The sequence below is a fragment of the Diabrotica undecimpunctata genome, chromosome 9 (genome assembly GCF_040954645.1).
Source record: "Diabrotica undecimpunctata isolate CICGRU chromosome 9, icDiaUnde3, whole genome shotgun sequence".
In the NCBI taxonomy this organism is placed as follows: domain Eukaryota; kingdom Metazoa; phylum Arthropoda; class Insecta; order Coleoptera; family Chrysomelidae; genus Diabrotica; species Diabrotica undecimpunctata.
The window spans coordinates 62,746,868-62,818,956 of record NC_092811.1 but is presented as its reverse complement, the minus strand read 5'-3'; the positions used below and the strand labels follow the sequence as shown (position 1 = coordinate 62,818,956).

At 33.1% G+C, this 72,089-nt stretch overlaps 3 protein-coding genes across 3 annotated transcripts; all 3 read right to left on the bottom strand.

The window, feature by feature from the left end:
* Positions 1-27,551: 27,551 nt before the first annotated feature.
* Positions 27,552-30,193, bottom strand: LOC140450960 (uncharacterized). Its single transcript, XM_072544658.1, has 2 exons — positions 30,185-30,193; positions 27,552-28,229 (listed from the first exon to the last, which is right to left on the bottom strand). The coding sequence occupies exons 1-2, from the start codon at positions 30,191-30,193 to the stop codon at positions 27,552-27,554; spliced, it is 687 nt and encodes a 228-aa protein (XP_072400759.1).
* A 6,636-nt stretch (positions 30,194-36,829) lies between these two features.
* LOC140450959 (uncharacterized) lies at positions 36,830-37,309 on the bottom strand. Its single transcript, XM_072544657.1, has one exon. The coding sequence runs from the start codon at positions 37,307-37,309 to the stop codon at positions 36,830-36,832; it is 480 nt and encodes a 159-aa protein (XP_072400758.1).
* Positions 37,310-49,630: 12,321 nt separating this feature from the next.
* LOC140450958 (uncharacterized) lies at positions 49,631-50,602 on the bottom strand. Its single transcript, XM_072544655.1, has one exon. It carries the CDS (start codon positions 50,600-50,602, stop codon positions 49,631-49,633), a length of 972 nt encoding a protein of 323 aa, XP_072400756.1.
* Between the last annotated feature and the right edge of the window lie 21,487 nt (positions 50,603-72,089).

Here is a 72,089-nt window from a genome sequence, read left to right as displayed (position 1 = left end):
GCTCAAAGTTCTTCAACTTATAATAATTCAGATATTTCTCAATCACCAATATTAATACAAACACATTTTGCTTCTTCAAATGATCACAAGAAGAGTCAGTCTGTATTATTATCAACTGTTACATTCAATGTAAAAGATAATAAAGGTAATTTTCATACCTGCAAAGCTCTTTTGGATTCAAGAGCTCAATCTAGTTTAGTAACTAAATCATTTTGCCAAAGGTTAGGCTTACAATATTAATAACAACCAATTTAGCTATACTTGGTATTAATCAAACTGTTTCAAATTTAACAAAGAAAACTAATATTACAATTTATTCTCAATTTAACAGTTTTCAACATAATATTACATGTTACATGAGACCTCTACTTGCAAAACAACCAAACTCCACTTTTTGGGCAATCTGACCTGCATACGCCACTGGATTCCTTGTAAAAAGACGCATCCCGCTATGCATAAATTTCGTAACATAACTACCAAACTCCCATTGAAATTAAATATAGAAAATTGGTTGTTGTTTCAAAACGACCATTCTCCAAGGTCGTGTAGGATTCAGAACAACCAATATCCCTCTGCACCAATCAGAGCGCTGGATTGTATCACGTGGTCGGTGATTTTTAAGATGGCGATCATACTAGTGTCAAAGCTGAGAAAACGAACATTATTTTCTAAAGTTTTTGAATTTTAATAATAAATGGAGACAACACCAGAAGTATTAACGCCTACAAAGTGCAGAAAAAGAATCGCACAACCAGAGAAATGGGCGAGACATGTGGGAAAACGGCTAAGGTTAGTATATTTTTAAATCTATATAGAAGAAAAAATGTCGTCTGTCGTGAATGCAACATGCTTCGCATTTTTGTTAAAATGCAGGGAACATGTATAATTTTCATTGTTTTTTACATTAAAAAAATGATTTACATATAATTACCAGATATTTAGAATAGAATGTGAATTTAATTTATTTGTAGGTATGGGCAAACGAAGGCGCCTAAAATGCCAATATGCAAGCATGACGGGAGTGCCTACCAGTGCACAAAACTCAATATTGCGGATGTGATGGCATTTTATAAAGCTTTTCATAAAAATGAAGAGAAAGTTAAACAAGACACCTTTATACTGCAATTCCTAGATTTAAACCCTGTTCGCAGACGTCGCCCAAAAACTGGAGTAAATCGTAATAAGACAACTACATGCAAGTGTTTCATAAAAGGTCCAGATCGCAAGTTATCCGTTTGCCAAAAGACTTTCACTAATGCCTTGAGGATCACAAGGGGTCGACTCCGAACTATAATAAACAATTTTAGAGAGGAAAGTAATCTTCCATGTAAGAAAAGGGGAGGAGACAAACGAACGCATTTATATAAAGAGAAACTGAGGAGCGTGGTCGAATTTATTAAAAGTATAAAATGCGTGGAGTCTCATTACTGTAGGGGTCGAAGTGAGCGCAAGTATGCATCAGGTGATCTGAGCATTAATAAACTGTGGAAAATTTACAACGTTCAAGCCAAACCAGAGAGACAGGTAAAAAAAGGATATTTTCGAATGATTTTTAATAGAAAATTCAACATTTCATTTAAGGCGACACATGTGTTCGACATGTATTTCACTCACTGAAAAAATCTCAAAGGAAACGACACCATCGGTGAAGCAATCCTTCATGGCCGCTAAAAGAATTTACAAGCTTAGAGCGAAAGCCTTTTTTCATTATTGAAGGAATCTAATAACGGCCGGTTTCCGAAACGTTATTCAAATCTCCAATCATGTAACCAAGTGTCAAATTTGATCAACTGTTAACAAGCGACAGGTTTCCGAAACGAAAATTATGGTAAAATTACGTGATCACCGATTATAGATTATTTGACATACGATTTTACATGGAAACGGTAGAATCGATTATAATCGTTTATTATTTCTGTACGAATTGTTCTTTATCTTGCTCTAAATTAAGAAAGTAATGTTGCTGTTTCACTTTACCATCATTCCTGTTTATGTGTAATCTGCATTCTGAAAATCAACAAACAAATATAACCTAACTATTAATTTTGTGTCGTTCGTTAATGTTTGCCAATTTGCAATTTTATCATCTTTAATTCTTAAAATGAGCCAAAAAACGAGTCCTCGTAAAAATTATACGGAACGGGAAAATGTTTGTTATTAACAATTATTGAGAAGTAAGTATTTCACTATATTATAACTACTTATTTCAATTTAAGAGTATTTAATATTCATTGGTATTAAACTAACTTTAATTTTCTCTTTTCAGATATAAACACGTAGTAGAAAATAAATGTACCAACGCTTTGTCTGTTTCGGAAAAAACTGCAACCTGGGAAAAGTAGCCTTAGAATTTAATGCCAGTGCTGAAACCCCAAGGTCTGCAAAACAATTAAATACAGCGTATTTAAATTTAAAACGACTCACTCGACAAAATGTGGCACAAGAAAATGTATATAAGTGATAGAAGTATAAAATTTTCTATATATTTAATTATATATGTACAGTAATTAGGAGTTTAATGATTTTAACATTTCAGATGCAAAAGTACTTCGAAAAAAAGGCACTGGACCAACTTAAAAAAGACGAAGCAGCAGATAAGGTAATCACTACTGTACTCAAAAATATTTTTTACAAAACAATGAACTAACAATAAAAATGTTTTTAGAAAGCCATACTTGCAACGGGTGGTGGAACCTTTAAACCCTTATTAACTGAGGTAGGAGCACAAATGTTGGCTTTGATGGGCAATCAATTACAACCATTACCCAACAGTTGTGATAGTGCATCTTCCTACCATGCATCGGGTGAGTTTTGCATTTATTTGGTATTTTTAATTAACTCTCTGTTTACCTGTAACACTTTATTAGATGTGGTCTGTGGGGATCAAAATTAATTAGCATTTGTCAGATACTAATATTATGTATAATGTAGAATTATTTAGAATTAGTAGCTATCTGAAAGGTAGTGACATTAGAAATGTAAGAAAAATAAAAGAATTATATAGAATTTGAATTTTTCTATAGACTCCTGATAAAGAGAGAGTTAAATAAAATAAACTAATTGATCATGGATGTGTTTTATTTTTTATTGGGTTATAGAGTCAATCCATACTCAGTGCTCCAGAAAAAAATTAATTTGTTGCTTGACCATCTCAAAAAATTTTGATATTTAATGAGTAAATACCCTTAGGTGTGGTAAGCCAAAAACATTTTTTAAAAATTTGTATTGGTCACTATTTGCGATTGGCGGCCATTTTTGTTTTAATCTGCACACCATTTTTGGTGTTTGCAGGCATCTACGTTTTTTTTAAATTATTTGGTTATGGATGTTTGCAAACAAATTATATTGAGTAAAGTACATTCTAGCCTACAAATTAAATCCATAAATAACTTGCTACATGCATTTATTAATATATTTGTAACCACTTGGTATGGATTTACCCTATAACTATAATTTACCCTATAAGGGTTTAAAAATATAAAATATGCTATTGTGCATTTAAAACATGTAACTTATTTTTACAGTTATACCAGAGGTTCAAATGGAGCTGGATACTGATGTATCAGGTATGATACCCATTTGGCCAGTAGAGCAATGTACTGATACTGAACCAAATGTATCAGTATTACTACCTGGTACATCAGGTGTGCTGCCTAAAAAAGATCCAGGAACAGCTGTCAAAATGAGGAACAAAGTGATGCAAAAGAAAGTTTTGAAAACTGATGCATTGAAAAGGATTTATTATAAAAAAAAACTGGAAGGTGCAATTATTGAAAAAAGAACCAAACTGGCAGCATACAAAACAGAAATCAAAAAACAGACTCTAGTGGATTTAGAGATAAAAATAAAAAAAAAATAGAATTTGAAATTTTAATAAAAAAACAAGAATAATTAAAAATAATGTGTTTAATTTTAGATACCTATATGTTTATACAATTGTTAATTGATGTAAGAGGATAAATGTTTATTTTTGTAAATTAATTTAGCACAAATCAAAAACTGTTGTACATCCTGACCTTTACAAGTAGATAAGTGAAACCTTCATAAAATACAATAGACCAGAGAACTTTTTTTCCGTTACATTCGTTGATACAGGTAACTAACAACTGCTTTTGATAAATTTGGTGATAACAATACTTAATAAACAAAATATGCAAAAGTTTAAACAATTTATCAAAGATACCTGTATCAAAGAGTGTCATGAAAAAGGCTTTTTATTTGCTAATTTCTCTGGTCTATAAAGGAAATTTTATATTCTGAGAAAAAAATTAAAACAAGTTATCACATAGCATATTGTATTTAATTTCTTTTTCTCGGAATCTATTGATTTCATAAAAAAAACATTAAGGTGAAAAAATGGTTTTAAATAAAAATTTTATTTGACAAACTAATAAATTATAAACATTGGAACTGAAAACAACAAATTGATTTACTTACACAAACTTAGGTTACATAATAAAAACATTAACAATAAAACTTTTATAAGGGAAACATAAATGAAAAATGTTCAGTGTATTTCCAAAAAATTACATTCTTTCTTTCTTTCTCCCCTTCCTTTTACCCTAACAGGGTGTCGGATAAAAATTACATTTATTTATAATTAACTGATGTGTGTTGGGCCTCATATAAAAAAGAAAGAAGATATTAGGTAAGTACTTAAATTGAAAAAAAAAAATAAACAGTTATTAGTGACAACAAAACTAGCTCATCTATTCTTACATTAGTGTATATCGAAACGTTTTACAAGTACAGTGACGCCTACACTATTAGTGAAGTACCTGCAAATGAGCACAGCTTCGTAAATATTACGAAGGTAAGTGGTAACGTTATAATTGCCAAAAACAACGATATTGTCAGTTTTTATTTTTTTTTGTCAGTTTTTATTTTTTTATTATCAGTTTTTATTTTTTTTTTAGTGTGGAATATGAATATGAAACAGAGAGACATGCACAGGCCCCTCACGCAGCGGGAGTTGGAAGCTGAGTTGCAATTGTGCCTGGAAGAAATTTGGCCAGATGAATCAGATAACAATTCTGATAAATCGGAAAGTGGATCTGAAACAGAAGATGTCGTTTTAGAAGCATTCAGTCCATCTGAATCAGAGTTCGAACCATCAAGCGAAAACGACTCAGATTCCGACCATGACTTGCCATCCACTAGTAAGAAAAGAAAAAGAAGTTCTAAAAAGAGTAATGAGTTGGAAAAACAGTTTACTTCAGTGTTTCCAAGAAAAGAAAGTAATGGCTCTAAAATCGACAAGGAAAATAAATGTCCTGCTCAGCAAACTCTACCAAAAGAAGAAAAATCTCCAGAAATTGCAGCTAAAGAGAAGCAAATTCGGTTGCCGTCGAGTCTAAAAGGTAAAAATGGACACAGATGGTCCTCTCAACCAAAGGCCGCAACTAAAACTCCAAAACGTAATTTCGTACATTTTGTTCAAGGCCCCACTAATAAAACCAAGGAAGCACAAACTCCCTTAGATGCTTTTCATTGTTTTATGAGTCCAAATATTAACTGGAAAAAATTCTAGAATATACAAATGCCGAAATTTCTGTTAGGGCACAAAAATATAAAGTCGAAAAACTTACAAACTCGAAAGTGAATATTGACGAATTGCATGCACTCCTAGGACTACTTATTTTTGCTGCTGCCCAAAAAGACAATCATTTAGCGACAAGACAAATGTTTGATGACAAAATTTCTGGTGCGATATATAAAGCAACTATGGGCCGGGAAAGATTTGAATTTCTTGTAGAATGTTTACGTTTTGATGATAAAATATCTAGACCACACAGAAAGGAAACAGACCTATTAGCAGCCATTCGTGAAATATGGGATGATCTTATACAGAACTGCAAAACGTCCTATAAGCCCGGATCATACCTAACAATCGATGAGCAGCTACTGGCTTTTAGGGGAAGATGTCCTTTCCGGATGTATATCCCAAACAAGCCAGCCAAATATGGACTGAAAATAGTAATGTTGTGTGACGTAGGTACCAAATATATGTTCGATGCAGAATTGTATTTAGGAAAGGGAACTAAAACCAATGGACAGCCTTTAGGAGAATATTATGTAAAACAATTAACTCAGGGTGTATACGGAAGTAAGCGTAACATAACCATGGATAATTGGTTTACGTCAGTACCACTAGCAACGGAGCTCTTAAAACCTCCTTACGATTTAACTATTGTTGGTACCCTACGGCAAAATAAAAGAGAAATACCTCCCGAGATGATAAATCTCAAAAATCGTGAAATTGGTCATTCCTTATTTTGCTTTGATGGTGAAAAAACAATGGTATCCTATAAGACAAAAGTAAATAAGTCTGTGCTTCTTCTGTCGACAATCCACAATGGTCCAGTAGAATGTGATCGAACAGGAAAGCCAGATATCATTAAATTTTATAATGCAACCAAGTACGGAGTAGACACATTTGACCAAATGTGCGGAAGCATGAATATTTCCAGAAAAACACGAAGATGGCCTCTTTGCCTGTTCTATGGCATGTTAAATATAGCTTGCATAAACTCTTGGATAATTTATAATCATAACCAACAACGACAGCAGAAAAAAACCATCACCAGAAAAAAATTTATGGCCATTTTGTCTGAACAACTGACTAAACCTTGGCTACAGCATCGTGTAAATTGGCCAACTTTGAACCGCTCGGTAAAGTTACTTATTGAAAATATTTTAAATCTGGAGCCGCAGCAAGAACGAATATGCCCTACTGTGTCAAAACGTGCCATGTGTCAATTTTGTCCGTCTAAAAAACGTCGAATGACAACTCATCATTGCGAACACTGCCGACGTCCATTTTGTGGTGAACATCGCGCCCTTTGTTGTCAGCAGTGTAGTTCTAAAATTTAGAATTTATATTTTTTTGTGATTTTCAGGTTTTAGAAACATCTCTTTGTTCAAAATAATTTGTAAAATTACGTTAAATAAAATACTTTTTCAGTGACCACATTTTTTTTCTCAGCGTAGTAAATTTTACGATGGTTAGTATAAATGAAGGTAAAAATAAGGTTAGTATTCTAGGGTTAAGTAGAATTTAAGTTTTTTTAATAGGAATAATGAAAAATAATTTTTGAGACTGACATAAATTGTTAATTTTTAATTTCAAATACATACCTATTAAAATGGGTCTGCAATAAAGAGGAGCGTGCAGCTGTATTTTCATTTATTCCAGCAACCCCCTGCACATCATCAGCAATCAAGGCTTCAATATCAATCATATCATCAACATTATCATTGTGGTTGAGGGCTATATTGTGTAATACGGCACAGGCAATAACAATATTCATAGCGGTATCTAATTGAACTCGCAACCCCATTGACAAACAAGGAAAACGCCGCCTTTAACACCCCAAAACACCTTTCTATAGGGTTTCTTGTCGCGATTTGGGCTCTATTATGTCGTCTCCGGTGTAATTAATAAACGTATGAAAATGTGTTTCCATGTTTCCCGTTTCCAAGAACTAAAACTTATACTATGGTCTGATCGATGTGTAGGCCAAAATAATAATTGGAAGATGATATCATTGTGTCACTATTAATGTCAGCAAAGGTGTTTACTAAAGTAAATCAAAAATTGATAGGGATTTTGCGCTCAACGAAAAGATAAAAAAAGCAGTCACCTATATTCCACTCAAGATGTACTTGAGCTAATTAAATCAGAAAAATCAAGAAAACCTTTTCAAGTAGTTGAAATGAAACAAGAGAATTTTGTTGACTCGACCACAGTTGAGAGTCAAATTAAGAAAGATAACAATAAAATAACAGGAGCACGTTGGATACAGGCCATAGCCAACGAACCGACTTTCTGCGGATAAGACAAACGCATAATATCCTGCAACCATGGCCGACATCACCATTACGAAAGAGACCAAGTGGACGAGCTGCAATACGAAATACAGTTTACAATCTTATTGATCCAGAAGCCTTGCCTCCTACAGAACTATTTCTGATATGAAAAAAAAAAAGACTTCCTGAAAATGACTGAATATTTAGGACAGCAGTATAGATCAGTTAATTGTGAATTATCGGCACATGCAACTTAATCTGATTTTTAGCTACTATGAAGTTTTAATGAGAAACATTTTTTTTACTTTCCAGTTTTTCGTATTTTTAATTAACTGTAATTTTGGGACATTTTAATAATGCTCATATTTTCCTAGGTTAAAAACGTTGCAAGGAATATCGTTTATAAGTACAACCTATTAGCGGAAAAACGTTGCATGTGCGTTAACACTACGTACTTTCTGATTTTTATGTGGATGATCTTTTAACAGTGTCTGATGATATCATTGAACTCCAGGATAGATGTAGAGACATTTTACTCATCTTAAAATCTGTTCATTTTATATTACGAAAATTGGTTTCCAATGACGCCCGTGTATTAAACAATATTGGTACATCAGATATTCCCGATGAAATTTTAAATATAGGAGAATCAAAAAGTTTTAAAACGCTAGGTATTCGATGGTCTAGCAAGCAAGATATTTTAAGGTATAAAATATATTCCATCAAGCATGAAAATCATATTACAAAAAGACAAATTTTATCTATCATATCTCAAATCTATGATCCTTTAGGAATTTTAGGTCCAGTGATAATCATTTCAAAAATAATTATACAGCAATTATGGTCACTTAAATTAGCTTGGGATGAACCAGTTCCAGAAACTATATTTATCAAACGGTTTCAATCCTAGAACCAATTGCCTACTTTAAATCAATTAAAAATTCCAAGGTTAGCAGTCGGAAGAACCCATAAACTATTGGATCTGCATTGTTTTTGTGATGCATCACTACAAGCTTATGCAAGTTGTATTTACATAAAAAGTGTAGATGCTAAAGGTATATATCAAACACATTTACTGTGCTCCAAAGCAAAGGTAGCACCGTTAAAATCAATCACTATCCCACGTTTAGAACTACTAGCTTCATTATTCGGGGCTTAGCAGTAGATCAACTTCTTAAAGGTTCTTTTCCATCAATTCCAATATATTTCTGGTCTGATTCTCAAATTGTACTTTGTTGGCTGAAAAAAGAGCCAAATCAATTGCAAACCTTTGTTGCTAATAGAGTTTCCAAACTTCAGAAAATTACTGAACCATATGGATTGTTTTATGTTAACATCAAGGAGAACCCTGCAGATTTAGATTATAGGGGAGTCTTAACAGAAAATCTTGCGAATTCAAAATTATGGTTTTATGGTCCAGAATTTTTACATAAACCATTTAATCGATTATCTACTATTAATGAATGTAATCAGTAATTTTGGATTTAAAGAAAGCATTTGCTATATTCACAACTAAAATTAAAGAGCCATCTGCTTTATTTCTACAATTTTCAACTTTTAATAAATTACATCGAGTAACTAGCTATCTTCTTCGATTTATTCGATATGAAGAATTTTCTTTGATAAAATTACACACTATTTACCTTCTAAGCACAAGTTTAGCAGTTTTACTCCATTTCTAGATAAAGACAATTTATTAAGGGTCGATGGAAGATTACGATTTACATTCTTAGAATCTAATAAAAAAATCCTGTTTTGTTGTCGTTAAAACATCCATTAACAAAATTTATCTTTGCACATAAACACTCAGTATTAATTCATCCAGGGCCTAACTCATTACTTTTAGCTATACGACAATTCAATTTCATTGGTCTGTTGGAGGACGAAATATAGCTAGAAAAATTTGTAACAGTTGCATGACATGTTTTAAATTTAACTCATCATTTGCTTCCTATCCAATGTCAAGTTTACCTGACAATAGATTAACGTCATCTCTGCCCTTTCAGTATACTGGTATTGATTATGCTGGACCATTCTCAGTGAAGAACAAAAATGGTAGAGGATGTAAACTATTCAAATTTTATATCTGTGTTTTTGTCTGCTTTTGCCTCAAAAGCTATTCATTTAGAGCTAGTATCTTATTTAACAATAGATAGTTTTCTATCTTGTCCTGCCTGACCCATTTTACTGCTCTGACTTCAATATTATCTACTAGAGTCGAGACTTCTTGGAAGGATCCTTTACCTTTTTTTAGTAAATCTTTATCCTTGTTTAGAGAAACTCCCGATAAGCGATTTATCCTTACAGTTCCAAGGCAATAAATTTTCTTTTTTGCCAAATGCACCATCAGAGCTAGAGAGGTAAACCAATTATCGAAATATAGGAGATGATTTGCACCTACAGGAATATGAGTGGCTAATTGCAGTACCACATTGGAACTAGCTCCTAAATCTGGTTCTCCAGTTACTGGTTGGATTTTTTCAGAATATATAAAAAAATCATACATAATTCCTTTCTCATCACAAAGAGCAAATAATTTGTAGCCCCATTTGTGTGGCTTGCTGGGTATATATTGTTTAATGCTAGATCTGCCTTTGAATGGTACTATCTGTTCATCAATACACAACATTTGAGGCATTGGAATTTCTCTAAATTTCGCCTGTAAATGATTTATCAATGGTCTTATTTTGAATAGTTTGTCATATGTGGTATTATCTTCTGGTATTGTCGAATTATTGTTAAAATGGATTTTGGATTTTATTTCTTCCCACCGATCCCTGGTCATTACTTCCGATACAATTGGACAGTTTAACTTAGTTTTCCAATACAATCTTGAGTTGGATAGTTTTACCATGGACATTGCCAATAAGGACCCTAAAAATTGTTCCAATTCAGGAATTGACAATGACAGACTTTTATTGGGATTTTCTTGAATGGCATACAAGTTCGACTGCTCAACTATGTGAGTCAGAATATCTTCCGAAAAAAAATTTCTAAAATATTCCACAGGTCGCTTTACAACTCCAGACGGCTCTAGTTGACCAAACCATATAGGAAGTGGTTTAGCAGAATCTTCAGTTGACATATGTCGCCAAAGTGGATAGGTTTTACGACTCTTTGATTTTAATGTTTCTGGTGCAGCTACTGTTTCTCCACTGGCTTCACTTTCTTCAGTACTATCGTCAGATTCATCTATAATAAAAAAAAGAGTATAAATGAGTCATTTCAAACTATAATACAAAGAGGCAAAGCAGTCAATACAAATGACTAGAAAATTATAAAAAGAACTATAAAAATAATTACCTAAATCCTCTAAATTAATATCAGAACCATCTACAGTATCTGTACTACTCTCATCCATTAAGGGAAGACGTTTTTTGCCATAAAACGCTGCACAATCCATAATTATTTTGATCAATCTAAAAAAATCCAAAAGACGAGAGTGGCGATTTCGTAACACTTAAAATTTTCAATAAAAATACAGAAATATACCTAATTTTAGCACATATTACCTTCGCCAAACGATAATCGTCCTTCTAGAAGTATGTAAAAAAAAATCCAACGTTCATATGCTGCTTGATTCCAATTTATAACAATAAACACTCCACAGTACACTATAACCTAACTTTTCATTAGTGCACTGTTAAACAGAAACATCTCACGTGAATGTGCCGCGCGAACGTAATCAAAACGGGTTTGCTATATTTTCACTGAAATGTAACGATACCGATCCCGTCGGCGTAGCCGTCCTACATGGGTTATTTTGTGCATAAGACCAGTGTTTATCAAACGTTACGAAAACGTCACGCTCAGCGTTATAGGGTTAAGTTGAAACAATTCTCAGCCACAAAGTATGGAAAATAAATTCAGGAAGCAGAGCCCCGAGAGCACTAAGCTCTAGGAGAGCCCGTGAGGGACTGACTTGGCTGTCCACTACCATTGGAAAATGAGATAATATAGTGACATTGATATTATTGTATTAGTTTTATAAATTGGTTTAACTTTAAAGATTCTATTCAAAGGGGGGATTTTATGTTCAATTTAATATTTTAAGCTTTATGTATGGCAACACTGTAATAAAAGTTTGCCTGTCATATTTATGTCAACTGTCGGAATACATATCTCCTCCATATTTGTTCCTTTTGTAAGCAATGTAATATAACGATTTTAGCAAGGCAATACACACGCTAATTTTGTGTCTATCGATGTCTTTTTTTTTCCACTCTCATTTCCAATAAAAAACAATTTAAACATCAGTCTCTTTTTTCCTATATTTTTAAAAAAATAGATGGAGCCCTCTCTCTCTTTCTGTCCGGTAGACTAAATATTCTGTTCTATGTTGACAGAAGAGCTAATTCCATCATAGGCATACATCCTATGACATAATTGTGCCATACTTCATTGTAGTCATTCCCTACTTTCTGTCAATCAGCTTTCAAACGTGGTAGGAATATTCTTTTTTGTCTGTAATTGAAATTTATAAAAGAAGGTAAAAATTATTATAAGGTTCATTTTATTGTCTGCAGAAATCTCTTGGGGTGAGTACTTTCATTGTAGTCTATACTTTATAATTCTAACAGCATTTTTAATATTCATAACCTCACTTCTTTCAAAACCACGTTTTCAATTTTATGCATGTAGGAGTCTTACAAATCTTAAATAATTTTAATAATAATTCTCTTTCACTTTATCCTTACCATCTGCTATTTGTTTAATTGTGATTTTGGTAAAATAATTGGTAAGGAAGTTAACCCCTTTTGATGTCCCGCTAATGCTGATGTTTTATTCTAGTTTATTTAATAATTTAAAAACGGGAGACTATTATTATTATTTAATAATTTATTGGATAATTCATGGAATATTTTATTGGATAATTTCTGAAATAGTTTATTGAATTTATGCAGTGATGTGGGACTAAACAACTGCAACTGTCTTCAAGACCTACCCACATGCTCTGGAGGCGGCAACAGGACCTACCCACATAATTTAACAAGAGCAACATATTAACAAGAGCAAGCAACCAAATATATGCCATAAGTATCAGTTCTAAATTTATTTATTGTAAAGCTTTAAGCAGGGTTGTTTTTACAAATTAAATATTATTTTGTTTTATGTTGAATAAATATGATTAGTTAATTCATTGTTTAATTTGTTACCAACTAAATTTTCATTGTTTAATTGATATTTTAATACAAGACGGAATCACACTTGATAAACTGAGGTAGGCGAAGAATAGACGATAAGCTCCCATAGTTGATTGAGGTATTATTTTATAATAGTATTTCAATTTTCTTTGGTCTTATCGTTACTAAGATAATTAGTCATAATATAGCTTAGGGTGTATACTTAACATAAATACTTGGCAAATTTACCATAACATATCAGTAATTTGATTCAAATGATGTTTTGTAAAACCCTAACCCCAATTCGGTTTCTATTGACCTGCAGTTTCTAATCACCCGCCGTTTCTTTTCACCCACTGTTGTGTTTCCACTCACCCGCTCTTTTTTTTCTCCAGTATTTTTTATTTTGCTTTCAGATTAACCATGCCACGAGACTATGTATGCTCACTAGGCCCTTAAACCTATTAGCCGTGACACACATTTTGCATATTTTTCGTAGCCGATTAGATAAATAGCAACGTAACTACAAAGCCTGAAAACCTCAAAACTGTTTCTATTGACCCCTTTTTACGGTATATAAATATGTGGTGGATACCTTGCCTTATTTAAAGTCTATAACCCATAAATTTCTCATAAAGGGTCGTACCCAAAATAAAGGAGATTTAGCCCATTCACTCATTGAAGAGAAAGTAAAGCTGTTTCGAAAAGCATTACCAATTTTTCCTCCTGATTAGTACTTTTCACTTTTCGCACTGCCTGATATGATTCCACAAGGGATTATCAAAATACGAGACTTGTGCATTATTCATTTAACAACTGAAAAAGTAGAATGTACAGATTTATTTGGATCCGAGTATTCCTCCATACCAATAAAACGAAAAACCAAAAGCAAAGAAAGTCAAGATGATATTACCAGTATATCCCGAAAAACCAAAAATAAATGAAAAAGGAAGACTGGGATTATATCTCTATTCAAAAAATATCATTCGATCTTACTATAGGCCGTTTTATGAGAGATTGTAGCTAATGTTTCAATAAAATAACATTTTCAAATTTGTCGGTGTCTTCTTTCTACAAAACCTTCATTTTTTTTAGATGAAAAGTGACACTTGTAAAGGTTGTAAAGACCATTCCGAGGCACACTGCCAAGGTTTTACAGTAAGTTGTTATTGTATGGAGCTACAAGGTGAAATTAAAAAACCGACGTGACATTACCAATATCTTTATGTGCTTTATATATCAATATCAAATATTAAAAAAAATGAAATATGTTTGTAAATATAGTATAGCAGAATTTTGAAATTATTTATCTTATACTAAAAAACAATTTCAGAAGCCAACGAGTGAACATCAGGCTTCTACTAATAGTATTTTTAATAAAAACTTGTCAGTTTAATGTGATTGTTTATCAAGTAAATATTGGTAAGTCGATAGCACTTAAATACTTTCGACAACTAAAATTAGGCCAGTCGTTTCTGGCCATACTTAATATTTTGGCATATATATATACAATAGCACTAAAGGCCTTAGAGGCCCATGGCTTAAAAAGTTTGTTCTTTCTTCATTTTCGCTTTTCTTTATGTACTGAGATCTTCTCTGGCTCGATATGTGATTTTTCTCCATTCCTTCTTGTTATTCATTTTTCTTTTCTGGCCTTGTAGTCCAATTTCTTCCATATCTTTTTCTACCTCCTGATTCCATCTATTTTTTGGCCTTCCTTTTCTCTTTTTTAAAGTTATAGTGTAGTTCATTACCCTTTTTGAAGTCCTCGTGTTCGGCATCCTTTCTAGGTGACCTCGCCATCTTAGTCTCTGTGTCTTTATGACTCCTATTATGTTAGGTTGATTATATAATTTCTTTAACTCATCATTTGATCTTCTTATCCATAAACCGTCCCTTATTATTCCTCCATATATCTTCCTCAGGATTTTCCTTTCCCATATCTCCAGTAAATTTTGTTCATTTTTTGTCATTGTCCATGTCTCACTGCAGTACGTTACTATTGGTTGTATAGTTGTTTTGTATAACTGTATTTTTGCCTTTCTTGATAAAAACTTGCTTTTCAACATTCCACTAAGAGCATGTACACTTCTATTGCCTGCCATTATTCTAGCTTGTATTTCTTCTTTAATGTTAGGTTTGCGTGATATTATTGTACCTAGGTATGTAAATCTTTCTACCATTTCGAATTCGTATGATAATCTTTCTTCTACTTCTACTTTAAACTTTTGTCCATCCCTGAACTGATCATCTGTCCACTGCATACATTTTGTTTTAGTTTCATTTATGTAAAGTCCCATTTTCTTTGCTGCTTTTACTATTCTCTGTACTATCTCCTGTAGCTCTTTTTTTCCTCTTGCCAGCAACACTATATCATCCGCAAATGCCAAAACTTGGTGTCTTTTATGATATAGGAGTCCTTCTCTATTGATTTTCGCTTCTCGCATTATTTTTTCTAGGCATAAATTGAAGAGTAATGATGACAAAGGATCGCCCTGCCTTAATCCTTCGTTTACTATAAATTTGTCCGATACATGATTGTTTACTTTGACTCTGTTTTCTGTATTCTCTAAAGTAAGATGTATCATGTTACGCAACTTTCTGCTAACTCCCAGTTCCTCAAGGGTCTCTTTTAATTCCTTCCTTTTTATTCTATCGTATGCTTGCTGGAAGTCGATGAATAGCGCTATCGTTGGTAAGTTGTGTTCATAGCTTTCTGCTTGTAATTCTCTGATTATGAATACTTGGTCCGTTGTGCTTCTCCCTCGTCTAAATCCGCATTGGTATTCGCCTATTATATTTTCAACTTCTTTTTCTAGCTTATCTTTTATGGATTTTGATAGGATTTTATATACGGTATTTAGTAACGCTACTCCTCTGTAATTACTGCATTCTGTTTTGTCTCCTTTTTTGTGTAATGGGCAAATAATGGCTTCCTTCCAATCTTCGGGTATTCGTTCTTTTATCCATATCTCCTTTATGATCTTGTATATCCAATTATTTAGCAGTTTTCCACCATATTTCATCATCTCTGCTGTTATGTTATCGCTTCCAGGGGATTTGTTGTTTTTCAGATTTTTTATGATTTCCTCGATTTGTTCTTTGCTGGGTGAATTATCTTCTAAGTGTTCGATTCTTGCTTCTGTTTCCACGTATTCTCTTTGGTTTGACTTATTATTGCCATTTAGTAATTCATCAAAATACTCTTTCCATCTTTCGGCAATTTCTGTTTCCCCGCTTATATTATTTCCTGCTTTGTTTTTGACGAATATGGGTTTTTGTTGGAAACCTTTTTTTTCATTTCTAGCACCTTGATATAGGTTTTTTATTTTTTTATTTCTGTAATTCTCTTCTATTTCTTTTAGCTTATTTTCTATGTGTTTTCTCTTCTTTTCTCTCAGCACTCTCTTTACTTTTTGTCTTTGCTCCCTATATCTATTCTTTGTCTCTGTTGTTTCTTTCGTGATCATTTCAATCCTTAATGATTTTCTTATTTCTATTTCTTTTTGGCACTCTATGTCGAACCAGTCTTTCCTCTTTTTATTCTCTTGTTTGTTACATTCTTTTGCTGCTTTGTTCATTATTTGCTTTATGTTTTCCCATTTGTTCTCAGTTTGCTCTTCTATTTGTATCTTTTTTAGTTCTCTTTCCATTGTTTCCTCGTACATGTCTTGCTCTTTCTTTGTTGCTAATCGAATTGGGTTATGTATACATTTCTTTTTTTTTATTTTGTTTTTGTTTTCTGGTATCAGTTGCTTAATTTTGATGCCCACCATGTAATGATCTGAGTCGGCGTCTGGTCCTCTGTATGTTCTTATCTTCTTTATACATTGCTGTTCTTCTTTTTCGATGAGCACGTGGTCTATTTGGTTTTTAGTCTTTCTATCTGGCGATATCCAAGTTTCCTTGTGTATTTCTTTTCGTTCGAAATATGTGCTCATTATGATCATATTTTTTTCTCTTGCGAAATCTATCAGGAATTGTCCGTTCTCATTAGTTTCATTGTGTTTACTATATTTTCCTATTGTCGGTCTAAATACTTCTTCCTTCCCTATTTTGGCATTTGCGTCGCCTAGAATAATTTTCATATCATATCTGGGTATATTTTCGATTGTTCTGTTTAATTCATTGTAGAAACATTCTTTGACATCATTATCTTTTTCTTCTGAAGGCGCGTGAATATTTATGAGGGTGATTTTTTGGTATTTTCCCTTGAACCTGATACTACATATGCGGTCTGATACTGGTTTAAACTCTACTAGTGCTTCTTTTAGCTCTTTTCTTATCATAAAACCTGTGCCTAACGTTCGATTCTTTCCACCGCTGTTAAAAAACATTGTATCTTCTATTTCTAATATATCATTTCCCAGTTGTTTCGTCTCCTGTAAAGCTACTATGTCAAAATGGAACTTTTCGATTTCTCTCGCTAAGTGTTTAAGTTTGCCTTCTCCATATGTGCCTCTTACATTCCATGTTCCCAAAAGTAAGTGTTCTTTTCGTAATGTTTTTTGTGTTTTGGTCCCGTTATCATTTTTTTCCTCTTTTTTCCTTTTTTCGTATTATCGCTAACCTTGTTCTGTGCTTGTTTCGTCAACTTTATTCCATTAGTACATTTAGTTGCTAGTTTTTTGATGTTTTTTTACATATTGCGCCTTCTTTGTCATTCCACTTCCATTCGCTGTTATTCACCCATATTTTTTTTACTCCAATCTTGACTTCATTTCCTTTATTTCTTTCTTCTTGAGCAATGTTTCTAATTGTTTTCTGTATTTCTCGTTCTTTTGTGGTTGCATCTTCGTTGATATATATTTTGTACTCTTTAATTTCTTTTAACTTGTGCTTTTTTTCCATTATTTTTCTTTTTTCTTCCTGGTTTTCCAATTCAATTAGGCATGTTTTTTCGCCTAACTTGTGAGCATTCCTTATTTTAACCTCTACTCCTATATGTTGTTTGATGAAATTATTGATTGTTCCTTTTAACCTTGCTTGCTCATATGTGTCTATCTTTAGGCCGTACATAACTATGTTATTTATTCGTCGGTGTTTTTCCATAACTTCCATGTTTTTTGTTATTTCTCTGAGTTCCTCCTTGATCTCTATATTTTCTTGTTTTAGTTCTGAATTTTCTTTTCTCAGCTCTCTGTTTTCCATTATGAGCTTTTCTATCGTTTCCTTGCATTCTTGTTGATTTCTTTTTATTTACTTAATATCATCGGTGAGGTGGCTCACCATTATTAGTAATTGATCAATTTTTGTTGCCTCATTTTTTGCCTTGGCATCCAAAATATTAAAATCAAATTATGGCATCATTACAAACAGCTCAACCTAGCTTCGCTGCAGTAACTAAAATCACAGAAAAAATCTATTACAGCAACATCATGTCCCAGTAGAACTCAAGCCATTGTTATAAACGCTATCCCAGATTTTGTGCTATTTGATTACATAAAGGCAATTGGCGAAATTGTTACCCCTAAAGCAAACCTTTGCTTCACGTATTTCTAATCAGAGTATATGCATCTATCTTTCTTCCGTAGCCGTAGTAGATAATCTTCTAAAAAAGAATCCTACTACTTCTGTTAGAAATCAAATAATATCTATTCGCAGACCTATACACCTGCAAATAGGCTACTAAATTCTAACGTGTGTCCTTCGATCCCTAATGCAATCACCTAAGCAAGCACTTAAAAATGCACTTGGATTACAACTTACTTCCCCTATCTCGTTTATCCGATGTAGTTCACCGGAAGACGAATATGTTCACATCTTCTGTTTTCGATGCTCATTGTTTGTGACACCACATAAAGAATAGTTAAATACTTCAATTGTAATCTCATATGAAACAAATTATAGGATCTTTATTACTTCAGACAAACTTGAATGCTTTTTATGTAAGCAATCTGGACACACTGCAGACTCCTATCCTAACCCTCAAGAAATATCTAGCAATCCCTCTAAAAATACAACTTCTAACCAAATCAAGTATATCTTGATTTGGCTAGAATCCTCCTTGATCCTCCTTCTAGTATATCTCCTCTTTCACCCTCCTCAATAGAAGAAATCTATTCAAATAACCCACCTCTGACATAACAATCCCAAGTGAGCAGTTTCTAATACCAGTATCTGTCCGTTTTAACTCTGGCATAAAAAGAACTCATTCCACTAACATAAGTCTTGAATCACTTCCTTTACTGGTTACCCTAGCCCCCTACACTTAAACTCTAATAACACACCAAACACAACAACCTTCGCATCTCCTAAATCAGCTACTAAAAAGAAATAAAAAACTGATGACAAAGAAATTGGTAAAATCAATCCATCTGCCCATTCAAGTATTGAAAAATTAATTTGTGCTAATCTAGAAAAATTTTCGTTATCAGCGTGACAAATAATTGCCTTCCTAGAAAATTCGTTTGGGAGTAGTGATGCTCTCAAAGAAGCTCATAATTTCACCACGAACATTCATTCTCTCCTCGAAGATCTTACACAAATATACCAAACTGTATCCGAGAGTTCATTTAAAAATCGTATTACAAGAATAACTAAAAAACTAAAACGCACATTAAATTTTATAGACGCTGACGAACTTACCAGACTTACGTCCCATAATTCATGTGACTCTAACTGCAATGATATCGACCTTTTCTAAAAATTACGTAATTCGTACTAGTTATATTCTTTCTACTAACTAAATTAGTTTTTAAATTCACTATTTTACAATGGAACTGCGACAGATACTATCCGCGCCTAGAACACATACAATATCGTATATCAATTTACCATCCAGATTTTCTTTGTTTCCAAGAGACAAAGTTGTATCTTTTAATACAACTAATATTCCTCATCCTAAATCCTTTAAAGGATACCACTTCATTAGGACACACTGCTTTAGAGCTAGTGGAGGTGCATCAATATTTGCATCCAGCGAAATCTTCTCAACAATGCTACCTTGAATAACGAATCTTGAGGCAATTGCCATAACTACATATTGCCCTAATAAACTTACCATCTGCTCCATATATATATATTCCCTCAAACCACTCTCTAAAAGAAGAAGAGCTTCTAGACCGTATATTCCAACTTCCACAGGAAACTTCAATGCACATAATAGTACGTGGGGTTCTAAATCAACATTTGGACGGGGAAAAGCAGTTAAAAATATTATTAACTGCACAAACTCATGTCTTCTTAACACAGGATGTAACAATCATTTTAATATTTCCTCTAAATCTTTCTCTGCTATTGATATTAGTATTAGTGACCCTAAATCTGCACCTTTTTTAACCTGACAAACAGCTGACGATCTATTTGATAGCAATCATTATCCCATAATAATTTCCAACAATCGTAGTGGGACTGCCACTCTAAATCCAAAGTAATTAAATTTAGCAGAACTTGAAATGAGTTCTTTTAACCCTGAAATCACTATCAACAACTTCAAATTACCGGTTGTTGATAATTGCAAAATATGAGGCTGATATTTGATTCAAGAATAACCTGGAAACAACACATACAGGAACTTAAAAGAGTTTGCCTAAAAAGATTAAATATAATCAAAATACTCTCACATTATCATTGTTGCTTGGAAGAAACTACGTTTCTGAAAGTTTACACTTACTTTATCACTAATCCGCTCCAAGCTCGACTATGTTTCGTCTATATGTCTGGAACTAAATTAATCTTAAATTCACTAAATACAGTAACCAACACGGCTATTCGTCTACGTCTTGGAGCATTCCGTTCTAGTCCGGCAGAAAGTCTTTACTGTGAAGCTAATGAACCTCCTCTATTGCTTAGGCGAGAAAACCTTCTTCTCTCCTATGCTGCTGCAATTTCTTCCAATCCGTCCAACCTAATATATCATTTAATTACATCATCACACCAACCACATGACAACCCTCCATGTAAATTAATTATAAATCCTATTCCTAGTCTCCTACGGCCGTTACTAAAAGATATAAATTTGTCTGAAACTAGAACTCTGCCAGAGTTCTAGTTTCAGACACTATTCCACCCTATTCTCCAATAATCCCTTGGACCAACATACTCCCACACGATACTCATGATATTTCCCTCACGAAATTGAACAAGGAAGATACCACTATTAGTACAATCAGAATTCTCTTTCTAGAACTTATAAACAAAAATAAATTTAACATAGTTTTTTACACTAACGCGCCAAAGACTGAAAGTGGTATTGGATATTCGGTACCTACTGTAAAGAGCCTATCGAACTCTGTAAAATTTCTCCTTGGTATAGTATCCACACTGGTGAACTACTATATATCTCATATGCTTTCAAATATGCCCAACAATATCCAAATACACACATAGCCATATGCTCTGATTCACTTTCTTCTATACACTCCTTCTTCTTCTTCTTAACATGCCATACACCAAAGTGCGTAGGCGACTATCTCATTACTAGAATTCTGTTCTTGGCGGCGTGACACAGCTCGCCTGTATTGTGTATTCCTGTCCATTCTTTAATATTCCTTAACCAGGATAATTGTTTGCGGCCGGTTCCTTTCCTACCTTCAATCTTCCTTTGTAGAATTAACTGTGGTATTTCATATTTTGCTCCTCTCAATATGTGCCCAAGGTAACCAATCTTGCGTTTTTTAATTAATTCAAAGAGTTCTCTTTCCACGCCGGCTCTCTTAAGGACGTCATCGTTTCGAACTCTATCCACCCAAGGTATGCGTATCATTCTTCTCAATGACCACATTTCAAATGCTTCAAGTTTGTTGATAGATGTTTTTTTCAAAGTCCACGTTTCCATGCCATAAAGCAAGATGGACCATATGTAGCACTTGACCATTCTGTAGCGTATTTCGAAATTTAGGTTCTGATTACATAGGAGCGGTCTGAATACACTCCATTAATGCTATACCCACCAGCCATCCTATCGTCCAAGATATTCATGACACATATCAGCTTCTTATAAACCAAAATACAACTGTCACTCTGATATGGGTACCATTTCATTTCGGTATTAGTGGTAACGAAAAACCTGAAAAAAGCCGCATCATCCACGGACACCATTATCAATATACAAATTTGCAACGATCTCAAAGCTAGATGAAGCTTAATCTATCCATCTGGCAGATTCACTGGAATAAAGTTACTTCAGCGCTACATGAAATTAAACCCTCAGTGAACCTTTGTACATATCCCAGTTTATTTCGAAAAATATGGCAATCATACGGAGATTGCGTATAGGACATACCCGTCTAACTCATGGCTACCTGATGACATCATCTCCACAACCAAAATGTCAGCACTGCAATACGACTCTCCGAATCAGACATATACTTATCGAATGCTCTTTTTATGCCAAAATAAGCCAACAGCTTGATATCAGTAACATCTTCAAAGAGCTTCTAAACAGCACAAACCAAATCAACAAGGTTATCAAATTCCACGAGAAAAATCAACTGCTCAACAAAATATAAATGTTATGTTACATGTTTTTATTATTTTCTCTTCATGTTAAATGCTTACTACATGATATTGTAATTTATACGATATTACCATGTAAATCGTAACTCATGCTAATGACCATAGATGTCACATGCACGTTAATTTAAAAAAATAAATTCAATAATGTACTAAATAAAAATTGTGTTAAAAATATTTGTATATGTACTTATTATTTTAATTTTTTAGTTTGCATGAATCAATTACTACTTGATCTTGTAGATCAGAAATAAATGCCATATCAGAATGACTTCTGTTACACCAAAGAGATTATTCAAATCTCCAGGAAAGAAGCTGATTTAAAAAGCGCATAAACAGGAAATAACGCAAATTCGTCAACAACTTTATGCATCTCACAGACTAGAAGCACGGTACAAGATAAGAATTGAATCTTTATGAACGAAGAATCTGTTATCATTGGAGGATATGGCAGTTATTCAAAAATATAATTGATGTAAGTACAAGTTTTTCGTTTGTATGAACCTAAAAGGCGTCGCTTTGCTCTCACGCTACATTACTACTCTTCTCGTGCATATAATTATGTTCGAGAAAAATTTAACAACTGCCGCATGAGAAAACTCTTTCCGCTTGGTACACTTCGGTGCATGGTGAACCGAAAATAAACTCTCGAGTACATCAAATGATAAAAAACCGCGTTAAAAATTCATTTATCAATTAAATGGAGCATTAATGTTTGATAAGATGGCCATGCGTCAACATGTGGAATACAACTCTGGTGCTATTTTGGGATATGTTGATTTTGGCGATAATGTTAAAAGCGATGGTGTTTTATTAGCTAAAAAAATTTTGATTTTTGTGTAGTTTGTTTAAACGATAATTGGAAAGTGCCTATTGCCTATTATCTAATGAATGGCATTATTGCAGAAAAAAAAGTTAATTTAATTTGTCACTGCTTGGCTTCTTGACATGAAATTGATTTTAATATTATATCAGTAACGTTTCACGGTACAACTAATTTTACCGCTTTGAAATAACTTGAAACCCCATTTTTAGCACCCATTAACGAAAGAGAAATTTTTGTTTTTCTTGATGCAAAGCACGTGCTGAAATTGGTAAGAAATACTTTGGGAGCATTCAAAGTTTCAATAGACAACAATTAAAGAAGAAATTCAATTGCGGTACTTGGAAGAACTATATAAGCTACAGGCAAACGATTTCCCTTCAAAAATAAATTAAGTTTAATACACATTGATTATACAAAGCAAAAAGTAAAATTAGTTGCTGAAGTAAAGATTCCTTGAAGTTGAAAACTTTTCAGTCCTTCAATGCCACAATTCAATTTCTCAAAACATTTAATGATTTATTCGACATTTTAAATTTTAGATCTCTGAAACAGCAAGGATTCTTAAAACAAATTAATTCTGTAAATTTTGAAAAAATTAAACAAAATCTAGAAGAACACTTTTTATTACATACATAGTTTACAATTACTATCCTCTTCAAATAGACTTACTAATTACAAGTATACATTCGGAAAAAAAGAACTGGTTTTCTTGGCTTTTTAATTAATATTAGAACTTTACTTATTTTATTCGAGAGATAATTAAAATATATCACACCCTTAGTATTAAAAGGGCACATCTCGAAAATCGTTACTTTTGGGAAAACGAAATTAAAGATTGAGCAACTTCATCGTTTTCATTTACTACCCTATTACATTTTTATTTGAAAAGATAGATAAATAAAAATCTAGCTATACAATTTACAGTATTTGTACTCTGTAATGGATAATCGAAATATTACAAAAAAATTAATTTAATTAAAAAAAAAACGTTTCAAAAAATCTCTCCCAAGATAGGCACCTCTCCCACTAAATTTCTTTAAATTTTGAAGGCATCTTACGAATTAAGCCTTTTAATGATTAAATATGCACTGTTTTTAAGTTACAAATCTAAATATGGCTGTGTAATAATAATGTTTAACTACTTTAAATGATAAAAGTGCCTCTTGTAAGGAATTAATAAAACATTAAATCGTAAAAGATTAACAAAAAATAACTTTATTCTCAAAAACCTTAAAAAGTAATAGGCACGTAGCATACAAATCCAATAACAAAAACCATAACACTCTTTTTAGGGCATTCATATAAAAAAAACCAGAATCATCTTAACGTTTATAATGTAACACAAAACTAAAATAGTTCTCACAAAAAATTACTGAATTTACTAGACAAAAAAATTAACAACTTTTCTCAACATAAAATCATTCTTCTTTTGTGCGAGCGCTTAAGATCTATTATATTATTTTTTTACAATCAGTCATGTTTGAATAGAATAGAATAGCTAACGACTAGAATAGTACCTAAAGAACTATTAAATATAAAATAGCCAGCAGGCTTAAGTTTTTAGTAATGATCATAAAACATTTCAAAAATAAAACTTAATAAAATTTCAAAAGTATTGAAAATTACAATTAGAAAACAGTTACATTAACATATTATTATAGTAACAGGCATGATAAGGGTCAATAAGTCTGTCTCTTAGAAATTAATTCTTTGAGATCCTGTTTCTTATTTAAACTTAACTCAAATGGCGCACTATAAACTGTTTTGATGGATATTTCTTTATTATCCAACATTTTTTTTCTTTTGTTTCTAACATTTATTTGTTTAAACGCGTCTTTGTATGATGTCTTATATTGAAAAGAGAATGGGTCCCCTTTCGTAAACTTCATAACTTTGATGTGATTCCATACGATGGTATTCTTCTCTTCGTCAACGTTGAAATTATATCCCCACTTGACTTGTAAATCTTTCAAGTCATAAAAGAAATCATGATTCAAAGTATGAATGATAAAAGGTTTCCCCGTTTTCCTAGCTCTCTGAATTGCGGTGGTGTATTGAAGTGGTGTAAAGATTGGACCAGCTTTTAAATCTCTTGATATTTGTTTCTGTATCAGCATGTACACATTGTCGGCTTCATTTTGCGTATGATCTTTTATAAGGAATTTGTGAGTTATGCCCTTTAGATTTTTATAGTAGTGACTGCAAACATGTATAAAGAAGCTATGTATTTATTTTTGTTTTGGCCACAACAATTATCTGTTACAAATGTTACGTTAACTTTATGTTCACTTGCATCCTCACAAACCTTCTTTAAAAAGTCTATAACGCAACTTCCAATCTCCACTCCACCTCTTTTTCCTTGGGTTTCATCCCAGAAATAGCAATGCACGTCACCATAGCTTTTAAAATCATCTTAATTCTCTGGTAATTTATTTAACACAGTCAAAGTAAAGTTGTAGCTATTCAATTTGGATTTATAATAAAACGATGATGTCTCTCCATTGGGACTTTGCATTATCGCTTGAACATCGTAGCAAACGCATAAATTATATTTGTCAAGAGTCATTCTATCATTCTTTTTTTCTGCTCGGCTTAATTCCTTTTCTTCTAGGTGAGTATCATATTTGACTTTGAGTGCAAGCCTCTGATCAGCAGAAGAGTTTTTATACTGTAAACAAAGATCGCATTGATCTTTCTTGGGTTGAAAAAAACCCAAATTAAAATGGGTAGTAAAAATCTCATAAAACAAATGAAACTTTCCAGGATCTCGTGAATTATTCTTCTGTTTTTCTTGAAAGTCTCTAAACAAGTACAACATACTTTTCGATCCACTTATGAACTCTCTTGAGGTCGACGCTCTTAAATAATGCGATTCAATTCGTGGTATTAGATTGATAAATCTAATGATATCTTCTTTCAGATTGTCATCCACGCGTCTATGACTATTATGTTTGCCTCTTCTATCTTCTTTAACAGAATTACAATTGTTAGTCTTATATCTTACTGTGCGAATCATTTTACTTGTTATTCCCAACGTATTGATAAAAAATGTTTTGCAGACTCTGATTTTGGCATTATCATCGTACAAGTAGAAAGCAGCATCTGGGATGTTGACTTATATTTAGGTTCAACTATAGCCATTCTACTTTTATAAACATACGCTGTAACTGCAAATCTCCTAGTGCCCAAAAACATTTGAAATGTTTTGAAATTGAAATTTTCGCTGCATTTCTGATTGCACAGACTCTTCATTTGACGCGCAGGAACAATGTTTTTAGTCTTAGTAGAAATGTATTGTTCTCCTGCATTTCGTTTTATCTTTTGGTTATTTTGCTTCCATTTAGTAGGATCAGCTTTATGTTTCTTCGATCTCCTGGGCGATGTTGCAACTACTTCAGAAGTACCATCATCAGAGGAACTTGAAGATGAGCTTGGCGAACGTTTTCTACCTTGATGTTCATTATAAGTGGGATCATTGTCACTAATATCAGCATCACTCTCTTCTGAATTCATTGGCGATATACGGTAATGTACAGCTGGAGTACGTGGTGTTAAAATTACGGATTCTAGTATTGAAGGTGAAGTAGTTCTAGATGATAAAGACCAAGGCTGGGCTTCAATTTCTTTACCTTTTAGGATATGGGAAACAAATCGTCCTTGTTCCAGTGAACAACATCGAGAGGAAGAGCTGCTGCTTGAAGATGACGAACTGCTACTGTTGACGCTAGAAGACGAACTGGAACTACTAGATGACGATCTCGACGAACCGTTTTGATGTTTTTGCAGTAACAGTGTTAGTCTCAACCAAGGAATTATTTTGTAATGGCGGAGTATTATCGGCTATTTCTGGTTGCTTTAAAAAGTTTTTTGATGAACTTAAAGGGATGTTCCCTTTTTCTTCATTGCTGACCTAAAAATGCAAAATAATATGTAAGTAGTTTATATATGTTAGTAAATTATAAACTTACGTTTGGGTCCTTATCGCAATTGTTTTCCCATTCATCAGGTGGATGTGAAACATTAAGAAGGTTCATAATTCTTCGCGATAGTGATGACATATTTCTTCAATTTTTTTGCAATGTATCTCTAAGAGGTTAAGATATAGTTACCCTCTTATTTAATACTTGTTAGTACATAAAATGTTCTCTTTTTCTTCATTGCTGACCTAAAAATGCAAAATAATATGTGTTTGGGGATTTCTTCCCGCTATTGATTTCACTATGAATGTAATTAAAACCAACCAATTATTTGAATTTTATTTCTCGAACCAACATGACAAAATTGTAATAAATATATTTAAGTCCTCCACTTACGGAGTCTCGACAAAAAGTCCCGCGTCAGCGCGTCAGACCGTCAGGCCACCTGTTGTCATCAGGCCCAACATACACTTCATTTACACGTCCCATCTTCCATTGGCATGGAGGAAGATTGTCTTCCTTCAGCACCACCAATTGTCCAACTTCTAAATTTGGTTTTTCGGTAAACCACTTCCCCTTCTGTTGCAACTCGGTAATATAATCCGAAGACCACCTTGTCCAGAAGTGCTGTTGAAGCATTTGAATGTGTTGATACCTAGATAGTCGATTCATAGGTACTTCTCGAACATCAGGATCCGGTAATGAGGTGAGTCGTCGTCCAATAAGGAAATGAGACGGGGTAAGAGATTCAAAATCATCAGGACTTGAGGACAGAGGACATAAAGGTCGTGAGTTTAGGATAGCTTCTATTTGAACTAGAGTGATATAGAAGTCCTCAAATGTAAGAGTACAATTTCCCAATATTCTTTTCAAATGTTTTTTACATGATTTTACTCCCGCCTCACATAGACCACCAAAATTTGGTGACTTTGCTGGAATGAAGTTCCAATTAATACCTTCGTTACTGACAGCATTTGTTAAAGATGGTGAATGAGACAATAAAAAATCTCCCAATAATTTCAGTTCTTTATTTGCTTCAACGAATTGTGTACCATTGTCTGATATTACTTTTAATGGTTTACCCGACGTGCAACAAATCTACGAAAACACGCGATAAACGCCTCTTTTGTCAATTCCGACACCAACTCAATATGAATTACATAACATACATAACATTTATACAACTTAGCGATTCTCCCATACTTACTTTTAATTTTAGCCCAGTCTGGTTATACAAAAATCATCGATTTTACGGCAAAATGTTTCGCAGATATCTGAAGCTTTTAAGACATAGGTGGGGGTTACTAGATGACGAATAGATAAAAAGATACTCCTAGTTTTTCCTTGCGTTTTTTTTAAACAATAATTTATGGTCAGAATTTGATTTTTTATCTATAAGTTTCTTCCCTTAAAATTTAAATAAACAATATTTATACCATTTTTTTATATCAAGAATATCTTTATTTTCCCGTTTTTTCAATTAAAATTGATAAATAATTTACAGAGATATTTACAAAAAAGCAGTATTTTTGCACTAATCTATAAATTTAATTAATTTTTTTATTAACAAAATAAAATGTTATTAATACATTTCAACATTGAGGAATTACCGTCCTTTAAATTTGTGCGAAATTTCCCCCCGATCGGTCAAATAGTTTAAAAGTTATTCTATTTGTTTATCCCTGGGACTATTTATTTAAACCATTGGTCTTGCCCTATGAATGATGCTAGACACATTTAACAAATTTCATAGGATTCTTTAAGACTTATACTATCTCAGAAGTTAAATGAATATTGAGTTTTCATCTAAATTATTTACAAAATAAACGTTTGAAAAAGGGGTATGTTTTTTACTTATAAACAATTGTAATAACTTCTATATTTTTCAAGCTACAGACTTGTACGTACAACCATTAGATAGCTGGTAAAAAAACTCACATTTAACAAAAAAAATAAACCTTCTATGAACAATAGGAATAAAGTTAGCGACAATTTTTTTGTTAATTATATCTCCATTGTTTATAAACATTAAGAAGTAAAATTTGCACAAATTTTGAATGAAAATCTAAACTTTATATTGAATTTTATAGCTATAAAATTCATCCAATTTTTCGAAACTTAAAACCTTTCGAAACGAAGTTACTTTCGAAAGATCGACATACGAAAGTGGAGGGGAAACTGTTTTAGCTCCTCGCTACAAAATTTCGTCAGTCTCAGTGTGGTGGCTTTAGAAAGCAATATACTTATACTTTTTTGAGTAAAATATTTTGTGTGTGTTTTTGCTTAAGAAAAAAGTTTTAACTAAACGTATTTAATTACTTTTTGATTGAAAAGTGTAAGTAATATTCAAAACTATTGAATGAATAATTAATTATTTTCAACTTGTATAATTAGTGAAAAATATTATTTATTATAGATTATTTCAAAATAAACAGCAGACTGTGGCAATAACTTATTCCAGCAGTAGTATTTTCCTTTTTAATTTTTGTTTTATAAATGGCTAAATTATTGTTATGCAAGTTAAACCTTTATTTTGAACCATTTTTATTACTTTTACTTTATTGTTTATAATCATAATTAAATTTCAACTTAATAAAATAAAAAGTCTTTACAGATTTTAGCAATACGGTTATGCTTGTTTTAACTTTATATATTTTTAAAAGAGTCGTTCTATATAAGCTTGCAATATTCTGATCTTTCATTAATATTAAAAAATCTTTTTTTTGATTTATTTTAGACAACTGAAACATATTTCCATTCAAAAGGAGCAGATCATTTTTTTACTCTTATCTTTCAGTAATATTTATCTTATTTTTTAACTTAAAGTATTATATAATTTTTGTTTACTTTTAATATTATATTATTTATTTCTGGTAAACCAGAAAACATAAAAAATAACTGGTGAATATGAAACAAATTGAGCACGTGTAAACTATATTTTTTGGAGTTTTTTTCAAAAGATGATGGAACGTAAAAGTCTTGTTACAAATTAAAAAACGTGTAGAACAACTCTATTATTACATATACGTGTAGTATTTGCATCCATTTTTTACTTTTAACATAATATATACTATATACCATTGAAAGTTCTTTCGATTTATATAAATTTATCAACTTTATCGTTTTATTAGATATTTATTTACATTTTAGTGACACAATATGCATCAAGACGAGGGCAGTACTTCCAATCCTAAAGATGATGCTCCTATTTGTATTATTTGTGATAAAAGTATTCAAGCAAAAGAAAAGTTTAGAGAAGTTAAACAAAAGGGTTTACAAAAGTTCATAGAGACCAGCAAACTAAGAAAAGATAATAAACATAAAATAATGAGTACATTGTCATCAACGGTTGTTCACAATAATTGTTATTGCACGTACAATCGAGTAAATAGAATCGCCTTTGCACAAAAAAAATGTCAGAAGAATTGAGTAATACTCGAAAAGATTATGCGAAATATCGTGGTTTTGATTTTTCGAAGTTGTGTTTTTTTTGCGAAAAGTCAGTGACAAGTAGTGATGACACAAAGCGTATTATTAAAAATATGGAAACTATAACCAACGTTATAGAAACTGCTGAAGAACGAGAAGATGGTAAAAATCTATTCAAATTTTTAATATACCGTTTAAAACAAATTAAAAACTTGGAAACGACAAATGCAATATATCATTCAAACTGTTTGAGCAAATTTTACAAGTACCACGCGAATACTTCTCGAGGTCGTCCAATTTTCGAAGAAATGTCAGAAGCACTCATTTTTGTTGTAAATCATATTATAAATAATGAAGAAATTTGTTTTCTTTAAAAAGAAATTTTAAGCGATTTTAAAGGAAACCTCCAGAATTACGAAGGCTAATACAATCTTTAGAGAATCATTTTGGTGACGAAATTAAAGTATACTCTACTAGAAAAGATTATTTTATATGTTTTCAAGATAGTAAAGGCCGAATTATTGACGATGATTGGTACAAAACTAGAAGTAGCAATCGCGAAGAAGAGCGGTTACGTATTGTCAGAGAAGCTGCTCACATAGTCTTACAAGATATTCGATTGCAAAAGTTTGATCTTACAAATTATGTTGTTCCAACTTCAATCACAAATGACGCTATTTCCGATTTACCGACCACACTGAGAGAATTTGTAGAAATTGTTGTTGTCACACATAAGAAAGTTAGCAAAGAAAATGGTTTACAAAAATGGTTTAATCGTGCTGCAACTATAGGTCATACTTTAATGTCTGCTGCTAGACCCCGAGTATTTGTATCTAAAATTCTTCTTGGATTGTCTGTATTAATTCATAGGAAATTCGCTTCAAAAGATCTAGTCAATGTTTTATCAAATATCGGTCTTTGTGAAAATTATAATGAAACTCTGCGGTTTGAATCTTCAATAATGAAAGACCCTCAAAATGTTTCAATAAGTATTGATTCGTTTGTACAGTTCATTTGGGACAACGCGGATCATAACACAAAAACAATCGATGGTACTGGCACTTTTCATACAATGGGTGGAATAATTTGTGTGACGCCGTCTACAGCAGTAACAACTAAAAAATCAATTTCTCGATTATCTGAAATTCCCAAAGCATCTGATACTGGTGAATTTGGATTTCTGCCTTTGATTTCTTATGATAAAAGTAACGGCACAGGACTGAAAAAAGTATTTGTAGAAAAATTGCCCGATCTTGTTGAAAATTTGCAAATCGATGATCTTTATTTTTTGTGGTTGTTTGTTAAATCTTCAAATCCTCTAAATACGGAAGGTTGGCTGGGTTTTATGGAATCACAGTCAAATTGTTCTGAATTCTCCGTAACTAAAGTCATTCCATTACCATTTATTAATGCACCAGCAACCCATGAAAATACTATTCTAACTGCATTAGTAGAATCTGCTGCACGTTGTAAAAAAAATAATCAGAAAACAGCTTTTGTGTCTTTTGACCAACCGCTTTATTGGAAAGCTCGTGGTATCATTGCTAACGTTGACAAAAATAACGATCCTCATAATTTGTCTTCGGTTGTTGTAAGACTTGGCGGATTTCATGCACTGATGTCATTTTTAGGTGGCATAGGATCTATTATGGAAGGTAGCGGTCTCAAAGAAGTTTTTACGATTTTTTATGCAGAGCTCTCTGCGGAAAAAGCGTTGAATAGTCATGCTTTTGCGCGCTCGATAAGAGGTCATCTTCTGGTTCAAAGCGTGATAGGAAGTCTTATTATAGATCATTGCAGTTTTACTGATTCTGATAAAGTTGTCTTACAAAACACTTTGAAGCTAATTAAAAATTCAGATTTCCATTTGAACTTTAAAACTATCGATTTTTTAAACTTAAAAATTGAATTTACGAACGCTTTCAATAATTTGAAAAAAAGAGGAGCAACTGCTCAATTATGGTTACAATATTTTGAGATGGTAACTATCGTAAAACAATTTTACGATGCTGAATGATCGGGGAATTGGCAGCTTCATTTATATACTATACAACGGATGATTCCATATTTTCATGCTAGTGGCCATTTCTTATTTGCAAAGTCCTGTCATTTTGTATTTACAGGATATGTACCAACTGCCAAATATAATGGATATGGTCGAGTACGATAATTTTTGCCATAAAGGTTGGTTCACTATAAGAAGATCTTCTAAATTTTGGTGTGGCGTATGGAGTGACATGACGATAGAACAAGTTTTAATGAGAGCAATCAAGTTGGTTGGTGGTATTACTCATGCTAGAGGAATCACAGACAGCGTTGTCGCCAAATGGATTGCTGGCTCCATAATTTCTCGTGAAATATGTAATGAAATGGAGAGATTTTGCATAACCAATTTCCAAACTTCCGAGCAACATGTTGAATATCGACCATCTAGAATGCGTAGAGATGCCACAGATTTGGTTAAAATCAAAGAATTTTTTTCGACGCACAATCCTTTTCAACAAAGTGATTACGTAACATCTTGTAACGATGCTCTGATCGTTTAACAGTTCGAACCGTGGGAATGTCAATATTTGCGCATCCACTTCTACAACGTGACGGCCAAGTGGGATTCAGAACGGCTATTTAAGGCGTGTGAATAGCGGAATTAGACAGTCTTGTAGCTAGCGCTCTAGACTCCCTGACTCGCCGGTGTAGTGAACCTGCGAGCCATCCCGGACAGAGAGATTTCCGTATTGAGGATCATACTCTGTCCCTAACCAAGCGGAACCCATCGGTATTGCGTATTGAGCATTACCGTGGATCTGCACAGAACCAACCGGGGCAGAGAGATTTCCGTATTGAGGATCATACTCTGTCCTTAGCCAAGCGGAACCCGTCGGTATTGTGTATTGAACATTGCCATGGGTCTGCACAGCTAAATATTTTGTTTGCGAGTGTATTCGGAGCTTTCGCTGAATTGAAGCGAAAGCGAGTATAAATCTGCGCGCGATCGATTTCCTCCATTTCGTTTCTTATTAGTACTAATTAATTTCTTTTCTTTTATAGACGTTCGCCGGGGACTTCGTTCATCGCGGGATCCAGACGGGGACGTAGAATTCGTTTTAGTTTTATTCATTGTATAAGTATACAACGTAGAATTCCTTTTTATTTTTATTTATTGTATATATACTAAATTAATAGATTTATTTTTATTTCAAACCTGTGTTTTACTGAGTCTGTCGCCCCGAAAGAGCTACCCATCACAATCTATTGCCTCGGGGGTCGTTGGAAATAAAAATATCAATTGCCATAAAGCTTTTGAAATAGGTACCAGTATACAAAATAAAATAATTGGTAAAAATTTTAATGATGTCACTGCAAAAAGAAAGGATAAAGTTGCAAATCTATTTTCACTAAATTCAAAAGTTACCATACATGATAGGACCATACCTATCAATCCTCTACTAATATTTCAAAGAATTTGTGCAAGCATTGAAAATAAGACTGATGTGAAAAGTAAGTTACAGTATGAACTGGCTCCATTCCCTCTGTCTTTATTTAATGAAGGTGGTATGCGTAAATCGCAAAAGTCTGCATTTTGTAGCTTATTTAATGAAATTACAGCAATAACGACAGATAATAGTTTGCATATAATCGACGGAGGATACTTATTACAACGTTTCGTATGGGGTTCGCTTTCTAAAGTAGCTGAAATTCTCGGAGCATATGTGTCTTACGTACAAAGACATTATGCTAAAAACAGTATTATCGTTTTCGATGGATACGACACCCCTGGAATAAAAAGTTGTGAACGACTACGTCGAAATATGGAGGGTGTATCTGCACCGGAAATTAAATTAGACGTAAATACAACGATAAATATAAAGCAAAAAGTTTTTTTAACAGTTTCCAAAAATAAAGAGCGGCTAATACAATTATTATGTATAGAATTAAACAAAGCTGGGTATCGGACTAAAGTCGCAGAGGAAGATGTTGACTTGCTGATCGTAAAAACAGCTCTACAGCAGTACAGAAATGAACCAGAAATGAGTACAGTAATAATAGGTAATGACACTGACTTACTCGTGATTATGACTCAACTTTCTTCTCCAGACATGAATATATTTTTTGAGAAGAAAGGCGGAAAGGATAAATCCACACTTTATGACTGTAATAGTTTTCAACACCCTCATTTAAGAAAGTACGTCGGCTTTTTGTACATTTTCACTGGATGTGATACCACTTCATGCTTTTATAATCAGGGGAAATTTAAATTAATTAATGCAAACGAAGAAACTCTTAGTTTCATGGATATTTTCTACGATTCTAACGCAAGTAAAGAAAATATAATGAAAATTGGTTGTGAGGTGATTGTAGTTCTATACTCTACTGCAGTTGATATAAATTATAAAAAAAAAACACAACAATACACTTTCCTTAAATGATTTAAGATACTTACAATTTAACAGAAATAACGGTAAATCATCTTTTAAACTAGAAACTCTGCCACCAACTGAAGGTGCAGCCAAACAGCATGTTCTTCGGGTTTACTATCAATTACAAATGTGGTTAGGTAATAAGTTAGATGCTTGTGCCTATGGTTGGAGACAAACTGCCACTGGTTTTGAACCAATTTATACTTTAGATAATTTAATTCCAGAAGAAACATTAAAGCACATTACATGCAAATGCACCACAGGTTGCAAAACTACTAGATGTGGGTGCAGAAAACGTGGTTTGAATTGTACGAACTTGTGTATAAATTGTACTGAGGAAGAAGTAGAGGAGAAAATATGCTGCAACCTCGGTACAGTTACGTTTGATGACGACAGTGATTCTGAAGATGTATATTTATATACTGACTTAGACTTAATTATACTTCTTTGAGTGCCTCTCCTATCGGAGATTGGATATCATTATGGCGATTCTAATTTTATTAACTGCTGTTTTGAATAATTCGTTAGTGGTACAGCCAAACCACTCTCTTAAATTTCTTATCCAGGACATTCTTCTACGGCCTGGATATCTGACGGGATATTATTACATCATTGATATAAAATGAAAAAAACATATGTTGATTTTCCGGGATTTTCCGAGATTTATGGGGGGTGAAAATTATGTCATCAATATTAATACTGCGACAGACTATTCGAGCAAATTAAAAAAAAAGTAAGTATTTAGGGATTTAGGGTGAATTTTAAATGGACTCAATTTTTCCGAGTTTTCCCATATTTTATAGAAGGTTTTTTATTTTTTAATGTGAGCTTTTTTACCAGCTATCCAATGGTTGTACGTACAAGTCTGTAGCTTGAAAAATATAGAAGTTATTACAATTGTTTATAAGTAAAAAACATACCCCTTTTTCAAACGTTTATTTTGTAAATAATTTCGATGAAAACTCAATATGCATTTAACTTCTGAGATAGTCTAAGTCTTAAAGAATCCTATGAAATTTGCTGAATGTGTCTAGCACAAATCTAAAAGATGGTAATTCCTTGATGTTTAAATATATTAATACCATTTTATTTTGTTAATAAAAAAATTAATAAAATTTTTAAATTAGTGCAAAAAAACTGCTTTTTTGCAAATATCTCTGTAAATTATTTATCAATTTTAATTAAAAAAACGGGAAAATAAAGATATTCTTGACATAAAAAAATGACATAAATATTGTTTATTTAAAATATAAGGGAAAAAATTTATAGACAAAAAATCAAATTGTGTCCATAAATTATTGCTTAAAAAAAACCCAAGGTAAAACTAGGAGTATCTTTTCATCTATTCATCATCTAGTACCCCCCACCAATGTCTTAAAAGCTTCAGATATCTGCGAAACATTTTTCCACCTTTTTTTTTTAACCAGACTGGGCTATTTGGAAAGGACCAGCATAATCCATCCCTGTCACATAAAATGGAGGTGATGGCGTTACTCGATCCTTAGGTAAAGGAGCCATTTTTTGAGAAAGTGGAACATGCTGGGCCTTAAAACACGGTACACACGTATGTGTGACATATCGTACCAAATTTCTACCCCCAATTATCCAGAACTGCTCACGGATTGAACTTAAAACCGCCTGTGGACCAGCATGTAACAGACGTTCATGTTCCCACTCAACCAACAACTTTGTTAACGGATGTTTAGAGCTTAATAGAGCTGGATGTTTCTTCGCATACTCCAAACTAGACAATTGCAGCCGACCCCCCACCCTGAGGATACCATTTGCATCAAGAAAAGGACTTAACCTGCGGAAGGTATTATTAGACAACAATTGCCTTTTATTAGACAATTATTTAATCTCTTGCGCCCATGATTCCTTTTGCGATAACTTAACCAAAATATCCATCGCATGTGCTAACTCTGCAGGAGTTAAAGCACCGGATAATGTGTCTTTATGCAAGAGTTTTTTAAAGTATCTTAGACAATAGGCCAAAGACCTTTTTATTCTAATTATATGACCAAATATATGAAATGGAAACTTATATACATTCTTAGCATCTTGACAAGTTCCAACATGCACTCTAGTCTCAGGCATATCACTAAGTTGCTCAGGAACTGATTTAGGCAATTTTTGTTCATCCAAACCCAACCAATCTGGACCACACCACCATCTTTGACAATCCACCAGTTTTGATGGAAAAATGCCTCGAGATACGATATCTGCAGGGTTTTGATCAGTCCTCACATGTCTCCACTCTTTTGGGTCTGTCAATTCCTGAATTTGGCTTATTCGATTTCCCACAAATACCTGAACATCACTAGGTGACATTTTTATCCAACTTAAAACAACAGTAGAGTCACACCAAAAGACCATTCTTCTAAAGCTTATCGTCATTGCTTGTTTGACCTTAGCTGCCAGCTTACTTAATAACAGGGCTCCACACAGTTTCAGTCTGGGGATGGTTTAGCTTTTTAATGGTGCCACCCTAACCTTTGCACACAACAACTTTACTGAAACATCTCCACACTCGTTCACACTTCTTAAATAAACACAACAACCTTAAGCATTTATAGAAGCATCACAAAAGCCATAAATATCATATGAAACATCATACTAAATCTTCATCAATTTCCAAAATTCTTAGAGCAACTGGTTTTTCGCTTCTTCGAAATTCAATTCATTCCACCCGACGCAACTTAGATATAACAAATTCCCAACTTCTTAAAATTTACAATGAAATTCACTCTTTTAATATCCATCCATTATTATGGGACACTTTCGATCGTCTTTCTCACCAAAGAGCCCAACACATTTCTGACAACAAAACCCAAACCCAGAAACGTAAACTGGACCAACTTATCTCTCAACAAAATCCAAAGCCCATTTCGAATCAACAACCTTCTACTGTTGTCCGCAATTTCTCAGATATCCACATATCCGATTCAGCTACCAAAGCTCTATCAAAAGGCTTCAATTTTTCTGTCACACCTCTTTCAATCCCAACTGAGAAAATCATTTGCCAAACTGAAGAAGCTATTTCTCATCTTCCTTCCGACCAAGCCGAAGTCGCCAGACAAGATGTCGCCAGAATTCTCCGTACTTCCAAACCCCCACCGTCAAATATTAGTCTTTCAGAAAGACGCGCCCTCAAAGAACTTTATAACAACCCTGACATTGTCATTCTTCCGGCCGATAAAGGTAATGCCACCGTCATTCTTAACTCTTCTAATTATTTCGACAAAATGTTCGAACATCTCAATTCCGCAGAATACAAACGCGTCCCAAACGATCCAACCACCTATCTAGAAAAAACGACCAAATCCATCATAAATAAGTCTACTCTACCTTCAGACATCAAAAAATCTCTTATACCCAGAGAAAAATCATCCCGAATTCCAAAGATATACGGCCTTCCAAAAATCCATAAACCCAATGTTCCCCTAAGACCCATCGTCAGTGCATACAACTGCCCCACTCAGAAATTGGCAAAACATCTCGCTTTATCCTTACAACCATTAGCCGAAAAAGCCTCGTCTTTTATCAAAAACTCTTTTCATTTTATTGATCTTCTGAAAAATATTTCTATTTCACCCTCAGATATTCTAGTTAGTTTTGACATTGTTTCCTTATTCACCAACATTCCCATCAATGAAACCATTTCCATCCTGGACTCTAAACATCAAATCCCCCAAGACACACTATCTCTTATAAAACACTGCATGTCTAATACATACTTTTCATTCCAAAATCATTTCTATCGTCAAATCAAAGGTGCCCCAATGGGATCTCCCCTCTCTCCCGTAATAGCTGATATTTTCATGGAACATTTCGAAACAGCAGCCCTGTCCTCATCAAATCTCAAACCCACCTGCTGGTTACGGTATGTTGATGACACTTTTGTCATTTGGCCTCATGGTAAAGACACGTTAGATCTCTTCCTCTCCCACCTGAATGGGATACATCCTAGTATTCAATTCACGATGGAAGTTGAGTCTAAAGCGTCTTTGCCATTCCTTGATGTTCTTATTCAGAAAAACTTACCTCACAGCTTTTCCTATTCCGTGTACCGGAAACCCACTCATACAAACCGATATCTTAATGCCCAGTCACATCATCACCCCGCTCAACTCAATTCAGTTGTCAACACTCTCATTTCTCGTTCCATAAGACTTAGCGAAAACAATCATAGGTCATCCGAAATTAATTCATTAAGGCAAACACTCTTACAAAACGGCTACCACAAAACCCAAATCAATAAGAGCATTCAAAAACATCTAAACCCCATTCCATCCAAAAAAGAAACCTTGCCGGCGGACCAACCCAAAATCTTTCTACCTTTTATTAAAGGTGTCACTGATAAAATCAGTAGAACTCTTCTTCCTCTAAATATCAAAACCATCTTCACTACTCACTCCAAGTTATCCGTGTGTCGAGAGACAGTTCTTGCAATATAGAACACGATACTGGTACGTCTCGAGTGAGGGGAGTAGGCAGATTGAGACCCCGAACTCGAACCGAACCGTATCCGCTACAATACAACCGATGTAATTCAATACGGCCACAACTGCAAACATTGTTAGGTTAGTGGTACGATTTTATCAGTTCTCAATTATTTATGCACGATGTATCCACGTTTTTAGTGTAAAACTATTTGATATAAATATTGTTCTGAAGCTATTTTCTTGTGGTATAAATATATTATAAATGGCTTATTCCCATTTAAATATAAATTTATTTGATGTAAAGTCTGAAAACAGTGTATATATTATTATTAACCCGGCACTACATATGTGGGGTTTCACAAACCCCAGCTCCCAAATATCGCTCTTAAAATAAATCAAACGCAGACTTATGCGCACGTCCACCCCAATAGCTTCCCAAAAATGTTCCCACCATCGAATTCAGGCGTTACCTCAGTACATTGTAGGCAGTGAGTGAAGTTACACGCGCCTGAAATGCTCTGGGTTGTGTCAAACCCCACCTATGTACTCGCGTTTGCAATTTTGACATTATAAGTAAGTTTTTATTTTTGACTTATTTGAGTTTGCATATTCAATTGTTTAATTTTTTAGCTAAAATATCATGTCATACGAAGCGGAACAGAAAAAGCTTGAAGCTCTATGGGCTGAAATTGATGACGATGCCATCGAATCGGGAAGCGATGACGATATTGACCATATCTCTGAAAGCGACCACAACACCGACTCGGAGCAGGATATCGCAATAGAAGATGTAGTTTCTGACGGAGATGCAGACATGGAGACATCAAAAACAGAACTTCAGAATGAGACGGAAAATAAAAGCACTGACGGACCTCCAAGAAACGAAGAAATGTATCTCGGAAAAGACAGAACACAATGGAACAAACTTGCTTCAAATAATAAACGGGTTCTAACAAGATCGGAGAACATTATTACTTATTTGCCGGGTGTGAAGCATTATGCAAAAAATGCTAGACGGGCTTTAGATTGTTAGCAATTGTTTTTTGACCGACAAATGATCGAAGACATAGTGCGCTGGACCAATCTCAAAATTCAACAAAAATCAATTGCTATCAAAATAAATGCATGGTGAAATCAACCAATGAATGTGAAATTAAAGCATTTATCGGACTTCTTTATTTAGCAGGTATGTTTCATTCTAATCGTCTGATTTTGAGAGACTTATGGCAAACAGATGGGACTGGTGTCGATATATTCCGCAATACGATGTCTATAAATCGTTTTCAATTCCTGATGGTCTGTCTTCGGTTCGATAACATCGAGAATCGTAAAGACAGATTGGCGATTGACAAATTAGCTCCAGTTCGTGGAATTCTGGACAAATTTATTAAAAGTTGTAAGCAGGCCTACACTCCTTCTCAATATGTGACGATAGATGAGAAGTTGGAGTCTTTTCGTGGAAGATGTGCTTTCAAACAGTACATGCCCAACAAGCCTGCAAAGTATGGGATCAAAGTGCAAGCCCTAGTTGATGCCCGTTCGTACTACGTTTTAAATTTGGAAGTGTATGCAGGAAAACAGCCAGAAGGTCCCTACAGTGTTAGTAATTCCCCAATAGATATAGTAGAGAGGCTAATACAACCTATTTCTGGTTCCAACCGAAATGTGACCTATGATAACTGGTACACTAGTTATGAATTAATGATAAAATTGCTGAACGAGCATAAACTTACGTCAGTAGGCACGCTGAGAAAGAACAAACGATGCATCCCAGCACAATTTTTGACAGTCCAGAACAGAGAACAAATGACATCTTTATTTGGCTTTCAGAAAGATATTACACTTTTATCGTATGTGCCGACAAAAAAAAATTAAAACGTCCTACTGTTGTCCACCATGCACCATGATGGAGCTATTGATGAAGCAACTGGCGATAAAAATTTACCAGAAATAATAAGCTTCTACAACTTTACTAAAAGTCGAGTAGATGTAGTGGATGAACTGTCTGCATCATATAACGTATCTAGAAACTCACGGAGATGGCCTCTTACGATCGTGTTTTCTCTCTTGAATACAGCCGCCATAAATGCTTTGGTGATATACAGAGAAAACAATCAAGATTTCAAACTTGCCAGAAGATTGTTTATCAAAATGTTGGGCTCTGAATTGATCCAGGACCACATATCTGAAAGAAAAAATAATCCAAGAATACCAAGGAGTATTCGTCAAAGCATTGCACATTTTGGCCAAGATGCCCCTGCAGTGCCACCTGCCAAGATTCCAAAACTCATGGGAAGATGTTCAGTATGTCCAAGAAGCCAAGATCGGAAAACTAAATATTTCTGTTCAAACTGTGAATCATTACTGTGCCTGGAGCATGCTGTCATAAGTTGTCAAAATTGCATGAATTCAAATAGCGATTAATTTTTTTTCTTTCACTGTACAACCGGGCAGAGTTTTTCCTTGTATTATCTTACTATTAGATTTTCATTTACTATTATATTTTTGATCATATGGTGTTTATATTTTTTGGTAAGATTGTTCAGTTAAGTTGTGGTTTTTGCTTATGGAGAATTGCCTATTATTAGTTTATTTTTAATTTCTTTTGAATAAAAGTGTTCTGATTATTTCTTTTTTGCTTAAATAGTCCTTAGATGATCACTTCAGACCATGAAATTAGAAAACATATAAAAAAACTGCCAGAAAAAATTCTGATTTTCTTAGAAATTGGGGTTTGTCACACCCCACATATGTACTAATGACAGAAAAATCCACGTATGTGACGCCGGGTTAACTTTATTATCAAACACGATGTCAAGGGCAAGAAAAATGCTTGGACTAGCTTTGCAAATTAAAGATGATGAGAATCTGAGAGACAATTCAGAGGTTTTTGAGGTTATGAATGACATACCCTTTGTGTTGACGGAGGTTTGTATTTCAACAAAAATCACAGTGAGGTTTTACCTACTTAATGTATGCAATTTTTTAGCTTACTCCGGTTGCGTTACCCGTGCAATCAAATTATGGCAAATACATTTGAACATCAAGAAAAGCTGCATACAGACCCTCGCCAAGATGATTACATAGAGCGGGTATATTTTCTAATAATAAATTTTTCAAAATTTTATTTTTTGTTGGAGTTTGTGAACTAATATCAAAACAGTACTGTTTTTAACATTGCTTAAAATATAATTACAGAACTGTATTAAATATTAATGTACGTATGTATGCATTAGGTATATATGGAATTAGGCAAAAAGCACCGCAGATTTTTTTTTCAATTGATTAGAAATGGGAGACCAATGGAAACAGGATGATTTATTTTAGTAGATGTATATTGTACCCCCAAAATGAGGAGGAGAGACACCTGGCAGTCTAGACAACATCCGGTTTGATATCCAGTGTGCAAAATATAAGGAGGTTAATGAACTGTACATCTGCTTGACAATATCCGGTTTAAAAATAACTCAAGGTTAATAACCAATATCTAAAAATAGCTGAAGGTCAGTGACCTGATCATCTGGTGTGTCTAGACAATATCCGGTCTAAAAATAACTCAAGGTTAATGACCAATATCTAAAAATAGCTGAAGGTCAGTGACCTGACTATCTGGTGTGTCTAGACAATATCCGGTCTAAAAATAACTCAAGGTTAATGACCAATATCTAAAAATAGCTGAAGGTCAGTGACCTGACCATCTGGTGTGTCTAGACAATATCCGGTCTAAAAATAACTCAAGGTTAATGACCAATATCTAAAAATAGCTGAAGGTCAGTGACCTGACCATCTGGTGTGTCTAGACAATATCCGGTCTAAAAATAACTCAAGGTTAATGAGCAATATCTTAAAATAAATGGAGGTCAGCGACCTGGGCATCTGGTGTGTCTAGACAATATCCGATCTAAAAATAACTCAAGGGTAATGGTAAATATCTAAAAATAGCTGAAGGTCAGTGACCTGACCATCTGGTGTGTCTAGACAATATCCTGTCTAAAAATAACTCAAGGTTAATGACCAATATCTAAAAATAGCTGGAGGTCAGCGACCTGGGCATCTGGTGTGTCTAGACAATATCCGGTCTAAAAATAGCATTCGATAACATCGTCTAAAAATAACATGGAGGGGTTAATATTCACATAACATATTTAAGGCAAATTGGTGGGGGCTCCTCAGTAGTTTATCGGGAATCATGAATACGTGTAGTATGTGCAATAAATCGTTTTCGCGCTCGGATAACTTGTCGCGACATATGAAAACATGTAAATACAGAAATGTGAATGGTCATAATGACCATAATGGGTATTATTATATTCCCAAAAAAAGATTAAGACCGCTTAATTTGGAAGTAATAGATGGCACTGTTTCAAAATTGACACATGCGTTTAAAAACAGAATTGCATCTTATCGTTTTAATAGTGATAAGAAACTGGATTATTATAGATTTTTAGAAGATGTTAAACCCAAAGTCTTAAGCATCTTGAGTGAATATCTACATCAGCACAATACGATTAAAGTAAATTTTGAAATATTTGCTATTTATCTAAAACCTGACACCAATCTATCAGATATCAAGTCCATGAACACATGCAATAAAATTATATCTATCAGCACTGAACTGGATGAAGCATTTGCTGATTTTAAGGAAGAACTGATGACACAAGCCTCAGAATTTCAAGAGAAAGATTCAAATTGGGTATTACAGGAAATAATGTTTTTAGATGTTAACATCAACAAATTTAGTAGTATTTCTGCATCAACGTTTATTCGTCTCCCAACACCTTTAGCAAGAAAACACGCTATTTTAAATATAGAAAACAAATATAATAAGTGTTTTGCGTGGAGTGTTATTGCAGCTGTTTTTCCTGCCTCTGGTAACCCAACCAAACCAGAATCGTATCCACCATACGATACTTTGTTGAATTTTGAAGGTATTGACTTTCCGATGAAACTAAAAGACATTAAAAAGTTTGAGACTCTTAATAATATTTCAGTAAATGTTTATGGGCTAGAATCTAATTTCGTAACTAATAAACGGCAATATGAAATAGTTGGGCCACTGTATTTTACAAGTAATCGCCATGCCACTCATGTGAACCTTTTGCTTATCACAAATGATACACAAAGTCATTATTGTCTGATTTTAGACATGTCGAGACTTGTAAGAAGTCAAAAAACAAAAAACCATCGCAAAGGATACTTATGTGATGGATGTCTACAATTCTTTGTTAGCGAAGAAAACCTAAATAATCACCAAAAGAGCGACTGTTCACATATTTACACAAAACTTCCCACAACACAACCTAAAATTAATAAGCTTGGTGAAATAGGACCAGAAAATATACTGAAATTTATCAATTTTCAAAAAATGTTACCAGTGCCATTTGTTATATATGCGAACTTTGAAAGTTTGCTGAAGCCCATAGACTGCACCGAACCTTTTAGTGGAAATTCATATTTTGTTAAAACAGCTGAACACCAAGCATATTCATTTGCATTTTATCTTAAATGCAGCTATGACGATTCACTCTCAAGACTAATAAATTATGAAGGAAAGGATGCCCCAAAGGTGTTTATCCAGAAATTGGATGATTTAGTACATGAACTATATAACAATCACCTTAAACATATTAAACCAATGTCACCGTTAACAAAAGAAGAAATTAAAGAACATGAAAGCGCTACCGAGTGTTACTTGTGTGGGAAGCCATTTAATCCTTTTAATCATAAGGTAAGAGATCATCATCATTTAACTTCAAAATATCTTGGACCCGCTCATAATTCATGTAATATAAAGTACAAACTCTTAAATACAATACCTGTGTTTTTTCACAATATGAGTAATTATGATTGTCATCTTTTTGTTAAAGAGCTTTCAACAACTGGTGAACAAGTGTCAGTAATTGCACAGACCAAAGAAAAATATATCACAATTTATAAAAAAATACTCGTAGAAGAGTCGAAAAGGGGTCCACATAAATACATAACTCTGAGATTTGTTGATTCATTTAGATTTTTGGCAAAATCTCTGGATATTCTGAGCACAACTTTAGACTCGGAGCAGTGTAAAGAAATTAAAAAGTATTTCCCAGATACTAAACACTTTGAACTTGTGAGACACAAGGGTGTGTTTCCTTATTCATATATGGATGGATTTGACAGACTTAAAGAAAAAACACTACCACCTAAAGAAAATTTCTACAATAATCTAACTAACAAACACATTTCTGATGAAGATTATGCGAGAGCAATTGATGTATGGAACACATTTGATTGTAAATCTATGAGTGACTATGCTATGTTGTACCTAATATCAGATGTCTTATTATTGGCTGATGTGTTTCAAAATTTTAGGAAAGTATGTCACAAAGAATACAATTTGGATCCTTGTCACTACATAACTGCTCCTGCATTAAGTTGGGACGCTATGTTAAGATACATCAAATTGTGATCCACCAATCCACCAATTATGATCCACAACAACCCGAGTCTTACATCATATATCTAGATGCTACAAATTTATATGGTGCGGCCATGTGTCAATTTTAACTGTTTTTCGGTGGAGGATGATGCGAATAAAGGGTATGTGTTGGAAGTGGATTTGGAATATCCAGCTCATTTACATTCTGCGCATAATGATATGCCATTCTGCCCCGAAAGCATGGTACTACCAGGAAGCAAATATCCTAAACTTATACCAAATCTCAACAATAAAACTAAATACACTATCCATTATCGCAATCTTAAACAGTGTCTTAAGTATGGTCTGGTACTAAAAAGGATTCATCGTATACTAGAGTTTTTGCAATCACCATGGCTAAAAAAATATATTGACCTAAATACATCACTTAGAAACAAAGCCAAAAACGAGTTTGAGCGGGATCTCTTTAAATTGCTGAATAATGCGATATTCGGGAAAACTTTGGAGAATGTTGAAAAAAGGAAGGATATCCGCCTCTGTACTCGCTGGGAAACAAAAACAAATTCGTTGGGAGCCAGGGCACTTATCTCGAAACCAGAATTCAAGTCTTGTTCTGTGTTTAATGAAAATTTGGTTGCGGTTCATTGGGGTAAAACCAAAATAGTTTACGATAAGCCTCTCTATGTTGGATTTACAATTTTAGATTTATCAAAAACAGTGATATATGATTTTTATTATGGATATATAAAAAAGAAGTATGGGGAAACTGCAAACTTGTTATACACAGACTCCCTGATTATGGAAATATATACCTCTAATTTCTATGAGGACATGAAAAGAAATATAGAACATTTCGACACCTCCAACTATCCAACTGATAATATTCACGGGATACCGAAAACACCTTCAATACTAGGAAAAATGAAAGATGAATTTTCATCTACACCCATTAAAAGTTTTTATGGTACAGGTGCTAAAGCTTATTGCATAGAAGCAAATAAAATAATACAAAAAGCAAAAGGCATTTCAAAACACGTAACCAAAACACAGTTGCAAATGAGTGATTATGTACTATTAGTAAAAAAAGGTGGTGTAATCTTTAGAAAAATGTATGTATTTGTTTCTAATTTACATACCATATATAAGGAACTTAGAAATAAAGTGGCACTATCTTCGAAGGATGACAAACGCTATGTAATAAAGGGTGACGTAAAAACTCTTGCGTGGGGGCATTTTTTAATTAAATCACATAATGGTACTATAGATGATCTTATTATGTTTGGGAATGAGCTGCTACACACCCCGAAATTAGCCGATTTAGAAAAGATCCCCCTTGAAGAATTTTTTCAGGTTGATTCTTTTCAATATGATTCATACTTGTAAATTGTGTAAAATAATTGTATATTTATTTGTAATAATAAAACGCATCTATATAAACAAATTTTTTTATTTAAAACCTTAAACAATTCTATTAATACCGTAATTATTGAAAAAGTCGAACATAAAGCTATATAATAAAATATTGGAGATATGACTGTATCCTTCTTAGGTCTTTCATTATAAAGTTCCAACCATTTGGAGTCACTGCTTCTACCACTCATGTCTAAAACGCAATTTATATTTATTGCTGTTTAATGGTATTTCAGCTTGTAAAGTTGGTAAAAAATTGTTTCCTGGATATGATTTCATTCTTGACCATGTCTGAGGCCATGTTTCATTTAGTGTGCCATTACTGTCAAAGCATACAAAAACTTCCCTGACATTGATGGGTTGTTGGATTAAAAGCAGATTTCTTACAATTGCTTGTAAAACAATAAAGTCTAATAATATCATCTTAATAATCTCTATACAGATTTTGAGCATCTATTTATAGTAAATCTAACAAAGGGAGTGGGGAGTCCCATTTATGTGGTGGGGATTCCATTAATCCATCACGATAACCTACTCTTCGATGAGATAATCCCATAGGTCTAGTCTCACTACAAAATTTACAAAATTCAAACACCAATTTCCACCCTTTAAATATTAAGTTTATTGGAATAAGTCTAGTTCCAGACATTTTACGACAAATAAGACAAATTTTTTGTCGTACAATATAAAAAGGAGGTCTCGAAAATGTTTTCCACTCGTCACCACTAAGTTGATCATTCAGATTATCACAATATTTATATGACATGTTCCTCTCGTATCTTGTATTTGAACACAAAATTGTACTATAAGTATGCGAATTAGTTTGAGTGGAGGACTTTCAGCTAATAAAGTTTACTAGACCTGACGCGGAACAGTCTAGTGTTACTATACGGTTAGGAGTGGGGGGAGTGCATCTCAACACATCTGCATCCGGTGTCAATGAGAGTAGAGAGAATATAAGAGTACTGAAAGCTCATTATTGTAAACAGTATGCACTCAAGAAGGTTACGTGAACGAGTTGAGCAGTTTTATACAGATATAAAAAGAATAAAACGCGATATTTTATTTTACGAAAAATCAAGGAATGTTAAAGAGTTACAGAAAAGTATTAACCAATTAAAAAGTGAATATCAAAATAAACTTTGTATGTTTAAAAACTTTTCACGACTTAGTATAAGTGATGCGCTTGCGTAGTGGAAGAGTTTATTCACCGGAAGAAGAAAATAGACTATTTTTTGTTTCTAAAGTCGAGGAGCAAAAGTGGATAGACTTGGTGTTTAAAAACATTAACCGTTTTAACAATAATGGAATGTTGTCAGAAAAGAATTGTAATGAATCAACACCCACAAAAACCGTTGTACATGTTTACAAAAACAGAGTTGGAAAACTTGACCATACCGTACATTAGAAAATATGTGTCACCATATGAAATTCTTCGGTCCTGGGATAAATTACCCTTCGAAGTGGTTCAGGATTTTGAAGTACAGATTAGAATTCCGTGTTTTATACACTTCAATCGCCCCGAATGGAGAACAGAGCTAGAAGAATTCGCCCCTGCTCAATCCAGTTGGCGTTTATGTAGGTTTGCATTGGAAAATTTAGACAATTATATTGTTTGAATGTAGTAATTATTAATAAAGTATTATTTTTTAATAAGGTATTTTTATTGCTTAAATAAAACATTATGTAAGAAAAAAATTTTTATTGCATAATAAAATTATTGTATAAGTAAAATACATTAGATAAAGCACATACACTATTATTATTTAAACGGTATGGACATTTTGGCTCCATTATCTCCAAGGCTGGTTGTTCATCAAACTCTATAACTGGTACTAAACTATACTTTCTTATATATTGAGCCTTTTCTCTTCCTTTGACATAAACGATATCGACATTACTTGTCAAGTATCGAATAATATCATGAACTTGATGTACCGGGGTAAATCCGTTATTCCAGTTAAGACCATGGTGATTATTCATTAACCAAACAGCTTGTTTATGAAACTCTGGATTCAGCAACCTCAATGGATATGGAGGTTTGAAAAAATAATGACTAATTTTTTCGCCATCATAAGTCGCCAACTCTTTCACGATAAATTTATTTTTCTCGGTGTTAAAACCTTGTACGTCTATTATTAAGCACATGTTAAAGTCTGTCTTTGTATGGTATCTAACTTGCATTTATAAAACAATTTCAGTCATGCGCATGTGAGAGGTTCACATATAATGCTATAGCGGCCACCCATCTTCATACATAATGTACTTCTGACCTCATGCGGAAAAGTCTCTCATTAGATGTAATTAAATCTTAATACCTATCTCATTATAAAAATATATTAAAAAGCCAACCTGTCCATCTAATAATATCAATATTTTTTATAATTGTTTTACTATTTTAGTTAAGGGATTATATGTAAATTCTTTCTCGTGTAATATCAGACAATAAGCGGAGATATCAGAGGTTGTTGGCTCATCTGTCTCAAATTCTATACGTAACACCACAGATCCTGATTGAATTACTTCTTTTTGTCGAGAGCAGTCAATATGTATCAGTGGTGCAATCATTTTAAAGTCATAAGGATTAAATATTGGTTGATTCAGCACCATATGATAATAACTTTCTTGGAAATTGCCAAACATTTCATAAAGTTTCGCAAATCTATTTGTTTTAAAATCTAATTGTAGATCATTATAGGGATATCTTTCAGAATTTAAAAATACTTTAATATTTTTTAAAGTGCAATGATCAAATTTACTCATATCTTTTGTTAATTTCGATTTTCTGTTATTTTGGAAAGCAACAATGATGTGACGAGGTGTTTCTATTTTCGTACTAGTGCGCACAGACCACGTATGACGGGTAGAGTTGTTTAGAGCAGGATATTCAATCATTTGCCAAGAGCGAAATTTGATAGGTAATTCTTGATTTGTATGTGAAATCTTGTTAAGTCGTATCTGTCCTCGTATACTCGGTGTTATATGTGGAACCTCCCAATATAATTTACTAATATCAATTTTTGGTCGTTCGCTTTCATCTATGCTGACTACAGCATCAATATCATCATTTGATCTAATTAGTATTAATTCTTGTTTCATGTTCATAATAATTTTCCTGAAATCTTCAAAGAATCCTGATAGGAGTCTTAAAGGTATGCATACGTTAAAGTTTCCATTTGAATCCTCCAACACACTGTTTTTGGGAACTTCATTATTGGTTTCCATTCTACTCATTTTTGGAAACCAACCAGCGTTTTCTAATTGCAAGCTTTGGTTTTCGTTAAGACTAAGATAGTTTTTAATACTGGATACTAATCCTACATCACGTACTGAGTCAACTACTACCCCCATTTAGTTCGTAGCGTAGTTCGCGAAACATGAAAGCTATACTATTATTAATAAATTTTAATTTTTTTGGTATGTTATTATCATGCGTGAGTAAACGTCCTTCGATATAAAGATAACTATTTCCGGGGTATGTAAATGCATCTAGATCTTGAATAGGAATACGTATTTCATCGTTATAACACTACTTTCCAGGAATGTATGGTTGATGTGTGTGAAACTGATATTCTTCAATGGTGTTGTCATTAAAAGGTTGACCAGTAACATGAAGAATTTCCATTATACCAGGACTTTAAATCCTAACGATTGTAAGAAGCGACGATTAGATGATGTTATTATTTTAGAAGGTAATCTCCTTATATATGTTTTTGGTATGTGAGAAAAAACTAGAACCATTATATACGTTTTCTAAGATGTAGATTAACCGTAACTTCTTTTCCTCCAAAGTCAATTAGTTTACCTGCTTGGTTAATAATTTTTACTGTAAGGTTGGTGATTGTCTTGATACCAACTGGATAATACAAAATATTTTGAGGAGCATCCACTATTTTATACCCAATCGGAACGATTGGAAAAAATTGGTGAATCAAGTGGACAGGGTTTCCATTTAAATAGCATCCTGAAGCGATGTTACAATCAACACATAGGGTGTTTGCTCCCCATATTTCCACCGGTTTATCTGAAATATGTGTTTGGTTTGGAACTAGTTGTCGTGATTTAAAACCAAACAATTTCCCAATGGAATTTCTGGGGAGGAATGAAATTTCTCGATTACTCTTAATAACAACTTTGGAAGTTGATACATGTGGAGTAATTTCTAAAGTCGCATCATTATCAATCTTTTTCATGTTTTCTTGAATAAGCTTTGTAATATCATCCCATTCATAAGACCCCTTAGGTAGCTTGTAGGTATGGGTAAAATTTTTGAAATTCCAGAGAAAAACGTTATTGCTTTCATCGACATTTGGAATAGTATTAAAACTATAGAAACTGGTTAGACCAATTTCATAGTCAAATTCATCTTCAAGATAAATCGGAGGATTAAAATTATAGCTCAGATTTGAAGAGCTTCCAGTAAGCGTAAAGTTTAAAGACATTTTACGTAAACATATTACATTGGTAGCTATTTATACTAGTTGAATAGAAAATCTAGTGAGTAATGACCGCACTTGTATGAATCGTTTTGGATTTTGTCGTAGTTGTAATATGTACATTACCTTTACTTAAAAAATATTTTATTACATTTTGTGGTGGGGGTAAATCTCCATATGAATCAAAGTAAATTACTTGAGATTTAGATTTTACATAAGCTACCCAGTGTGTTCCCTCACCACTCCTTGAATCTAAATTTATAACACCACATTCGTTTTTATGAATATTTTTAGGTAACGTTTCTCTCATGAATACACCTCTAAAATATGGTAATGTTTTACCATACTTTATTATATCTGTATTTGTTAAAGCGTGATGAGGAAGGTTTAGTTTTTTGAGTAAGGTTTTAAATATAATCCATACCCTTTATACGGTCTTAAATACAATCCTTTGCCTTTCTGTTCCATGGCAAGATTATGGCGTTTTTGTTCTTCAAGACTCATTCGATTAGCTTTTGCATCTCCAATAGCCTTGTAAATTCCCGCCCCCATCCCCCCAACAGTTCCAAGTGCGCTTAATAAAGGTAAAAGTAGTGGTAAAAATCCTCCTTTTTTAGCTGTTTTAATCACTCGTTTTTTTTTATTTGTCTTTTTACGAAGGGAACCGCCTTTTTTGCGTTTAAGGCCCATTCCCAATTTACGTTTTCCTTTCATAGCTGTTGTATCAAACCAAGCGGCTGCTTTTTCTCCAAATGGGGTCTCTTTCGATTTTACAATATCCCAAGCTTTGTTTTCTAAAATCTTATCCGCTTCGTGTCTGGTTAATAAATCAGTATTTTTAGAGTATTTAATATCGTGCTGTTTACAAGCTTCGTCTAGTTTATTGATTCCCTTATCCCCTTGCTTTAATCTTTGTTGTAAACGAGTTCCTGGTCCGCAATATGAATATCCTGGAAGATGTAGCTCTAGAGGAAGTTTGTTAATGAGTGAGTTTAATAACCCACAGCCTTTTCTTTTAGTAGTTTGTTTTATTTTCATACTCTGCCTCTTATATATATATATAGGTGTTGGGGCTATATATACCCGAAATTTGTAACTCATTTTTCACAATGAAAATTGAACCACAAAAACTCTCTCTTCCCATTACAAACCACGATGATATTACCAAAGAACTTCAAGTAAAACATAGTTATCTTTTTAATGGAGTCAAAAGGGTTTTAATTGTTGAACCAAGTGGTTGCGGCAAGACTAACGTACTATTGTCTTTAATTGAACATCCAAATGGTCTTAGATTTGAAAATATTTATTTATATTACAAATCGTTGTATCAACCAAAGTATACGTACTTACGAAGCTTAATTGAACCTATAAAGGAAATTGGCTATGAAGAATATAATGACTCATCCAATGTACCACCTCCAGATGATATTAAAGAGAATTCGGTAGTTATTTTTGATGATATTCCATCCCGTGATCAAAAAATTATACAGAATTATTATTGTTACGGAAGACACAAACACTTAGATTGCTTTTATTTATGTCAAACATATAGTGCAATTTCAAAACAATTAATTAGAGATAATTCTAATTTACTCGTAGTTTTTCAACAGGACTTTACAAATTTGAAACATATCTTTGATGACCACGTAAACATTGATATGACTTTCCCACAGTTTAAAGATTTATGCTCATTTTGCTGGAAAGACAGATATGGATTTATAGTCATTGATAAAGACTCTTCCAAATCAATGGGTCGATATCGCTGTGGGTTCGATAAGTATATAAGGCTGTAAAAACGGGGTTTAGAATACACAATGGATCCCAAAGTTACGCGAAAACTGCTTTTATCACGACAAGCTTTAACGAAAAAGTATCATAAAACATGACATAGCTCAGTCTCAGTCTGCTTTAGAAAAAAATTATAAACCAATTACTCAACCACTTAATGAACTTTTGCATAAACTAGAAACCGCTCCATCTATTAAACAAGAACCAGAGTATTCGTTTCAAAAGCCATTGAAATTAGGCTCACCAAAAAGGTATAAAATGCGAAAATCTAATTATCGTTTAGCCTTTTCTTCCCCAAATACAAGTATACTCCCTGAGGGGTCAAAAACACCTACTAATTTTGGAGATGAATCTATTATTCCAACGGAAGAAGTATTCACACCACAACCAGAAGAAACTTTTGAGTCAGAAGAACAAACGAATACCACGGATGAGAATATTAATCGATATTTTGGGGATACGCTTAGAGAATTTAATCAGATGATCACTAATCCAGATATAATGAATCAATTTTATGAGAATTATACTTCACCATTGCCAAAGAAATATATTAAAGCTAACATCGAAGACACAAAAGGTGATTTCGATCATGACTTAGGGGTTTATCATGACTTGGAAACTGAAAAATTTTCTATTGGAAATTCCTTAATTGATTTTGATGGAGCTGATTTAATTATTAATAATATAAGATACAAGGGAACGCCAGGTCTTTATGAGTTACCATTTAAAGTAAACCCCCAATCGTTTAAAAAAACAGATGTTAATGAGTATATTGATATTTTACGTAGAACAAATGCAATTTATAGAAACCACAACCCAGAATTGCCTATAAAAAGTATTCCATCAAAAATAAAGGATAAATATAATTTTATTATTAAACCAGCTTTGGAACCGAGACCCCAACCATTTAGAAGTCGTTTAAGTTCACTCCCCGGAAATTTAGCAAAAGGCCCTGTTACCCGAAACTTAGCTAAAAATTTAAAAACAAAGGGTGGTGCGCTTTTCAAAAAATATAGTGCCAAGCAATTAGAGTATAAATACTTCGATGATTTTAATGAGCTCATAGATAGATTGAGACTGCTAGTAGCTTCAAAAGCTGCGGGTAACGACGGACACGTGAATGAAATTATATCTATAATTGAAGAACTTCGAGAAGGTGGTATAATACAGTAATGCCTATAAATAGATTTGGAAGTCATTTTTTAAACAATTGTCAAACTCCTGATACATCTTCCCATCCATTATATTTTGTGTGTGATCCTTCTTCTTTTTATAGTAAATGTGTATTAACTTTCAAAGGAACAAAAGCAACAAATCTGAACAAAGAATATTATATATTGGATAGTGGTTTATTTTCATATCAATTTACACTAAGTGGTACTATTGATAATGTGCAAATTAATGTTTCAAGTGGAGAAGTAATGATAACCTCGAAATCAGTAAATACAGAGTATAAATATGAGCAGCTACCACGAGTAAAGATTTTTCAAGGTGATATAATTTCTTTTAAATTAGATAAAAATTCGAATTTTGTGGTATATATGACCCTTCGTTGTCCTTTAGAAAAAGATGTCAAACATTAAACCACAAGTCGTACATGAACTGCATAAACCGACAAAAAAAAATTTTAGACGGAGACATGTAATCATCAAAGGATTAAACGATCTGATTCAAGCAGATTTAGCTATAATGATTCCTTATGCCAAAGTTAATAATGGATACCAATATATTCTCATTGTAATTAATGCGTTTAGTAAATTTGTGTGGGCCGAACCTGTTAAAAGAAAAACAGGGACTGAAATTACTAAAGCCATGAAAAAAATTTTAAATCAAATGAAGAAGCCACCAAAAAACCTTCAAACAGATTTGGGTAAAGAGTTTTACAATTCTCAGTTTCATGAACTTATGAAGTCACATGGTATTAAACACTACAGCACATTCTCGAATTTAAAAGCCTCCATTGCTGAGGGAGTAATCAGAACAATAAAATCGATGTTGTGGAGGCAGTTCAGCTTGCAGGGGACTTACAAATGGGTGAATAATCTTTCTGATATAGTAAAAAAATACAATAATACCAAACATTCGACTACAGGTGCCATTCCTAGCAAAGTTAATGAAAAGAATGCCAAGAATATAACTGCATATAATTACCTTAAAATCATTGACCCAAGGAAACATAAATTTAAAGTTGGTGATCACGTCCGAATTTCGAGATATAGAAATTTGTTTACTAAGGGATATTTGCCCAACTGGACAAATGAGATTTTTAAAATAAGAAAAGTCAAGCAGACAAATCCAGTGACTTACTTATTAGAAGATTCACGCAAAGAAGAAATTCAAGGAGCGTTTTACAGCGAAGAATTAAGGAAAACCCAGTACCCTGATGTCTACTTGGTGGAGAAGGTATTGAAAAAAAGGGCAATAAGGTGTTTGTGAAATTGTTAGGGATGGATTTTACACATAATTCATGGATTAATAAAAATAATGTATTATAGTATTAAAATAAAAACTGTTTTTTACAAAAAAAATGTTTTATTTTTTTTTTATATAATAGGCTAAATAATTAAACATGCACACAGTTTTGTTTACATCTAAATATTGGTTTATATTTTACATTCTTTTTTACTTATGTAAATACTCAATAACAAAAAGACAAAATGCATCAAACTGAGAAGCACATTTAGATATAAATTTGTATTTCCTGTTAGTTGACTCTTTTTGGTTTTTATGTCTTTACTAATCTGATACTTAGGAAATTTGTTTTCGATTTTCATGTCTGGTGTTGATTTATAATTTTTCTGGCACTTGGAAAATTTGGAGTAAATTGTTTGTGCAAAACTACAGTTTGGACTGAATTTGATGTGTTCTTTATAAACATCATCAGTAAATAACCAATTATAAATTTCTACATGACACCAAAAGCACCTTACAATATCTTCTTTTTGTAGATAATAAAATCCATATACTGCTAACTCAACCGAAGGAACCAATCCCCTCCAGTTTTTAAATGTGGATAACCTTCCATAAAAATTATTCAGTTTGTCTGACTTATCTTCTAGACACATAGTGACTATTAGTTTTTAAAAGATATTCTGCTACATATAAGTTAAATAATTTATTTCTGTAGTGGAAGGGGAAAGTGTGGTAAATTAATATATTCAATGTTTTACATGTATTTATTTCTATGGCTTACGTCTAATACAGGATTAATAATTTTAGCAAGTTCTTTTATCCTACGTTGAAATCTAACTCTGTCAGCAGCCACAAACTCCCAGTACCTCGCTCTGCACGAACAAGTTGCTTCAATGTAGTGAATACAAACATTTTCATTAAATTTGATCATTAAGTAGCTCTGGATATCTATGAATTAACTCTAGCGCCATACCATAAGTTGCTCTATTTATATTCTTTATTGGTTCCATTATTTTCAGCCCAGTTTCAATTGCATTATTTGAATCAATTCCCGTCTTTAGTATTTTAAAGGAACTGATAAAGTTTTCCTTTTTCAAAGTTTCCAAATGGTAGTTAATTATTGGAAGTGTTATCCACAGCGAGTTTGCACCCAAAATTATCTGTGACTCGCCATTGGTAACTTTCACAACTGACATGTGGGGTAGTTGCATGAACTCTAGTTGTATTTTACCATCGTGAATCAATTGTTGGGGATTCCCTGCCATAAAACTGTCAATTGCACATTTATGTGATAAAAAGTTCAACCACTCAGGTTCACTAAATAAAACCCGATCTTGTTTGTTTAAACAAATAAGTTATACATTTTCGAATTTGTTATTTTTTTCCCTATTGATTGATATGCAACATTGTATTGTTTTGATGCAAGTTTTATGGATGGGCTTAACTACCCCCGGTAAAAATTATTACTTAAAATTTTTTTTTTCAAGTTTTAACTAGACCTGTACTTGTACAATACGATTTCAAAATATCTTCTCTTAGTTTTCATAAATAAAGTGTAAAATAATTTATTTAGGTGCAAATAAAAAAAACAAATTAACCCCCTTGTATTAAATTTTAAACAAAAACGTTACACATTTTCGAATTTGTTATTTTTTTCCCTATTGATTGATATGCAACATTGTATTGTTTTGATGCAAGTTTTATGGATGGGGTTAACTACCCCCGGTAAAAATTATTACTTAAAATTTTTTTTTCAAGTTTTAACTAGACCTGTACTTGTACAATACGATTTTAAAATATCTTCTCTTAGTTTTCATAAATAAAGTGTAAAATAATTTATTTAGGTGCAAATAAAAAAACAAATTAACCCCCTTGTATTAAATTTTAAACAAAAACGTTACACATTTTCGAATTTGTTATTTTTTTCCCTATTGATTGATATGCAACATTGTATTGTTTTGATGCAAGTTTTATGGATGGGGTTAACTACCCCCGGTAAAAATTATTACTTAAAATTTTTTTTTCAAGTTTTAACTAGACCTATACTTGTACCTTATGATTTCAAAATATTTTCTCTTAATTTTCATCAATACAATGAGAAATAATTTTTAAATCAATTATTAATTTAGCTAAAAAATTTTTAGCCCGTTTATGGTGTTAAAATTCTATTTTTAATTTCATGTGTCTTTACCAAGCAGCACAGCATCGTTCATCAAATCTATTTTTAAATGCAGTCTTTGTTTGAATGTCGGTTAAAAGACATAATTTTCGCGTCTGGCAAAAGTTTAGTGATTGTTTAGTGTACCTATATAAATAATTCGATTTGTGTTTTGTGTGTAATGGATTATCTATTGGAATATATATATATATATATATATATATATATATATATATATATATATATATATATATATATATATATATATATATATGTAATTCTTAGGTAAGAGTTTTAGATATCATTAGAGTTTTATTAGGTCATTATTTGCAAAATTGATTCCTATAACATACAAAATAAAGTTAACAAAAATGTTGGCTTTATTTTGTAATTTGTCTGCTAGAAAACAAAGAAACGAAGTCTGTTGAAAAAAAAACAAAAAAATATATTTAAAATGTTATTTTATTAAAATTAGTTCATACAAGTTCTGTCTATATTTCAAAATAAAAGTAAAATTTTCATTTTAGAATATGTTTCTTTAACTAAATAAAGCAATAAGCAGAATGTTATTAATTTACATAGTTAAACAAACAATTAATTTACATAGTTAAACAAACAATTTACAATCAAATATAAAAATAAAACTGTATATTGTTCTTATCACTGCAATCCACACTATTCCTCCATAGGTTTACAAGTTAAGATCGATGTCAGAATTTGATTACAGATGCCAATGTTTTTATTTACTCTGCCCAAACTTTTTTGCACTTTATCGCGTTTTTCTTGTAATCACTAATCTTCTTAAGTTGCACTTTGACTCCGGTTTTCTTCTAAATAACGAGCATTTTCAGTTACAAATGTTTGAATTAGTCTCTCATACTCTTCATCTATAGTTTTAGCGGTTTTCTCAGTATTATCATAATTTGTGGTAATATTTAGGTCGTCTTCTGTTTTTTCAGCTTGGAGTTGTTGTTCTTCCATGCTTTCAATAAAATCGTCACTTTGAATAAGATTTGACACATTACCTATTTGTTTTTCTTCTTCTGACGATACAGTATCGTATTTTGGGTCGATTATTGGGGTGGATGAAACCATAACTTGCTGCTCAAATTGCTTATAGTCCATGGGTCGGTGACAACTAAAATCTCCTTCGGTAAGTTCTACACTGGAATTTAGGTTAATCCCGTTAAATTTTCCCCGATTGTCACTGGTTAACTTCACTTCGGTACATTTTTTTCCACTTGGGGACTTTTTAAAATGTGAAATAATTTTTGCACTTGATTTCGAACATTCAGGTACTGAAAATTTTACTTTCACTTTTACACTTGACAGAACTTGTACGAACTAATTTTAATGAAACTAATAGCCACACTATTTCTCCATCGGTTTACAGGTTAAGATCGATGTCAAAATTTGATTACATACGCCAATGTTTTTATTTACTCTGTCCAAACTTTTTTGTGCAATGTCGCGTTTTTTCTCGTAATCAGTAATTTTCTTAAGTAGCAATTGTCGTTGACTCTGGTTTTCTTCCAAATAACGAGTATTTTCAGTTACAAATGTTTGTAGTAGTCTCTCATACTCTTCATCTATAGTTTTAGATTTGTGGTAACATTTAGGTTGTCTTCTGTTTTTTCAGCTTGGAGTTGTTGTTCTTCCATGCTTTCAATAAAATCCTCACTTTGAATAAGATTTGACACATTACCTATTTGTTTTTGTTCTTCTTCTTGGTCTTCTTCATCTTCTGACGATGCAGTATCATATTTTGGGTCGATTATTGGGGTGGATGAAACCATAACTTGCTGCTCAAATTGCTTATATTCCATGGGTCGGTGACAACTAAAATCTCCTTCTGTAACTTCTACGCTGGAATTTAGGTTAATCCCGTTAAATTTTCCCCGATTGTCACTGGTTAACTTCACTTCGGTAAATTTTTTTCCACTTGGGGACTTTTTAAAATGGGAAATAATTTTTGCACTTGATTTCGAACATTCAGGTACTGGAAATTTGACTTTCATTTTGAAATATAGACAGAACTTGTACGAACTAATTTTAATAAAACTAATAGTTAACTGAGAAAGAGTGGAGATAATCAGTCCTATAAATTTTTAAAATCCCACCCGCTTCTTAGTACAACCCCCCGGGGGAACCAACCAATGGGATAGCTACACCACGCCCATATTGTGTTTCTCTTGGTTTGTAAGCTTTGTACCCCTCCATGGAAATAAAGCTTCGTTTTAAGAAACTGTGGGAATTGAATCCATATCTATGTTTTTTGCAAAAACATTATCCATATGTCTTTTCTTCTCACAGTCTATGCGTTTTATGTTTCTGCATAGTCTCTTATTTTTTTACAAAAAATACCACCAACTGTGTTTGTTATTTTCTCACAGTATGTGTGGGGTTCAGTTAAAATTTTTAATTATGTCCCACGTCTTTTATGTTTTACGACAACTGTTTTCTAGCAATTTGCATCCAAGAAATGAATTCCCACACTATTCAATATCATGTGTTACTCTTTTTGTTTTATCTCATTTGTTATTAAGGAAAAATTTGCCTAGTTTTAGTATTTTTGACAATTATTTGAAAATATGTATTAATGGACACTTTATAAATATCTGAGTCATAGAGATTATTTTTTAAGCATACCCAAATAATTGAAAAATGCATGCAAGCAATACGATTATAATAAAAATGTAGCTAAAAAATTGTATTGAATAATTTTTCAATAAGTTTGATTTAAAAGACAGAAACAACGTATGCGAAGGTTGACCTTATTATATATGGTTATTTTAAACAATTTTGTCCTAAAAAATATTAATACATAAATTGATTGCTTAAAAGGTTTATTAAATCAAAATATATCTTAGGACGCCCCTGTCCCGTGCTTGCTATATCTGCATACATTCACCATAAATTTTTTATGTTCCGTAATAACAAGCCGTGGTTACGCCAAGTGTCACTCAACATATGACTGGATATTGCATTTCATTTGCCGGCAATGTTTGTCTAAAAACAAACTTTTTAAGCCACATAAGGAGCTCTCTATACACTGGGAACGGGTAGATAGTTTTTGCATTTCCGTCTGAGTATGAGAATAATTATTTTTTCATATTTGGCGGGAATAACTACTTTATACAATTAACATGCCTTGTGACAATCCAGCCCACTAAAAAAGGAGTTTATTTAAAATTATTGTTTAGTAATCAATGTTTATCGATAATGTAGTTATGTAATTTATTTTTTATACTTAATTGTACACATTAAAATAATTTTTTGCGGCTATTTAATGTCCAATTCAGCCAGCCAGAAAAAAAGTTCATTTAAAATTATTGTTTAATAATCAATATCCTGCTGGTCATTTTTTGCACACGGGATATATATCAAACCGGATGTTCACTGCCAGGTGTCTAGGTCATAGATCTCCTCATTTTTTGCAGATATAAAACCGGATGTTGTCCAGACTGCCAGGTGTCTCTCCTCCTCATTTTGGGGGTACAATATACATCTACTTATTTTGTATGTTGAATGAAAATATCGCTCTGTCTGTAATTATAAATAATGTTAACATCCAACGGCAACTTTTCAAATTAACCATAACTTTTTGTTTCAGTGTCAAATTCAAGAGGGAAATTTCAATTCCGATGACTCTGTAGCAGACAGTAACTACTCACCTGATACTTCTTTAAGCACTGATAGTGAAAATAAAAAGGAAATGAAAATAACGTAGCAGATTCTGATACCGAAATAACGGAAGATAATGAAGTTGTTGCCAGGAATGTACGCATTGAGATAACAGGTACGGTAACTGAAATTCATAATTCTCGAAAAAAATTGCGGAAACCAAGTGAATGGAAAAGAAATATTAAGAAACTGAGAGTTAACTCTGGACTACCTTATATTACAGAAGGCAATAAAGAAAAACGTGGGAAGACTTAAAAAACTTGCATGTGGAGAAAAATGTCGTACAAAATGCAGCCAAAACTTAAGCAATGCTGATAGATATGATATACATTCACGTTTCTGGAATTTGAAAGACAACGCTCTTCAAAGACAATTTGTTGCTTCCCATTTGGAAAAGTTGGTTACTAAATACAGAAGAACGGTTGAAGGCAGTAATCGCGGTATGCTATTAGCATATTTTTTAACAATACACGGTGTAAAAGTTAAAGTCTGCAATAAGTTTTATCATGAATTCAATCATGAATACCTTGGACATTTGCAACAAATTTATTAGATCAACTTGGAGAAAATCAGATGATAAAGGATCTGTGGAAATGGATAAGAGAGGAAATTTTCTGAAACGAGAAACGGTTACTGGACCGGTGAAAAATAAAATAAAATAGCACATAAATTCTTTCCAAAGGGTAGAATCACATTATCTCAGAGCACAAACTACAAAGGAATACATAGATGGTTCACTTACTTTAGCACAAATGTATCACTACTACAAACTACAGGAAGAGAGTGAAGGAAGGCCTGTGGCTAAAAAATGCACTTACGAGCATATTTTCAAAACTGAGTTTAACATAACTTTCTTACAGCCAAAAAAAGATCAGTGCGCGGTGTGTGAATCATATAAAAATTCTTGATCAAACTTATAATAAACGTATCCATAATAAAATTAAAAGCAGAGAAGAAAAAGTACAAGATGTAGCAAGAGCAAAAGATGATTCTCAAGTATTGGTAGCTTGTTTTAATTTGCATCCTTCCTACACCTTGTGGAAATGTTTCAAGCTTCTACTATAAATGCCGCCTGAACTGCTTCAACTTTACAATTTTTCAGATGGCACAAAAGAGTGGTTACTGTTACTTTTGGCACAAGGCTATCGCTAACCGCGGCTCAAACGAAATATCTACGTGTCTGTTTGACTATCTTTCAACTCATTGTAATGATAAAGACTTTATATTTTGTAGCGACAATTGTGTTGGGCAAAATAATAATAAATTTATAGTTACCATGTATCTCTTTGCAATTGCAAAAATTAATATTAAATCAATCACACATAAATTTTTAACAGTGGACATACCCAAAATGAAGGGGACGCCATGAACACAACTATTGAGAGGCAAAAGAAGAAAATACTTAAAACAGGTTGCATTTATGTTCCTGCACAATGACCTGTCATCATAAGGTCTGCAAAAAAAGAGGGAAATCCTTACAATGTATAGGAAATGTCAATAGAAGACTTTTATGACTTTAAAGATCTCAATTCAAAAATTGGAGGAAATTTTACAAAGAATACAAAAGGTGAAAAGGTAGTCTGGAATGATATCCAAGTTATTAAAGTTTTCAAAAGCAATTCTGGATCTTTCTTCTATAAAACAGATTATAATGCCGATGAGTTCGAAGAGGTCCATTTTAAAGCATCGACAAGGGGGCGCTCAGCAACTGTGGAAGCACTAATCGATTTAAAAAAAGGCGTACATGAAGCCACCATCGATATCCGCAAAAAACCAACCAACACCTTTTGGAACTGTGCAATAAAAACTTAATAATACCTGTTCATCACAATTTTTATAAGGACTTGGTTAATAGTAATTAAAAAAATGTTTGTACATACTTGTAATAATAATAATAAAAATATTTTTTGTAAGAACTAGTTGATTTTTTTATTATGTTGCCGCCGTATCTCCTAGGTACCGTTTTATACATGACTTTCTTCACAATGCAATATCGCTATAACTATCAAAATACAATTAACGTTTTATTTTTAATAAATTGTAATAAGATCCAGCGAATAACATTATAATTTGCTAACTAAATTGTAATTTTGAAGCCAGTCATTCTAAAAATAAATTATTTACAAGGCATAACTCGTTTGATACAGAACGTTTTGCTCATTTCTCGAAATTATTGTATTTTGCACTTTTGCAACTAGGTGTGCGATATCAGCAACTTTTACTGATTTCAAGTAAGAAAAAATCTGATGTTTTAAAATTAGTCACATCAGAACACATACCAGAAGAAGTAGCTGCCTGTTATACAAACTTACCTTCAGTTGAAACAACAGACTCAGATCGTTTACCGGAACTCAATCATAGTGACTCTGAAGATCAATGAGTTCATTTATTCAATTTTTTATTCAGTTTTTGATATAGAAGAAGAATTAGTTCATTTATTTAGCTTTTTTTCAGTTTTTTTTATAAGATCTCATTATAATAAAATCGCAATCGAGTTCATTAATTGTTTTATTTAAGGTTTCAGCCAAGTTAGTTGCAGAAAAAAATCATTAAGTAATAAAACTCCAAAAACTTCATAAATATCAACAACAGAGGTAACTTATTACCTTAGTATTATAATTAGGCAATTTTACGTCAAAACTTTCAAGTCTCCTAATCAAAAACAAAAATGAAATTTAAGTCAAATAAAAAGTGTTTCAAGTCCAATTTCCTCAGATAGTTTGTAGCAGCACTTAGTGACTTTTCTTGTCAACAAACGATATTCATTGAAAATTAAGCATTTTTAATGCTCTACTGTATAATTTTCAATTTGTTAGTTACAAAGTTCTGTGACTGAGTCGTCAATTTGTCTATTTATTATTTATTTATTAATATCAATATATAGGGGAGAGGTAGGTACAGTGAGACGGTCGGAACACTGAGACAAACGCGGTAGAGCTTACCACGTTCGGTATTATAAGGTAGAACTAAACGAACATGCCTATTACCACCTTAAAGTGAAGCAAACAAGAAACCATTAAGATTCAACAAGAAATGTTTTAGTTATCGCTGGTCATTTGAAGTGAGTGCATCGTAGTAAATATACCGTATCCACGTGGCCGCTGTTTTCACGAAAATTGAAGTTTCTTAGACAAAGTAGGTTATTCTAACTACAAAGTAAACCATTTTACGAAACAATTAAATTAAAACAAACGATTTTTGTACATATTTTATTAGTTTTTTTTCATATATTTTTATTAACGATTTTTTAAGGAACAGTGAGACAACACAGCAGATGGAACAGTGAGACGCGTCTCACTGTTCCGTTATAGTTGTATAAGCATTTGCAAAATAATTTCTCTTACAGAACGAAGATGCCAAGAAAAAATAAAACAGATCGGAAAATAGGAAGATTCTCTGAAGATATGATGAGACAGGCTGTTGAATTAGTACAAGGTGGCACTTCTATACGGCAAGCAGCACGAATAAAAGGAGTATCTTTCCAAACAGTCCACAGATATGTTAAAAAATATCAACAAGATAAATATATAATTAGCAACAAGATAAAGCATATAATTAAATGTTCTAAAATGTTTTATGGCCTATCAAGAGAAGATACCCGAAAACTGTCATATAAAGCCGCAGTCTACAATAACATAGTGGTTCCAGCAAACTGGCATACTTCAAAAATCGCTTCACTTGCCTGGATGAAAGGATTTCAGAAACGTCATTCCAATAATTTATCCCTCCGGACCCCAGAAGGTTGTAGTCTTGCAAGGGCAACCGGTTTCAATAAATTTAATGTTGAAATGTTTTTCAGTAAACTTGAAACCGTTTTACAGCGTTTCCCTGTGTTTGGAGATGGTAGTCGCATCTTTAATTTAGATGAGACAGGAACCGTTACCGTTCAAAAGTCCCAAAAAGTGTTTGCAGAAAGAGGTATACGACAGGTTAGTAAAGCCACAAGTGGCGAACGTGGAACACTCGTTACAACATGCTGTATTGTTGGAGCATCTGGAGTAGCTATTCCTCCTGCTCTGGTATTCCCAAGAGTACACTTTAAAGATTTTATGATAAATGGGTCGCCTCCTGGAACGTTAGGACTAGCTTCAAAAACAGGTTGGATGAATACAGAGTGCTTTGTGCAAGTTGTTAGGCATTTTATTAAGCACACTGGTAGTACTAGAGAAAACCCTTCTTTATTGCTAATGGATAATCATCAAAGTCATTTATCGATTGAGGCAATCGATTTATGTAAAAATAATGGCGTTACAATCCTGACTATACCGCCACACTGCACGAACAGATTACAGCCGTTGGACGTAGGTTTATTTAAGCCATTTCAGACTTTCTACAATGCTGCAGTAGATGCATGGATGATGAACCATCCCGGTCAGACATTTACAATTTACAACGTAGCAGCCTGCGTGGGCACATCATATCCACGAGCAATGACGGCAGTTAACATCGCAAGCGCTTTTCGAAAATCTGGAATATTTCCATTCGATCGGCATGTCTTCGCTGAAGAAGATTTTTTGTCAAGTTTTGTGACAGATAGGCCGCTTGTTGCAGTTGAAGCTGCTGCTGAAAAGATAAGTGAATCTCCAGATGTAGAAAATCCAGGTCCAAGTCATACTGCTACTACTACTAAAACCTTTGTTAGTCCAACAGTTTTTAAGGGTTATCCTAAAGCTCCGACAAGAAAATCTGTAGAGGGCAACAAAAGACGCAAAGGAAGGACGATGATAGCTACGGATACCCCGGAAAAAATGGAGCTGATTAAATCTAAAGAAAAAACACCAAAACAGAAAAAAGTAGCACGGCGCGTATTAGATAGTGATTCTGACGAGCAAGACGACAATGAGATGGAACTACAAGATTTCAGCGGAGGGGAGGATTTTATTGGTGAAGAGCCAGAACCAATTATTTTCGAAGATCTTGATCGCTGTCCAAATGATGGGAATTATGTGCTCGTTGATTTCAACTCTAAGTAAAAGACATATTATGTAGGCAAAGTCTTGTCTCAAATAAAAGAAAATGATTTTAAAATATCGTTTTTGCGAAAAAGCGCTAAATGTGAAAATAGGTTCTTCTTTCCAGTTGTCCCAGATGTCTCACATGTATTAAAAAGAGACATTAAAATGATTTTGCCGCCCCCTTTAATGCAAGGGTTAACCAAGCGCCAAAGTTCGCTTTTAAAATTTGAATTAAACTTTGATAGTCTTAACGTCAAATAATGTTAATTGTTACGTCTCAGTGTTCCCACATTGAAAGGAACAGTGAGACATTTACTAATTTTTAATTTTTATATTTTTGAGGTTTTAACATTAATTTTTATGAGAAAACATGATTTTTCAGTTCTTATTTATATACCAAATATCATTGTACAATATAAGTTTAAAGTAGCATTTAATAAAAAAGTTATTGGCATTGACATTTTTTCGTCTCAGTGTTCCTACCACTCCCCTACGTGTAAAACACATATTTTCGTTTGCATTAAATATAAGTAAGATCTTCCTGGATCCCACTCTTGGCTGTTTCTGAAACACATTTTACTTATCACATGATCCATATAATAAAAGCGGTTTTAAACATTTTACCAGTGCAAACTATCTATGCTGTGTCTCTCTCATCTTCTAATGCTAAAAAATAACAATTATAATAAATAAGTAGCAATAAACAAACCACTTATTGTTACATGCACTAGCTTCGGCATAGTCATATGAGCTTGTGGTTCCAACCACTTGAGGACCCTGAATATATTTTATAGTCTCATTTAATTAGGTGATGATAATATTATTGGAGGGACCACCACCTTTGCCTGGATAATTTAGCTTTATATCCGCAAATTTTTTTGCAGTTGTTGTGCGCAAATTTTTATATTTTGTTTAAGTACTTTACTTAAACGGAAGACTCCCCCTATTTGTGAATTAAACTTTTGGGTAATTTTATCCCATGTTTCCTTCTTGATTTTTTCCCTACTCAATGTATTTCAACTGACGTACAGGATGTGACAAACTCTTCAAAAAAAGCTAACGATGTGTCTCCGATTATTAGCGAGTCTTCCCCTGTTCTTGTTTTGGATACAATGGTACTGCCTATTCACAATCCAACTAGCAATATTCATGTGACAAAAGCTGTAAAAAAAATTCCAAAGCATTACTATGTCTCACCGATCCATAGTAACGAAAGTGATGTAGACGACTCAGACGCTGATCCGAACTACAATTATCGTGAAGCTGATTTACCTAAATTACAAACAACGCGATCTCGTAGCTGTTCCTCTTCATCGAGTTTGACTACTTCTTCCAGCTTTAGTAGTAGCTCTTCTTCTGATAGTGATGATAATACTACTAGTCACATACTACAAGCTGCAACCAATATCTGCGATGGTCCGACGTTAAGAGCAATTCAAAATTTGGCACATGACCAGGAAGAGAAGAAAGGAAAGAAGAGGTTAAGAAAACCAGAAGAGTGGAAAATTAATTACACAAAGAGCCTTAGAAATTCGGGAAAAGCTTACCAATCTAGATCTAAATCTAAGAAATAAGTTCCTGCACGACAAATTCGCCCGCCTTGTGCAGAAAAATGCAGATGGAATTGCAGTACCAAACTCGAAATCACAGATCGCCAAAAATTGTTTGATGCATTTTGGAGACTTGGGGACCTTCAGCGACAGAGAGAGTTTATAGTGAGACATTCACAAGAAATAAAGCCCAAGTATAGGTACGTAAGTACGATTAAGTACCGGGCTCTAAACTCAGCCTTTTATTTTGTAGTGAACAACTCGCGAATTCGTGTCTGTAAAACCTTTTTTAAGGCCACACTTGACTTAAGTGATCAAGCAATTAAAACAGCACTTACCAAAAAGACAGAATGTGGGTTTATAGAAGGAGAACAAAGAGGAAAGCACGGAAATCAACCCACCATAGACCCTGTAATTACTGAAAGTGTTGTTCAATTTATCAACACTATTCCAAGGATTGAATCGCATTATCTCCGTGCTCAAACTTCACGGGAATACATTCAGTGCGACAGATCTTTATCAGATATTTACCGCGATTATAAAGAACTTCGCCAAGCAAGTAACATGCCATTCGCTACAAGCTTGACATTTCAGCGCATATTTAATTTTCAATTCAACATTGGCTTCTATCGACCGAAAAAAGATTTGTGCGACTTATGTGAAAACTACAAAAATGCAGATGAAGAAAGTAAACTCAGAATTTCGGAAGCCTATGAAAATCATTTAACAGAAAAGGAACTGGCTCGAATTGAAAAAGAGAATGACAAAAAGCGGACTGATGCTATTGTGGTGATTTATGATCTCCAAGCAGTAATGCAAATTCCTAAAGGGCAAGTATCCCTATTCTTTTACAAGTCTAGAATTAATTGTTTCAATTTCACTATAAGTGATTTACAGGCAAAGAATGTGGACTGTTATTTTTGGGATGAAACGGAAGGAAAAGTGGAGCGGTTGAAATCGGTAGGTGTGTATTGGCTTTTATTCAATCACAGTTAGATCAGCATTCCGATGAAGATATAGATCTGATATTTTACTCAGATAACTGATGTGGGCAGCAAAAGAACAAGTATTTATTGACTGCTTATGCCTACGCTGTGTCCAATATGAGAGTAAAATCTATAACGCACAAATTTTTAATACGGGGTCATTCGCAAAATGAAGGGGACAACGTTTACAGTGTGATCGAAAAGCAAGTAAAAAGGCATCTTAAGTCAGGTCCTATTTACATCCCACAGCAGTATACGACTTTGATTAGGGCTGCCAAAAAACTGGCCCTACATACAAAGTGCATTAATTGACACATGACCAGTTTTATGATTTGAAATCTCTGCAGGAAAGTTGGGGAAATAATTTCAATTTGGATGAAGAAAACAATTGAGTTAGGTGGCATGACATTAAAGTTCTTAAAATGGAACAGGAAAGTCCTAACACTTTCTATTATAAAACATCATTTGCGGAAACAAACTTTAAAAAATGTTGACTTTTCCAGTGGACTGATAAAGGCATATACTGTAAAAAATACTTTGTCAGATGCAAAAAAGAAGGATATCAAAGAACTTGTGGAAAAAAATCTTATACCCAGATCTTACTACGAGTGTTATTATAAAAATATCTTGTAAAACAAAAAAAAATCCATTATAAAAGTAAAATAAATAATAACTATAAAATAATTTTACAGTATGTAGTAGTTAAGATTATTAATAGGCTAATGTATTTGTGTTAACTTTTGTAATAAGACAAAATTATAACTTTTGATTTAAACTAACCACCTATGTTTTCATTCCATCACTAGGGCATAAATAAGTATCAGTGTACTTCAGATTATTCGGTAAGTATAATTACAAGAAAGACCAACTCAAAATACTCAAAATACTAAGAAATTTGAAGATTTTGTTAGAGTAGAAAGTAATGTTACTCTTTTTTGTTCAAGTAAAGTAAACTAACTTGAGATACTGTGCAAAAATAGTGCGTACTTCTAGTATAAAACTGGAGTAACTAAAAATCTCCATATTATTTAAATTTGAACACATTAATTAAAAAATGAGTACCTTAAGTACGGACTAAAAACCATTATCTTTATAATACTATCAATTTTTTTTATATCTGCCTTACATTAGCTAAAATCAGTTTTTGTCAATTTCTGAAAAATAAGGTATTTTGAGTTACAGTAGTTTACATCTAGGTGTGCGATATAAGAAAATGTCTCAGAACAATCATAACCTAGTAATTGATCAGTAAACGTAGTAAAGTCGAAATTATATTAGTGAACAAATTATAACCAACATTTCGAAACTAAAAGCATATATTTCATTACTGGGAACTTCCCAACAAAACACGGGTACGGGTGACCGTAAATAAAGCAGCGACGAGTCAAAGGTGGTAATAATAATAATAAAGGTGGACGGGGGTTAGGTGGAGGGGGGTTAGGCGGAAGAGCAGTTGTGTGCCGCTGTTGCACAGTGGTACACAAACTGAATCTCGCCCTACTGATATTATATTTCATTGTAAAGAAAATTTAATCTGTTGTTAATAAAGACATTTATTATTATTATTATTATTATTATTGACCTGTATGCCAAATATAAAGAAAAGGCAGTTTCGAAATTAAAAATTTAACAATGTTATGGCAGAGAATAGCCAGTGATTTAAACAAAATTGTCAATGTAACCCAAAATAATTGTTTAAATAGATGGCGGGTACTGAAAAGAGGTTACAAAAAATTTAAAAATAACCAAAATCAAACTGGAAGAGGAAGAACATTTTTTGAGTTTGAAAGAGAAATGGATAAGATGTTTCAGTCCAGAAGAAACATTAATCCTGAATTGCTTTTAGAGGTGGATACACACCGTGAGTTGGACACCATTCTGGAGAGTAATGAAGTAAATGAAGAAGACACAGATAAGTTGTGTGAAGTTGAAACAAACACAACAATTAAAACACAATCTCCAAGAAACGGAACAGAAATGACAGCTTCAAAAGAAGAACAAATATGGAAAATATAAGAATTGACAGAAAACATTATCAAGAAGAAAGGATAAAAGTGTTAAGTACATCAAATGAAAAGGCGCAACGACTTAATTGAGCATCAATGTCCTTGCTTCTGTCCATTTCACTCCTCTTCTCTCCAATATCTTTCTTTTTGGTCTTCCTCTTTGTTTAAGTTCTTTCCATAATATATAAATTTCATTTGCTGTAGTTCAGAATTATTACTTAAGGTTAGTTTTGTATTTCTTGTAGGTTAATTTGTTATATTCTAATTTGGTTTTAGTTGTATTCTAGTTAATTGTAATTTACATTTGTGTTTAATATACTATATATTACAGTTTTTTGACAAATAGTTATTTATGTACCAAGGGTATTAAATAGATGTTTATGCCCAGTGGGTGACGATGTTACAAATCCAAGGGCCTCTGGTCCGAGGGTTTGTAATGTCTATTAATGCCTATGCATACAAACCCGCAGTGCATACAAACTTTTATGTCATACTAGTTCATTATTGCATCTACAAATAAATATGTTCTAAAAAATCCGAAAATGTTGTATTAATTTTGAGAATATATTTATTAGAAGACACTCTATCGTCCGTGTTATGTTGCTACGCTACGGAAATGCTGTCAAACGTGTCAAACTAAAACCGTGAAAATGCAAGATATTTTTGAAATCCCTAACCAAATTTTTAAAAAAGCGGAAAAAACAACGCAAAATTTACTACTGCATAAGTAGAGAAATGCCTACGACAAGGAATATGAAAAATTACAGCACTGGATGACAGAAAACCATGTAGAACACATTAGTGAAACTGTGCTACTTGTTTACTTTGGCGATCTCGCCGAAACATTTTCTCCGAGTTCCCTG

What these genes read in the sequence shown, in the direction of transcription:
- LOC140450959 (XM_072544657.1), bottom strand. Translation starts at nt 37,309, where the DNA reads ATGTCACCTAGTGATGTTCAGGTATTTGTGGGAAATCGAATAAGCCAA.
- LOC140450958 (XM_072544655.1), bottom strand. Translation starts at nt 50,602, where the DNA reads ATGGGGGTAGTAGTTGACTCAGTACGTGATGTAGGATTAGTATCCAGT.